We start from the raw sequence: 72,089 nt of genomic DNA, 5'->3' as shown, positions 1-72,089 counted from the left end.
TCGAGCTTTGAGATTTTAGCAGAACCAATTGTATTATTGTTGTTTCCAGTAACTCATTTAGGCTAGAATTGTATTTATACAAATTATTTATTCACTAGAAATACAAAAAGCTCATCTAAAATAACATTCTTGGAGATAGAGACTTAAATTAAAAAAAGATATCGTCTTGAATTGTGTTATTCCGTCAGCTCCTTTTTCTCTATTTCATTTTGTTTTCTAGAGAACAAAGTATTGGTTGAGTTTTGCAAAGCTTGTTGCTTTTCAGTCTTTTCTATTATTTAATTTAAGACCACAAAGCCGTAATAACCCAGCATCAAAATAAATGAGATCATCATTACACACGTACTTACTTTCATACATGAACAAATCTTAGGTCAACTAAAATTGTAATTAAGATTTGAAAATACATTATGAATCATTCAAAGAGACTTTTGTATATTTGCCATTTGTCATCAAACGTTTTCCATTTACAATTGATATATGCATAATATTTTCCTGAAATGTAAGTGAACTTCAAATCTTATTTGATTGGGCAATAATTGGTGTTTTACTTTTAAATATACATTCAAAGATATATGATTTCAGTTGCAAAAAATCTCTTTTATTTTCGTCTATTATGACAAGAATAAATTCTCTTTATCCACTCAACAAAACTAGTACGTAATGATTCAGGTTCCGAAGAAGATGTGTTACGTTTTATGCTATTTAAAACAATAGCAAGAAAAGAGTGAAGACAACAAGACTTTGTGCAATTTAACAAATAATTTGTTTTCCTAGAAAAACAAGATATAAATGAGAGAAAAAACTTACGGTTGTAAGAATCAAATCCACAAATAATCTAGAATTAATCCAGTCCGAGTAATAAAAAGTCCTAAATGAATCTGAGTTAGAGTCCTGATTAAAAAAATCCAAGATGGAGGACGATCGTATGCAATATACCGTGTTATACTAATGAATCAACAATTTCTTGTTGAACCACAGAATATAATATTCCAGTTTTGAATTCATAATAAACTTTCAATAAATGTCTTTGTCCAAGAATTCTGTATGAACACGTAAATATTTCCAGAAAGAAGAATTAATAATTCCATAAAATATAATTTCAAATCATTCTGGCCACAACAAAAAAAATTTAAGTGTTAATGGTTTATAGTCCAACTGACTAAATTCTCTGTAGAAAAGAGTTATAAACTAATTTAAGATGCAAAACAGATTTTCCTATGAAGATTACGTGATCACATATTAAAACAACGTATAAATTTTTACATACCAAACATCGCGAACTTCCAGTATCTCCTCGACTAAAATGAATAATATTTACTTTGGGAAAGAATACAAAAGTTGTTTACACTCACTGATATCAGAATCAAGGTCATGAACTAGGTCAGCATTAGATACAAATTTTATATTATTGGTGTTTACGAAAAAAAAACAGTCAGGTCAAATTAATTTCTGGAAAATATCAATTCCAGTAAATAAAGTAACATTACAATAGTACTAATGGAATATAAAAAATTAAAATTAACAAACAAACAATTAAATTAAATCAAATATAAATTAAATCAAATATGCATAACAGATGACATAATGTCTTTAAGGAGTCATTACATAATGAACACGTGCATGTCGGGACTTTTCCAATTATTGTTTACTTTGCTATTTATACAATTATCAATAAATAAATGGCACAATGTAAGAAACTACATCAGCAGTGCCATTTTCAATAATTCAGCATTTAGTTCAGGCCTTGCAATCAATTACAGCATGCTTTTGAAGATTTTAAAAATAGCAATAGTTTCAAAAACGAAAATTGATATTGAATAATCCATACAGTTAATAGTTGGGTAAGTGGGATTCACACAGCAACACTGTGGCACAAGGTTGAAACATTGAGATATCTTCCATATAAACTGACTTTACGAATTTCGAAGTCTCTCGAAAATTGTAAGACAGGAAACCTTTCAAAATCAGTATTGACAAAAGGATCTTATGATTAAGTGAAGGAAAGATAGAATCGAATGAGAAATACAGGGAGACATAGACGCATTTAAAACTGAATTATACATAGACAGTGGTAGACGCATTTAAAACTGAATTTAAACTAGACAATGGTAAAAAGCGTACTTCAATTAAAGAAAACCAAGAATTGAAGAAACTTATAGAGATGTAGGGCCCAAATCGAACAGGAATTACTGTTATAGGCAGGCTCCATAAATTAGATAAAGAAATAATATCAAAGGCTACAGTGATTGATGATTTTCCTAATACGCTACGCAATACTAATTATTAATAGTAATAGGTTTTCACGCACACAGTGAACCTGGTAGAAAATGTGGTTTTCATATTCATTTTATATCACAATACGCCAAACACTATATGTTAACCAAATATTAAAATACTTTAGAAATATAACATACATGTCATTCAAGTAAGAAAATCAGCAATATGTGCAATTTTTATGAATTTTATAATTAACACTTCTGTTGATCTTGAACATAATATTATATCAGTGGTAAATGGTGAAAATCTTGTTTGCAAATTAAATGTTAGATGAACAAACGAAGAAAGAATTCATTAATCAATCAGTAACCTAGTCGCAATATTTTCTTTTTTCAACAAACAGAGTTGATAAGAGAGATGTTACATTTATATATCATTGAAAAACATTAACAACGCGTGCTGCATATAGCAGAAACCTCAGTTATGATTGGTGGAGCAACTGTTAATACATTAATACACACAGAAAATAATTTACGTTTCATTTTTTTATCTAAATGGTGCAAATTGACAATTAGAAGATACACGAATTGCAGAAAAATAATAATAAAATCAACATTAGAGTGAAAACTACTATATCAAGAAAACAGTAAAGTTTGGTTACTCAGAACGTTATTTTAGAAACACGTAGTATTATGTTACTTGTTTAGACTAGAATAAACAGTAACAAAAAAAGAGTGAAAACAACAAGCTTTGAAAATTTAAAAAATAATTTATTTCCCTGGATAAACGCTTTAAAAATGGAAAAAAGAACTTACTGTTTTAAGAATCAAATCCAAAAACAATCCAAGAATTATCCACGAATAAAATTTTAGAAGTCCTAATAATGAAATGTTCAAATTAATTCAAGTTCGAGTCCCGACGAAGAATCCAAAATGAAAAGCGATTACGTATACTGAAGTCAGTATAGAGCAGATATGTACCGTCCTTTGTGAACTACAGAAAACATTATTCCTGTGTTTGAATTCCGAATAAATTTTAAATAAATGTCTTTGTTAAAGAATTCCGTATGAGCACTCAAATATTTCCGGGAAAAATAATTATCCTTTAAAATCCAAATAATCTGAATAAAAATTAAATATAACTCCAAAATAACTCAAAAAATAGAAAAATCTTTACGTCTCAGTGTTTAGAAGCCCAACTAAAGAATTTTTCTATAACAAACGTTGTATAGTAACGTCAAACGCAAAACGGATTCCCGGATGAGGGTCAACTCTCCAGAATTTTCTAGAAGTATTTACGTCTAAAAGCACGTAGTTCCAGTATGACCTTGACAAAAACTAATAATTTTACTCTAAGAATAAGATAAAAATAAAGAAAATTGTTTACTTCTCTCACTGATTTTTAAATCAAGGCCGGGAACGAGGACAAAATTACAAGAAGAATATAGTATCGTTATGTGTAATTTATTTGCAAATATGATGTACATAAAATACGAAAAACAAAACTATAATCTACCCATTATTTGTAGACAAAATATTTTATATGTATGACTTAATTACATCTATAAAACATCCTATTACAAAATTACATTATAAAATAAACCATGCTACAAATGATATGGGAGTAAAATCTTGACAGGTGCTAGCAAAATTGAGAATAGTGAACATGCTTTGGAACAAGTCCTTAAGTTTGTTACTTCCTTTCTAAGGTAAATAAAAATCAACACAGTTGTTGATACTCACAAAGAGATTATGTCTGAAAAATTATTCAATGCAAAGAAGAAATAAAAGCAACTATCCAAGCTGAAAGGCACCGGTTGATATTATACACTATATTGGTAACTGTTAGGTCAAATATGCAACTCCATCATAAGATATCTTCCTAAAATGTTAGATTTATAGCTGTGTTTGCCTCGAAAGATAATACCTAGATGTAAAACGTGTTGCATGACAATAAGGTAACCCTTTTGTACTGAGGGACAGAAAAATCTCTTGATAAGGATGGGATTTCTTTTTCTGTTTACTTGCAAAATAGAAGAGTAGCCTGTCTGTGGCCGAGTATCTCCAACTGAATTGAGATGATATTTATATTGTTGTTTTAAAGTAGATATAAGGACATATTTCACGAGTGAAGTGGAAACATTGTATTGTAAAGAGTGGCGATTACAAACTGTTCTCCCTTCACGAATGAAATATTTCCTTATATCTACTAAAAGAGGAGACATATTTGTACCTTTTCATAAGCAAAATCATTCGATTTGCATGGATTTGTTTCTATATTCTATATCAACGCAATTGACGGCTGCATTACTACATCGACAAAAAGAAGTTCTGAAATTTTACATTAAGACACAGATTGTTTCAAGTTTGGATTACACATATAATGCTTCTAATTGTGCATATTTGCACATATTGTTTATGTATATCTGTATTGTGTGTTGAACGTTTGTGAATGAAAGTAGGTTGTAAAGATCAATTGTAAACAATATAGTACATATCTAGTATTTGTCCATGATTGTAAACTAAACTTGAAGATAATATTTGTAGACATGTTTACTTGGAGTTGAGTTCAGGACATAATTTTGCCTTAGGAATCCATGGTTTACCTAATGTTTGTCATGTTGATTCGCTAACATTTAAATAAAGATACCTGAAAGTGTTTACAGTTAGTAGTAAATTTCCATTAACATGATGGAGTGTTTGTCAAAAACGATTAATGAGACACAAATCATATGGAGATGTATATAAGGTTGTATGCGTCAAAATTATTCATTTTTATCTTACCATCATTCTTTATAAAAACCAGTTTTAGTTGTGATCAGTTCTAGTATGATAGGATTTATTTAATAAAATTATTAATTTGAATTACAAAGTGCTTATTGGCTCTAGGACTAAAACACCATTTTGAATTATTTTGAATTCATTCAAATACATAATACATGTTGACATATTCGTACCTTCCTGGTTATTGGTACATCAACACAAAGAAAACTGGAACTGATTTAGAAGACTATACTTTGTGACTTGTGATAGAACATTTAGGATTATGTGTGAATTAATAAACAAGACTAACTTCATTTTAAATTTTAACTTTGTGTTCTTGGAAGATACATTATTTGTAGCATTTGGCTAAACTTACTGGTTTCACTTTTTTATGTGACTTCTCTTAAGATCATAGGTCGTAACCATTGATAAAATGGACATTGCAGGGATGGCGTGGTGAGAAGAACAGCAACATGATAGATCGTCTAGTTCGTGAATGCTGTTCATGTTTGGCTTTTTGTAGTGTCATTATGATATTTAATGTTGTTCCTACAATCTAAACATTTTATTTGGATCTCGTGAAAGCTTGCATTGCAGGATATATTCATCGATGGTCCTAAAACAGTATCAGATATTTTTGATATGGAATCCATGGCACAACATGGTCATCAAATGACAGTATTCACTGAGATTTATCTACAGCATATGATTGTAATTTTGGTAGACAAGACTTATTAATGTTATAATTATGAAGTAACCAAAACAGATACAGATGTCAGAACTAGTTTTGGCATGCAAAGTATTGAGTGCAATGTTCTTGAGTATGAAACAGCCTGTATCAAAACCGTAAGCATATTACAATTTTTTTTTAAAAACTACTGATGTAATAACTTATTATTTTCCGAGTGGTATGTTCTAGTGTTTACGAGCCTTAATTAAATCATAAACAAAAACAGAGTGTGTTTTGACTGGTCTATATTGCATACTGTAAAATATTATTTTCTCTTTCGCTTGATAAATTTTGAAGAAAAAAAGATGTGTCCAAGGTTATTATTAATACATTTGTTCTCATACAAGTGGCCGGTAGATGGTTGATTGTTGTTTTGTAGGCGGTTCAGTAGAATTAAATCATATAATGTCTTTGCGAATTATATAATCAATATTAAACTATCTCTTAAGTCACATATCACTTTTAACATGCGGATATTCTCGTATAACTCTTCATTCAGCCAGGGTTATATTTTTGTATTTCATCATAGCTGTCATCCAATTTATATCTTTAATCTGGGATAAAAACTACGTTATGAATTATAATATTATTTTTAAATTAGAGAATTTAAAAACTTAAGAACTTTCCATCATCAACGCACATGCTATTCTTGTATTATGTATTGCTGCTTTGTGCTAAAGTTGTGGGAGAAACGATACAAAAGGTATGCTTTTGGTTTGATTAGTAAGTCTTCTTCTGGTTTTGATTGGAAAGTATAGAAATTTTGTTTTAAAAAACAATTTGGGATTGGAATTAACGAAATTTCAATGAAGCAAATGCACATTCAGAAAGAGAAAAAGGAGGAGCAACTAAAAATGCAGAGAGAGAGAGAGAGGGTGAGAGAGAGAGATACGATAAAGTTTTAGAGAGATGAAAGAGATTGGCAGAGAACAGAGGGAAATAAAGAGACAAAGAGAAATAAAAAATATAACCAATGCAGAGAGAGAGAGAGAGAGAGAGAGAGAGAAGATTACGATAAAAACAGACAACTCATATTATTTGAATAATTCATGACTTGCATCCATATTGATTTCAATACCTATCTTACTGAGAAAATGTGGAGATTATCGAAAATGGCTCTCAAAGTGTCATTTGTCAATATGTCTTCCTCTTAGAACTTTTTGGTAAAAGAAATCAACTCAGACTCGTACGAGTACTTCCATTTCTTAGTCTGGAACAACATTTTTAAGTCAAACATCTAATACAAATAATCAGAAATCTTTATTTCGTCTTTTGTGCAATCATTATAAGAGGAAAGGAGGCGCTATTCCTAATTGACACAGCTTGAAAAATAAGAAACAGAATAAAGATGTTCTTATTTTAAGAGTGTCAAGGTCACTGTTTTGGATTGAATGAAATACACTGGATGAATGAAATATACCCCAGCCTGATTCAATTTTGCAGAATTATGAACTATTCATGTCGAAAGGTTCTGTATTGCCTATAGGTGATTCCGTCAATTCTATCCCTATAGAAAATTTATGTGACACAGGAGTTTTTGTTTTCAGGTAACTTGCTTTCGCATGAGAATTATTCTTCTAGTGAAAGCGTTATTATTCAGGGAGCAGAGTGTAAGTTTAATAATGCTGCTCTCAAACTGTGACAGTCTTGGGACTCGTGACGGTCGGAACAGTGAATACTTTACAATTTTACCAAAGACCTAGGTAGAAATAAGGTCGTGGTTAATCCATTTCTAAATAATAAGCCTTATTTGGATGAAAAAGTCGATCCTGTTGAGAGTGAGATTTATACCCTGCTTCTATATTTCCTAGAGATATGGCACAAATACCTCTTTAGAAATATGTTGATTAGGAAATCATTCCTTTACCTGATATACTTATTTATTATATTTATTTGTCAGACTTACGTTTGTTACGTTTGCTCCAAGTATTGATCAATCGAGAGGTATTGATCACAGTAATCCTCTTTTCACAACTAATTCTCTTTATTCCAATCAGTGAAAATATAAAACATCTCATTGTCGAACAGAAACAAGATCCTCAATTCATCTGTTCTTTTAGCCTTCAGCAACAAAGTTCCAGTATGTTATTTTGTAAACAGTGGGGTTCTTAAGAGAAATGGAGAGCATCTGCGGTAGCTTCTGTTGATGAGTTTTCAGTGACCAATTAAGATGTTGTTCGGAAGTCATATCAATCGGAATTTCTTGCCAATTTCAGTCTCTTGGGCGATCATTTTAGAGTCAATACAATTTATCGCAAGATCTTTATGTATTTTAATTTCCACGAAAATTAAAAGTGTCGTATCTAAATACTGTAGATCTTGTCATACTTGTCAAATAGAAGTAGAGTACATTTAAAAGGTACCTAACCCTTATCTACAAGATATTCCTGCACTTGACGAATACTTTAGCACAATAATGATAGACTGTGTTGGTCCGTTACTATTCCTTGACTATAATATGTGCATTTAAAAGGTTTCTAGAGGCATCCCTCTTTAGGAATAGTATACTAAAACCATACTGAAAGCTTTGATGATTTTCTTTCTCACTTGTTGGCCTTTCTAAATCTATCCAGTCTGATCAAGGATTAAACTTTATGTCTGGAATTTTCAAGAAAATTTTACAAAAATTATATTTTCAACACTGTAAATCTTCCGCCTATTACTCTGAAAGTCAAAGGGTTTTGGAACGATTTCATAAAACGTTCAAGAACTCGATTCGGTCATATTGCATTGACACATTGCATTGACACAGGAAAAGATTGGAATGATGCTATTCATTTCCTGCTGTTTGCTGTTAGGAAATCAGTTCAAGTATCATTGATTTTGAGTCCTTTTGAGCTAGTTGTTTGAAGTACTATTCGTGGATTATTGAAGTAACTTCTTTCAAATGAAGATTCAAAGAGTATTCTTCCTATGCATATAATTTTAATTATAAGTGGTCAAAAACGCGGTAAGGTGAAAATAATTAGTCTTCACTCTACTCAGTCAAAAATAAAATTAAGGTGTGACAGAACTACAAAAAAGAAGTTTTTTTGAAACTGGTGTTAGAGTTCTACTCCTCTTGCCAATACCTCTAAAAAATTTTCGGGTTAAATTTGTCCTGATACGACTGAAAAAGGAAGTGACTTAAATTATATCATAAACACTTCTGTTAGGCGGAAACAGAAACAATTTTGTGATATAAATATGTTAAAGGAGTATTTTGGAAGATATAGTCCATTTAACTATTCATTCAATTTAGTTGTGCTTGTCAAACGCACGATGTAAACGATGGGACGCAATGTTAGTTTAATAAATCATCAGAACTCAGAAATAGTAAACAATCTGAACCGGAAACATTCATATAATATATACAACCATAGGGGAAAAAAATTTAAACGGTTTTCCATTCTCTCTCTCTCTCTCTCTCTCTCTCTCTCTCTCTCTCTCTCAGTCAGAGAGAAAACGAAGACAGGGAAATACAAGTGCTGAAAAAGAGAGAGAATTATTTGGGATTTAATCCATAATACTGTCACTTGATATTCCAGTGGAAATAATTTATTTGTTGATTGTACTAAACGTATTGATTTTGTCAGAGTTTAGGACCGTATATTCGTAATGCAGACATATCATGCATACTTTAGAGGTCAAAGTTTCGTTTCCAAATTGACTACGTATTATGTATTTACGTCAAGACGATTGATATTTTTCAAAAAATTGTGATCACCTTCTAAAACTAAAGAATCCATTTTCATTCACACTGCAATATTTATATATTTTATGTCTCTTATCTTTCAGATTAACATCACTAGTTTGTTGTTTGGGTTGAACTCCTTTTCTCAGATCAAGATAAGCTGCTTTCTCACATACTGACACGCGGGCAGAAGAGGTGAGATGGCTGTGATCAGTGAAGGCGAGCGATCCCTCAGATTAACGTAAAGCTATTTACTTTTCCCGCAAATTTATGTCCATTATGTATGAAGCATGTTCATTTCCTCTGATCTTTTTTGAAGTTCCCCTTGTTTACTTTTCATTGTACTGAACACACCAAAATAATGATCAATGTAGCATTATGAAAATATACAGAATGGATATTTCTCAATACTTTTAAAAAAACAATAATATTTTTGAACCCTACAGAGTTTAATTTATTACAAAGCTATTGAATACATCGTTTTTCCAAGTTGGTGTACTTCATGTGTTTAATTAACTTGTAATATCATTTTACGTGCTGGTTACATAGGGTTACATAACCTTCCTTGGTCATGCTCAGGCCATTATTTAAGATTAAACCATTAAGCAGTGGCGTTACTAGGGTTGGTGGCATTAAATTGCGGTAACTCATGTTGTAACACCCATGGACCTCCTTCCTGCACAAAATTTCAAAAATTGTATAGACAGTCATTTTTTTGTCACCCCTTCTGATGGTGTCATCCGGTTCGGTCCGCATCCCCCGCACCCCTTCCACCCCACCCAGTGACATCACTGTCATTAAGTATTTATCCGTTTAGTTGGAAAACTTACCATTGGGGCTCCGTTTCTGAGTCCTTTTGCCTGTAACAATTTCAAGTACAATATCCTGAAGCCCCTCCTTTATCATTTCGGTTTTGAGATATTCCAAAATATGCTTGTTACCACTATCTGCCAATTTTTCAAGAGCTTTATCCGGCGGATTTACGTCGTCCAAAAATTCATCCTCTCTGATTATCCGAAGTTTCTTCATTTCTCTTACAAGACCTTTGGTTTTGCCGGCCATTCTATTGGCTATAACCGGCACACGCTTCTTGAGACGTTTCATCTGATCGTCAGCCATTTCCTATGTATATAGGTATTCCTATCAACAAGCACACAGATACTCGTTAACTTGGTGCATGTACCTCGGCCTTTTAAATGATTTATACACGTATTTGGGAAGAGTTTCCTACTAACACTATTGATCTTAGTCACGTGAACAGCATTTTGTAAGATCAATTATATTCATAATTTTTGAAGCACAGAACAATACTTCTTAAGATGTAAAAACATGCAACGAGCGCTATATGAAATACTTGTTGACGTTAATCTAAATGGAGCCTGAAAACATTAATTTGACATAGTCTGAAATGTTATGACACTTTATTAAATGCGTTTTTATGTGGTTAAGACTAAAATGTAGCAATGAACATGCATGCGCACGTACATGACATCATGATTTGAGTTATTCTACATATATTAATATCAACGGTAAACTTACATAAACCTGACACCTAGTAAAGTTGGAACATGCTTTAAAAACTCAAACGGATATGCGTAACTCGTCATAATAAAAAGTGGTCCAGAGTTACCTAACCTAAACATAAGTTTGTAGTTAACAATAAACAGCACCCACGTGCTATCTGGTCTAAATACCGAGAATAACATTATTTTTGCTTGAGACATTTATTACATTCAACACACTTTAACTTGTCATGGGCATATCTTTTGAATGTTAATTTATGTAGTGTACCCTGTATCATTTAACTGGTGTAAACAGTATGTGCTCGATATTTAAGCTTCATGTGTTTATAATATGTACACTGTCTTTGATATATAGCTCGAGATGTATAAAGAGAGAGAGATAGAGAAAGAGACAGGCAGACAGAGAGAGAGAGAGAGAGAGAGAGAGAGAGAGAGAGAGAGAGAGAGAGAGAGAGAGTGGACCGATGGGGTGGAATGATAGGGTGGACCGATGGTGTGGGCGCTGATCGTAAGACGAACTATACTCACGGATCTTTGTTGTTAATGTTTTAGTTTGTTTAGGTACAGAAAGTACGATATAAAAATCTCCTTTTCTAATATATGTTTTTATTTTGTTGTTCTTATCAATGCAAAGGAACGTTGAGATCTGGTGTTCGTACTTTAGAAACAAGGCGTAAGTTATCCCAGAAGTTTTTCCTCATTATTATTCAGACATAGATGTTTACTGGTCTCTAAAAAATCACAACCTAGGTGACATGGAAGATATGAATGTATGAATCTCTTCTGCATAAAATATCAGTTAATTGGCTGAATTTTGTATTGATACGCCTGAAGGAATGTACCAACAAGGTTTTATTAAGGAAGAAATAGATGGGAAACTATCCACATCTCAGTTGGTTTGTAAAGCAGCTATTTCTTTTTAGACTATTAAAAAAGACAATCTATTATATTTCTGATCACGCCTGGCTATTACAGAAAGTCACTTGAGATCCGTAATAAGATTAGAAAGGGTTTTGCTGATTCTGGACCCAAGTGGGAATGTAAGATGAGTAGTAATATGGGGCATAATAGGGACACATATGATTTAATGTTAAAAAGGTTGGAAGTACTATGGGGACAACTTTTATTGGAACACATAGGACTTAATGTTAAAATAGGGTGAATGTCCTATGGGGACATAATGGAAAATTTAACATAGGTTGGGTTTTGTATAGGGATAATAGGAATGGAACAGGTGAGGTGAAGTCATGGTACTGGACATTGGCAACAATGTTGCAAATGGCTGATCTCAATCGAGCCAAACAGGGACAACGGGGAAAAAGTTAGGACGCTTGGGGGAGCGTCAAATATAACTTTATATAACGCCTGTCGGAGCGGAATATATAACTTAATTATAGATATAGACAAAGAAACACATACACAAACAAACAAACAAAGATACAAAGATACAAATATGACAAAAGAATAAGAATCTTTTCGAGACAATGGTGTGGCCCTGGAAATGGCCTCTGAGTTTCTTCTATTTTCTAATTTCTTCTTCTTTTCTGCCAGCATATTATCTTCTCTATCACTTTCTTCTTTTTCTTCTCCTTTTTATCCTCCACTTTCTCTTTCTCCTCCTCCTCTTTCTTCCTCTTCTCATTCTCCTCATTGTTTTCTATCTTTCTTTTCCAGGCTCTCGTTCTATATTTATTCTCTTCTTCCTCCTTCTCCTTCTTTTTCTTTTTCAATGACTTTTTTATCTTTTCTTCGTCTTCTTTAAATTGTTTTGAGACGGCGGAGACTATATTCACCATATTCCAATCTTATCAAGGATTTCTCCACCATCTCAAGATCGTCTACAGACTCTTGCAACGTCTTCATAATATCAATGTGATTTGTCGCCATTTTGTATTCAATGTTGAATGGCGCGAATGAAGAACGCTGTACATTATATGTCTCATGCACCGACGTCAAGGAAACCATTCCCTTTTACTAACTATCCATATCAACTACATAAGTGATGAAAAAGCTAACCTAAAATAAATTCTATACAAAACAACACACTAATACCAAACATTTTGCAATAGGTAGCAAGGTTTTCTGTGAAGGAATAAACAAACACACATAGACACAAACGTACGAGTGTACACAAACACAAACAAACATACACACAAACGTAGTGAGTGTTTATAGTCACACTACTCCACGCTCACACACGTTGGCAACTTGAACAGTGTTTGTTTTCTAGAGGTCTGGTTAGCCCTGAGACGGACAGTTTTTGGAACTTCAGATGCACTCAGTTAATAATGGCATTCTTTAGGTCTGGCACCACAGATGCCAAGATGACTCCAGCCCTGCTCCCAATTCATAGTTGTGGTTGGGAGCGCAGAAGGTGGTTGAATGGCTTTACTATATGACTATATTAGCCCTCACTTTGAGGGATAGTTAAGGAGAAGTTCCTGCAGACACGTTTTTTAATTTTTTTGATCAAATTAGGAAAGACACGTGTCAGATCGGGTTTGTTTGGTATCACCAGGAACGGAGAAGTGGAATAACCTGAGGATACTGGAGAGGCGGTCACCGTCGCTGCAGGTCGTGGCTTGGTGATGCAAGGCTGCGTCCTGGCAGAAGTGCCTTTCTTGCGGGTAGAAGCTGTTTTCTGTGTTTTTTTCTGGGGACTTTCTTTTTCTTGGGTTGTGACCTGGTCTTGACACTACTGCTCTTTTTCTTCTGGGCACCTATTGGTCGTGGAGCTGATTTTTTCTTGTGGATTACTTTGGGGGCATTGGGATCCCATTGTTAAAGGGTGTGAATGATGCCACTTCCTGGGGAACCACTGCGTCCAGGTTTCAAAATGATTTGCTTTTTGGTTTGAGTATCGATGCGGAGATCTGCAAGTTGCGTCAACACTACGTTGTTTCTCACAAAAAAGCGTTTGATTTGATGTGCAATATGAATGACGCCTTGTAGCAATTGACGTGCTGTCACCTTAAACCATCGTAAGACTTCTTTAATAATAGATTTCTAAGACACGAGCACGTATTTGTGGATTTTTTCGCTACTGATACCATATAAGGCGCGACTCAGTTTGACGGGAAGATGAGACTGAAAAGACCTCATGCTGATGATGTATGAGACAGATACAAAATTTCTGAGGGTTTTATATATATTTTCGACGGGAACGTGTACACGACAGGCCCTTCATCTTGGCAACAGTGGTGAAACAGATGGGTACGAAATCTCAAATAATCGGGGTGGGTGGGTTTTAAATCCACGAGTAAATAGGCGTGTGATGTTTGAGTGGCATCGTCGTACGCATGAGTCAGCCAAGGCGTCCCTAACTGTTTGGCTAACACGAGCACTTGCGAGTTATCTCCATGGCCTTCAAACAAGCAATGCGCATTGAGACTGATGGTGCGATGAGATTTACTCTGTTAAAACAAATTTTGAGTGATGTAAATGACACTGGCATTAAAATGACGCCCTTTGCGCGTAAACCACAGTTTAATTTCTTCTTCGTCTTCTCCTAACATAACGTCAAAAATGACTAGATGGGTTTGACTAGGGTCAGACACGATCCAGTCGTCTTCGCCTGGAATGCCTTCCACAAACACGATGAAATCGCCGTGAATTTTTACGTTAATAGCCATTCTTTGCAACACAACACGATCCGCTGAGGTGGACAATCGATCAAATGATGGTTATGTTTGATGAAACATTTGACAAGTTCAGCTTTGCCTGAACCGCTCGGTTCAGCAATTAACACATTAAAGGGATGCCGAAGATAAAAGGCCTCCCACCTGGTACGATCTAAATTTTGTCAAAGACTTTGAAAGTGGAAGAAGAGAGAGCAGAGAGAGTAGAGGTAGCATAGTGAAGGAAATGTCACTTTTGAAACGAAGACAGACAATACAAAAAGTTTTAATACTTTTTCATTATACGATTATTTCAAAAACATTTTTAAATTGGAACACAAACGAACAATGCACAAAAGCCAAATGGTTAAGTACATGGATAAAATACACATCAAAATGATCAAAGTGGCATGTAAACAAGTCACTATACAAACTTTTTGGTGACCAAGGTGTGGTGTCTTAGGGACAGTGTGTAATGTTCTTAGACTTGGCACAGTCATACAGGGGTCCTCCCAGAATGGCTTTTCGGGAATGTCCATGTCAATGACAGTTCTGTCCTGAAAGGATTAATTGTTCTCGGGTCGGGTTCATCTTCTTCTGGTACTACAGTTAACACAGGTTTAAAAGTTACTTATTTCACGTTTGGATTTAGGATCACAAATATTGTGCATAGTCAGCCACTCCTTTTGTTCAAGCCTAGAAACCCAAACCTCTCCAATCACGGGCATCTTTCCAGTGAGGGTGTAAGTCACAAACTACACACATATGGTCGTAAGCATCTTCAGTGCCTAAACGTTGACGAATATTTTTTTCCAGCAGAGGTTTGAAGTATCGAGATGAAAGCGCAAGGCTTTTGACAGAATGAGTCTCTCGTGTACATTTAAAGGTGCCACCCACATGGTTTTGGTGGTACTGTGTTGTAAAGATCGTAAAGAGTCCACAAAGTGTCAGCTGGTAAACGAAATCCCAGAAAGCAAGTCACTAAAACACACACCAAACGACGACCCATATTCATGGGATATAGTTCTCTTAAAAGCGTTGGTATTCCACCACCGTCTGAATATTTTCATTGAGTTCCTTCCACGGCAATCGTTGTATTTCTAATGATACAGGCCGTGACATGGTAGCTAATTGTATACCCTCTTTGATGTAAGGTAATACACGTACTTGTTGAACTGAATCGGTTTTATTTCAGTACCGTACCAAAAGTGCTTAGTCAATATCTCACACACTACACGTCGTACAGACATTTCCTCTTGAACTTAGATTTGTTGGTGTAAAAGAGCTTGGCAATTCTCTAACTCGTCCGCTCGAATTCTGTGTACTATGATCACCTTGTAAGTAAAATAAGTGGCATCCAAAAAATGTATGAATCTCACGTGACTCATCAATGTCTGACCAATGGAATGCTTTCAAATGAATCAGTCCTCTTATACCAATCAGGTACGAGTGATTACAACATTTGTGACGTAACAGATGTAATTGTTCTTTTCGTTGGACTTGCACTTTGACCAACTCTCAGTAAATGCGTTCTCTCAGTTCCAGAGTTATTAAGACAAACGCACAGGGATCGAATATTCTTCTTTCACAGGTTCATTTCGATGAGGGTACGGTGAAATCCGCAGGTATTTGCTCAGGGTTGGATGACATCCGTAGAGTGGTAGACGCAGATTTCGCGTGGAGGATGACAGTAAAGTGAAAAGGTGTACAATTACAAATTGCATTGCTTTTGCATCCATCAGGTTTGACACGTACCGCATCACTTTACATGATACATGTAGTAGTAGTAATAGTAGTCATCATAGTAATGTTCCCATGATACCCTGCTGAATCGCTGTGGTCACAGCGTATTACATCCCTGCAACCGCAAGTCACTTCAGAATCACCTAAATTTCAGGGTGTCTGTTTGGCATTGGTATTCACAATGAACTAGTTTTTTGGACGTTTTCCTTTTTTATATTGTGGCCAATATCGACGTGTCCGTACGGTAAAGTATTGTGGTTGGAAAGCCGTACTAACTTCTGGTACAAGTCCGACTGACGATTGGGTGTATGGCTAAACTTGCAATCTTGTGAGGTTCGTAGGTGACCACTTTAAAAGGTTCATCCTCTCCAGACTGCAAGGCTTCTTTCAGCACGCCAAAGTTCATCACTGCGATAATTGAGATTCAAATGTTTTACTTTACATTAGGTGTGCACTTCTCCTTGTTTGCCCCAGTATTCTTTGCCGTAAGTTTTGGGACCACCACTAGCAAAACTTAGAATCTTGTCATCGGGGTGCTCGTCCGTCAAGGCTCCTAGACGATCTCCTTCGATGTTAGGGTGACCGTGACCCAGGCGATCGATGTCGATGCAACTGTCCGTGTCAAAATACAGTACACGATTTCCTAATTGGTGTAGCGCTTCGGACAATATTAGGCGAGCATGGGCTGTTACGTAGGCTGCAATGATGACATTTCCAAATTTGTCAGCCTGTACAAAGTCTAGTTCTTCATAATTGATTAAGATCAAGTCTTCACGAAGGACGTCCACGTATTTCATGGTTTTAGTTTTGTCGTAAATCATTTTAAAGTAACGGGAAGGTTCTGTCAAGTACACCGTCTTGGGTAGACATGGTCGTTGTGCCATTTTAACATCACTTTGGCAAACGATCGCCTTTCCTTTTTTTTCTTAACGTGGTCTACTGTGATGCTCTCCTACTCCAAGTATTTCCCTTTCAATTTCGTTTGGTCTTCGGGAGTCTGGTACCAGGAAGAACAGCCACTGGCTTCTTAATTTAGTTTCAAAAAGGCATCCACATAGTCTGCGAAAATGCCTTTCTGAGTCTCGTCGACCTTGTGGTATTGTTCTGTGTTGGGGAAGTTCTTCCTGTGTGTGTTAACAAGGTTGGTTATGTTTGCAGGTTTCGGCACAAGTACGGCACAAGGCAAACATCAGTTTTCCTTGGCAATGGTGAGGTAAAACAGGATGGTACAAGTCAGTGGACGCAAGACTTTACATTAATCAATCCTTTGTATTGTCGAATGTTGACCGCGTCGATGTTATTCGTTGGTAATTGTGGGTGCCCTGCGGGAATGTGACAGTATTTGCACACGTAAGGATACAGCGAACACACTTCCAAATACATGATTTCTTCTGGTTTCTCCTCATCTGCGTGGTACAACACAAAGGTAGCATTAGTCCGTTCTCCATACAAACTGTCCCGCAGGTTCAGAGGATAAGTTGTAACTTTCCATGATACGTTTAAACTCGTGATCGGTTTTCAAACATGTGATCGTGCTCGTGTTCCTAGATTTCCACCACTTGGTATCCTTGCTGTTCTAACTTCAAGCGCCATTGCCATGTTGCTTCATACAAGTCTTCCATGGGACGTTGTAAAAACTGATTTTTGGTGTCACGTTGAGGGTAACAGATGGGACATCCGTGAAATAAGCAACCGCTAAACTCGTACACGATCTGAGGATTTTCTAAGTCCCAACTATCTATCGAACATGTTCCCATAGTCTTTTCGTCACCTCTATTTCGGGCATGTTGGATCCATTTGTTTTCCTTCTCGCACAAGTAATGTAGCGAACGTAGAGCCTTGACCGAGTAATGACGTCTGACCAATTTCGTCGTTTGAGGGCGGATGACAGCCATGGTGTTTACGGGCATAAATCTTTGAAGGTACACTAAAGAGTATGCTTTGGCAATGGCATAGGCTTCTTTCAGAGGATCGATCCATACGTGCTCCATGAATAATTCTCAACATTTTCCACAGCAACGCCGTAAAATGTCCAGTTGGATCGACAATACTTTCAGATTTCTTCCTGAAAATCGAAGGGGTCCGAGGCGTGAGTGTGGTACTAAGCGTAGAAAGCTTCTCGTTGTTCTCTCCGCATGTTGTAGGGGTCTTAGTGGTCATGATCAGGCAAATGGGGTAGAACTGCGTGTTGGTTCGCTTTGGTATTGAAAAGGTGCGGAAAAAAGCCTTTGGACATTACTATCATCCAAATATTTTAGTCATTCTACTCAATGGCATGGCCAAATAACTCGTCGAATCTTTAAACTGCACGTGTCCCACTTGCATGTAGTGAGTTTGTCTCCGCGCAAAGTGACTTTAGGACGTTCGGTGCTTTGCTCCGTATAGTAGTTGATAAGAATTTGCCCATCGGATCCTGAGAAATTGTGAGCCATTACCGTGGCATAGCGATGTCAATTTCTGTAACTTTCGATATCATCTTGGTTCCACGTCTAATCGATAGGGTATAAGATCCATTTGGCGAAATCTGTCAGCATGTTCGTTCCCCTAAGATTTTTTCACGTCCTCCAGGAATCTTGATACATTGTGGTCAATGGCTAAAGATGGGTTTTTGGATGCACTTCTCGCACGCTCGATGAGTCACGCACTGTGAATACCGGTCTCTTACATGCATTCGAAAAAAAAGAAATTGCCTTTCTTTTTCTGGTCATCTTTTTCCTCTTGATGTTTGGAATAGTATTTTGGAATGAAGCATTCGTGTTCACAGTCTATGCTTTGGTGACAAATGTGACAGTTTCTTTCCTGAACATACCTGTGCCTTTGCACAATTGGTACATATGCCTTGTCCACAAGAAGGGCACTATCTCATGAGTTTGCAAGCACTTTTCGGTTGTGAACCTTGCGTCTTCAGATATTGTTGATAACAGGTAGGACTGACAAAAGTGCGCTGACAAGCTGGGCAATGCACTCGTTCTTGTCCTTCGTCCCGACAGGGTTTAGGGGCTTAACATCCCTCACATTTCGATCTACAATGTTAGTGTTGCTCTCCATTGTTATAGCCCATAGTCACATTTCTCTCAGTAATAACTGTATCCGAATAATCCAGTGATATTGGTAATGGCATCAAAATGGTCTTCGTGATGATAGACGTTAATGTGTTTTCCATCTTTGAAATTTTTGCATCGAAACAACAGAGTATACGCACGTCTTGAGGGTGAACTATCAAGGTGTAACAAGGAACTAAAACGTCTAGAAGTTTTTAGCTTTTCAGGAATGCAACAGGGGGTGTTTTGGATAGGCCAGCTTGCTGTAACATGAGTTCTGCTTCTCTTCGTTGTTGGCTCAGTTCGATGTTCGAATAATTTGTCAGTCTATTTTCCATTCTACCGTGTCGTTCTTGTCGGCATACGTTTGTTCCACGACGACGGCACGAGTTAAACACATCTGATCTTGAGGATTATTAATTTGGACGAAGCTGCGCTGGATACTGCGAAGGTCGTTCCCCAATAACACCTGTTTGCGTCCTATCCCTCTGGGAAAAGAATCGTGGCCAATGTTCAGCTTCGCTTTTCCATTGGTGATGCGAAACTTGCCGTTGGATTGCTGTAAGTGTTGAATCATGTCGCTGACTTTGGAAGGTGTGAATTCTGCTGGTCTGCTAAACTCGATCCAAATGGGCGACTTCAGTCTATTGTGTTAAACGGAGAGCGTCAAGCTATCGTCTTCTTTGGCTTGACATTGTAGTTTCAGTGAATCCCACATATCGGTGTTACGTGTAGGCCGTGGTTCTAAATTTCCTAAAAGAGCGTTTATAGGTCTCTCGAATGTGGTAGTACTTTTCAGTGGTTACTGGGGGTTATCTTTCGTTTGCCGTAGACTCTCTGGGTCTTTATTATAGTTCACTCATGTCATCTTCAAAATTACTGGCATGGATCTGAGTCAAGACTTCATCTACGGTGCGAGGCGATAGGTCACGTTTCCAACTCTTACTTTCTTCTTCTCCTTTCTCCACGAAATGATGTGATCGTTTCATCTTGATGGCAAAACGTCAAATTACTTTTGAAACTTCATGGTCCCTATATCAATGTAAAGCCAATGTCTTCCTTATATAAAGGGTCAGTGTCTTCCATCCAAGTAATTATTTCACTCTCAATCCTACCAGAAATACGGAAGAGTCAACGCCGATGCAACATCTGATCCTAGCTTTGCGAGGTGTTATGGAAAGGATTTCTTCAGACAAGTCGACGGACTACTCCCCCTCCTTTCGAGATAAAAGTCAAGATATTTGCTTGATCAGTCAGAAGAAGTGGCATTGGTCTTCAGAATGTCCACAACGTGAAAGCAAGAAAGGTGTCAAAAGAAACAAAAGTCAAGATACCTTGTTATCATTGTAAAGAGAAAGGCCATTGGCCTCCAGACTGTCCTAAGAAACAACAGGAGCAGGGTGGAGAGAGGGATTCAGAACATAAAGAAGAGGTGGTACCATATGAAACGGAAAAACAAGGACACGTCCATAAAGAGAAGAAAAGAAGACGAGAAGAAAGTGAGGAAGAAGAGGAAAAACCTGTAAAAGTGAAGAAATGTTTTAAAAAAGAGAGTGAAAAGACACAGAAGAAGCTAATGATCTTTTTAAAGTGTTGCTTTTCGTTGTGGTAATGGATTGTAAATTTGTACTAGAATATACCAGAAAGAAAACGTAAGGGTCTCTTAGTTTTGATTTATATAATTATAGGACCTACACTCACGCACTCATACAGGTCCATCATGGCGTAAAAAAGGAGTTTGAGTTTTAAGTGATTTTGGCAAATGAATACTATATCTTTCCTAGAGAGATGAGTGGCCCTGAATAGGACCGTTTAGTGTTTTTGTTTTAGAAACCAAACTCAGGAACGGAAACTAATGCGTTTCGACTGTCTTATCCCTTTGCCACGGCCAAAGCCTACTTCTGTACCTGCTACTATTGATGGTTTGCTATAAATCACTAGGGTGGGTTTCTCAGGCGAGATATGTGTGTTGACGGACTTGGACTGTTTGACTCGGGAATGTCCTTTTCTCTTAGGTCGTTTTAAAGACGTCTGATATATTTGTTTCAAGCTCATTAAGTCTGCCAAAATGTCTAAGAGTACCGTTACCATTTTACTTTCACTATCCCCTTCTTTCCTAGACCTTGTTTCTTCTCTGCTTCTTCTTCTTCTTCCTGTTGTTTCCCTCTTGCCAAATCTATCTTCTCGCTGTTGCTGTTCAGTGAGAAAGGCTTGTTCTGCTTCTTTCTGTTACTGCAAAAATTTCTCCAATTCTTCTTTCTGCATCTTTAAAATTCTCGACTTGTGGTAAGGAAGGAGAAAGTGACGAAGGTGCTGGTACAGGAACAAATTCTTGTAAAGAAGAGAGAAAATCCACTAAATTCCAACTAAAATCGGTCTCTTCTGGAAAAAGAAGCGTGTTTGCTTTGGTAGCCGCTGCTATATCATCACTCTTCTCTTCTAATCTCCACGGCCAGTGCATCCGAATTCATCGTCTTTTTAGTTTCCGTCATGTTTTAAAACAATGTTGTATCGATTCTTTGCGTACAGACGCTAGAGTACCTATATAGAGAATGTGACGTCACATGTAGCTCTCTTCGGACTGGAAGACACACTCCGCGTTGTGACTGAATTTTGTAACGCGTTTTGGGATTGGTGATAGAACTCAATCCGTTTCGATCCGCTTTTCCACTATAAATAACCGCGGTCTACCGCATTCTTTTCACCTGTTTTCAAGCCAAGATACTGACTAACGTAGAATCATCTACCCTCATAGATAAGACGAAGTTTGAGGAAGAGAAGAAGACCTCTGCGATGCCCTAAATGTTAACTGAATGGTGTTAACATAAGAAGAACCAAAAGGCCCTTTTCAGGGCCACTCATATGCCTCCATAGGATTTACTATCCTCCCATATTGATGTATTTGTTTGTTTATTTGTTTGTGTATGTGTTTTCTGTCGATCTCCTTAAGGAAGTTATATGTCCAGCTCTGCCAGGCGTTGTGTAACGTTTTTTTTGTCACGCCCCGGCAGGCGTTATATCAAGTTATACGTCCCGCTACGCCAAGCGTTCTAGCATTTTTTTCCTGCTGTCCCTGTTTGGCTCGACTGAGGTCAGCCACTTGCACCATTGTTGCCAATGTCCAGTACTGTGACCTTTCCCACCTGTTCTATTCCTATTGTCCCTATACAAAACCCAACCTATGTTAAATTTCCTATTATGTCCCCATAGTACATTCACCCTATTTTAACACTGAGTCCTATGTGTCCCTAAAAATTGTGTCCCCATAGTACATCCGCCATTTTTAACCTTAAGTCGTATGTATCCCTATTGTGCCCCATATTTGCATACCAGGGCCCAGCAACGTGGAATGAATTGCCCACTGAACTTAGACACAAAGATACAGTGATCACATTTAAGAGGGCTCTCAAAACTCACTTATTTCGACTGCAAGAACAAAGTTAAAGACCTAAGAATATTTTCTACCTGAAATATTCTCAGCATCTTTTTTTATGTTTTTCTAATTTCATGTTGTTTGTTTTTGTAATAATATTATTATGTTTTTTATCTTATAGGTGTTGTCTAATGTTGTGAAGCGCTTAGAGTTTCTAAAGATTAGGCGCTATACAAAGTCTTCATTATTATTATTATTATTATTATTATTATTAGCACTAACCTGACAATGAGAATTCAAGATACGAACGGAAATTACTACGTATTTTAATGGCAGCAAATTATATAGTGTCGGGCAAATTTTCATTCAGTTTTTAAAAATATTATAAATTTGCGAAGCCTATCAAAAACTTGACCTTTTAACATACCCAATGGACAGAATAAAATATTGATGTTAAGACCAGAGGTATGTTTTACACCCTATCAATGAAGGTAGGATTTGGATGAGCCTGATTTGGTTCTTAATTTGTTTTAACAATTCTCCGATACTCTACAGACTTGACCCGGCTTACATAATTTTACATTTTGTCGTAGTAGATTTAAGACGAAGAATGAAAAGAATCCCTATGATCTTCTTTTGCGTTTCGAGTTATTTTGCTTTAATTTTCAAACTAACGAATTTCTGCTGTACGAAGCTATTGATCTGGTAAGTTGAGACATTTTGTATCAGAGAGAGAGAGAGAGAGAGAGAGAGAGAGAGAGAGAGAGAGAGAGAGAGAGAGAGAATGTGTGTATCATACACTTTGGATTGGATTTTGGGGGATAATAGGGTTAACATGATGAATGATTGTAGGATCACTGGAAAGTCCTATTATAAAACTATAAATAGATTAAACATGGTGCGGCACAAAATGGGAAATCCTATGTTACAAAATGTTCATCAGTTCAACATAGAACTCTATGCCCTTCAGATGGATTAGCACAACGTCATGGTTTACAATGTGTGTGCCCTTCAAATGGATTAACATTACGTCATGGTTTAAAATGTGTGGGTGTCTCTATTGCGTCAAACAGGAAATGGAATATTAAACCTTTACTTATTATTCAACGTCTCTTTAGGAGTCTCTACTACTGACTACAAAGGATCAGTGTCTTCCATCCCGGTGTTCATTTCACTCTCAAACCGACCAGAACGATGGAAGAGCCCACACAGATCGAACTTCAGATCAGAGCTTTGCGAGGTGTCATACGAAAGCTTTATTTAGACAAGCCGACGGACTACTCCCCTCTATTCGAGATAAAAGTCCAGATACTTGTTATATCTGTAAGAAGAAAGGGCATTGGGCTACAGAATGTCCAGACCGTCAAAAAAGCAAGACAGCTGTCAGAAGAGACAAAAGTCAAGATACTTGTTATTATTGTCAAGAGAAAGGACTTTGGTCTTCCGTCTGCTCTAAAAAACAACAGGAGCGAAAGGGAGAGGGGTTTCGAACAGGTAAAAAAGAAGAGGCACCCTCCCAAAATGAAGAACCCCGACACGTCCAGAAAGAGAAAAAAAGAAGAAAGAAAACAAGACGAAAGTGAGGAAGTATAGGAGGAAAAACCTATAAAAGGGAAGAAATTAAAATAAATCCAGAGAGAGTAAACAATGGCACAGAAAAAGCTAATGAACTTTTTAAAGTGTTGAGTTGTGAATTGGATTGTAAACTTTGCAACAAAATAGACAAGACAGAAAACGTAAGTGTCTCTTGGTCTTGATTTTAGAATATGGACCTACACTCAAACAAAATGAATACTTTCTCTTTTCCAGAGGGATGGGTGGCCCTGAAAAGGACCGTTGGGTGTTTGTGTTTTTAAAACAAAAAATAAGATACTTGCTATATCTGTAATAAGAAATGTCATTGGGCTACGGAGTGTCCAGAACGTCAAAAAGCAAGACAACTTTATTTTATTAAAAAAGTCAGGAACGGGAAGCAATCAGCTTTAACTGCCTTAAAAACAGTTGTCTTAAGCCTGTGCCACGGCTAGGGCCTACTTCTGGACTTGCTCCCGTCGATGATGATTCGGTAGAAATCACTAGGATGGATATCACGGGTGTGGTAACAGGGTTGGGCTGTTTGGCTCTGGAAGTTCTTTTTTTGTGGGTAGTAATAAGGAAGTCTGATACATTTGTTTCAGACTCCTTAACTCTACCAAAATGTCTAAGAGTACTGTCACAGTTTGACTTTCACTGTCCTCCTTCTCTCCTAGAAATAGTTTCTTCTCTGCTGCTACTTCTTCTTCCTATCGTTTCCTTCTTTCTGCCTCTTCTTCTTGCTGTTGCTGTTGAAGGAGAAAAGCTTGTTCTGCTTCTGTTTGTTGCCGTAAAAATTTCTCCAACTCTTCTTTCTGTCTCTGTTTAAAATCGACGTGTGGTAAAGAATGAGAAGGTGGCAAAAGCGCTGGTACTGGAACTAATTCTTGCGAAGAGAGAAAATCCACTAAATTCCAATTAAAATCGGTCTCGTCTGGAAGTATGACTCTGTTGACTTTGGTAGCCGCTGATATGCCATCATTTCTCGTCTTCACGGCCGGTGCACCCCAATTCATCATCTTCTTAGTTTCCGTCATGTTTGAAAACTTTGTCTCATTGATTCACTGCGCATAGACACTAGCGCATCTATGTAGGCAATGTGACGTCACAGGCAGCTCTCTTCGCATTGGAAGATAGACTCCACACTGTGACTGAATTTGGTAACGCGTGTTAGGATTGGTAAAAAACTCAGTACGTTTGGATCTGCTCTTCTACAAAAATAACCACGTCTCATTTCATTCGCTTCATCTGTTCTCGTCACAAGATGTGGACTAAACTTGAATCATCTACCCTCTTATCGTTGATGCTGTTCCGAACGGACTTACCCATGTATGTGAAATCACCATTGATTGTTTGTAGGCGTTCGAGTACGTTTGTGTGGATAATATATATTGTGTTCGTATGCGTTCGCATACATTTGGGTGGATACTATTTTTGGATTTTCTTTTTCTTTCCTCTTTCCTCAGTGTGGATTTTGAATTTTTTCTTCTACCCTCTGTGGTTTGTGTCTGTCTGTGTGTGTGTATGTGTGTGTGTTGGTATACGTTCGCGTACGTTTGTGTGGATAGTACATATTGTTTTTATAGTAAATATTGAGGTATATTTTATAGTAGATATTGGGTTTTTTACCATACCCGTCTGTGTGTATAGTAGAGTGTGTGTTTTTGTATGCGTTTGATACGTTTGTGTGGAAAGTATATTTGTGCTTTGTTTTTATCCTCTTCACTCTGTGTGACTAGTATATTTTAGTTTAGTTTTTTCTTCCCTCTGTGGTGTGTTTGTATGCGTTCGCGTACGTTTGTGTGGATAGTAGAGTGTGTGTTGATATGATTTCGCGTACGTTTGTGTGGATGATACATTTGGTTTTTTTTCTTCTTCTTTTTCTTCTCTGGTGTAGTTTGTATATTTTAGGGTCTGTATGCGTTCGCGTACGTTTGTTTGGCGAATAAATTTGGGGTTTGTATGCGTGAGCATACGTTTGTGTGGATAATATCTTTGCGGTTTGCATGCGATCGAGTTCGTTTGTGCGGATAGCAATTATTGGGTTTGTATGCGTTCGTGTACGTTTGTGTGGGTAGTATATTTGGGGTTTTGCTTTTACCTCTTCACCCTGTGTGGGTAGTATATTTGGGTTTGTATGAAAATAGAAGAAACCCAAAGGCCCTTTTTTAAGGACGACTCATATGCCTCGAAAAGATTTGTTTTCTTGCCTAAATTTTGTTTTAGTTGGTTGTATAGTTGTTTGTGTGATAGATTGATGTTCATCAGTCTATGTCTATGTGTCATATATGTCTATGTCTCTACTGTATTTGACTCTCCCTAGGGTAGGGCGTATTCAGGTCAGCCACTTGCAACATTGTTGCAGTGTTCCGCCCAGTTGAGGTCAGCCTGGTGCCACATTGCTACCAATCTCCAGTACCGTGACCTCATCTCACCTGTTCCATTCAAATTGTCCCTATACAAAACCCAACATTTTGTCTTGTCACTATAGTGGCCATGGATGATTTTTAAAATGCTGTCGCTATAGTGGCCCTTGGTTTGTGTCTTGTAATGCTTATTCCCATTTTCGCTAAAGTGGTTCTAATTCATTACTATGATCTTTCAATGTTAAAGAATCCATTTATGTCCCATTGCCTTACTATTATCTCTAATGCCTCCTACTTTTCATACTTATGTAAAGCTATTTTGACCTACAAATCTACATCCATCGCCTATGATACACTTGCATTGCTTCTCACCCCTCTTTCCAAGATACACGGTTATCTGGCTTATGTCATTATTTTACTGGAGACATCAGAAGAAAGATCAATGTAGAATTATGAAAGAATGTATAAAGAGGTAGAAATTCCTTGCTACTTGGTTGAAACAAAATAGTTTTAACCCTTTGAGTAAAATACATAGAAACACTCTGGAGTAAATCATCAGTTTACTTCATTTGTACAATGTACAAGTACATATTGCTTGACCTGTCTTGTTTTGGTCTTGTGGGGTTTAACACAGATGTTTAGCATATCATAAGCTATACATTCATTCCAGTATATATGGTGGAACAAGAACCCGGAAAAAGCCACCGACCCATGGAAAGCTATTGGGATAATGTATCTCATACCCTCTTTAGTCCCAGTGAACATGAACTCATGCGGTCAGAGGTGTGTGAGTGATATATAAAGATTAGCGCCTTAATATTTGAGGAGTCAGACACTCTGGACCTCTGTTTGATCTGTTCAAAGGTTATATGACGTGCTTAGCGTATCATTGCAGATAAAATAATGATTTATCTCATTTCATTTTAAGCCATAAAACTGAAACTCGTATTTCTGAATATGTTTGCTTTTAATTCATATTATAATATCCTCAAAACACTCCACCGAATTGCGATTTGAACACGTTCAACAATCTCTGGGATAGTAATTTCTGCCAAAGTTTAAAAACTTGATCCGGCTGATTTACATAGTCTACAAAATAAGAGTTTTCCTTTAGCTTGATCTTTGTCTTTTTTATGAGATGTGGTTTAACCGCGTAATTTCTTTGATATAACCAGCAGTAGGTTCTTGAGAATTGACGTCTCACTGGCAGCTATTGCTCGTGTACCTCTGAACCATCTCACTTGTAACTCAACACCCCTGTTTAGCTCCATGCATGTAAGTCAGCCATCTAAACTAAATAACTTATCACACGGAGCAGCTATTTTATGTGAATGTTGATTAATTTTAAATGTTTCAAACTAACACGATTGATCTTTGTTGCGTGAAGACGATAATGTACGCCACAAAGTATATCAGAGGGTTACGGTTAGGAGCTGGATGGCATGTCAACAAGAAATGTAAGATGTATTTAAACATATAAGTAGTAAAAGATATATAAAACCGAGTTAGCTTATCATTCAAATACAACCAAAGGAAAGGTTTAGCGAAAGACAGGGAAATAGATGTATGTACAATTATAATATTAACCAGATTTGTGGGTGACGGCCACATATTTTGACATTTATTGATATTTAATTTACAAATAATTATGGCATATTATGACGAATGTTTTGTGTGTGGTACGACTCTGTGGTCTTAAGGTAGGTCACAGAAACAAGCAAAGTCCAAAACTATTGAGTATTCCAAATGAATTCCAATATTCAATGTGCTGATGTATAAATAGTGTTTAATAGGGTGATGAATCAACAGTCTTGTTGTAGTTGTATCACAATGATATAATCCAGAATGTCGATAAATGAATTTACAATAAATTCAATGTAGTATTTTTTTCGTCCAAGATGGAAATGAGCACTTTCTAATTTAAAAAAATTGAATATGACTAATTTAAGATAGGAATGAAATAAATTTGTTTACCTCAACCTTGTATAAAAACCGAAGACACAATAAAATGGCTAAAATATGGCTGGAAAGTTCGTTTCCAGAACATAAGGCTTGAACGCGAACTCGATTATCAGAAACACATCTATGAAAAAATGAAAAAAGTCAAGTTGGCCATGGCTTCTCTACCCTCAATCACGAACCAAGGACATGCACACAGATTAAATATTCATAACAATTGTCTAGAAATTCTACAACGATCCAACTGCATTATCTGTTTAATAATTTAATGATGAGTGTGAATGTGTGTGATTTGGATTTGTAATTTAGCTTTAACAAATTTAATAATGAGCCGAAAGGGCATAACCTATAAAAATGTTTCACAAAAATGCATTACGTAAACTGCATAGATTTGGGGCTGAACCGCCTCAGGACAGCAATGCGTGGTCTAAACTAACATTCTGTGCAACCCCTAAAGAGAGAAATAATAAAATTTCTTGAGTCTGCATCGACATCAACCGTCTCCCAGCAATATCGTTTTTAAACAAATCTGGACATTAGTATATAGATGTGGCATTTGTATTGTACCATGATATGAAAAAATAGAGAGAAAAGTAAACAGCTAATGCGAAAATTGCAAACACGTTGCATGTAAAGATGTACAAAAACAACAACCTACCAGCAAACATTTTGTGTCTTATTTATATTTACAGACGAAATATAGGTAGATATTTAAGAGTCTTAGCATCTATGTCTAGCTTATAAAATCTAAAAAGAAAAATGTTGTATCACGATATTTTTGAACGTATCGTAGTAAACCCAACCCTGTCGGTTTCGATTTGAGCATGGCAACCATTGAACCAAAGTTTATGCTGCTTTTATTGCAATTTTAGAACACGCATACTGCAGTTTATCCGTAATTCACCGTTAATTATACTCTCCAACCAATTGTATTTGATGAATTATAGCACGTACTTTTAGTTCCTTTATCATCGCCTTAAAATAATGTGTTAAATTAAGACTGTCTACCGACGTTTGAATCATTGGGGGATACATATATTACCGGGAATATATTCCATCCAAATTTAATAATCCTAATGTTATAAATCATTTTAGCATGGGTCTGTCTAAGCCCCATTGGCAAATCTTCAGTCAACTAGTGTGATACCATTTTAATCCGTACTGTTAAAGCTATATTTTATATCATTAACATTCGTGCACATTCTTTTCAAAACTCGTGCTATCATGGCCATCGGTGAACGTGCTATGACAGTTTATAACCAACGTTGAACGTCTTTAAATGAGAATGAAACCTATGTTTATCGAGGGATTTAGGTTTCATATTTGACATCACGTTTCAAAACTGATCTTGTTATATAGCTACATTACATCTGCTATATCAACAAACGGAACCAAATATGTATTACACGAAGATAGAAAAGGCACACATTAGCATGGGAAATCATCTTTCATCAAGAGCTTAGTGTATGTTAGCTTATAATTTTGTTGAAGTGCTTATAAAGTCTTATAATTTTCAAAGACGGAGAGATCTGCATTTGTGTGATAACCACTTGTCGTATATCTTGTTATTATTATTATTATTATTATTATTATTATTTTATAATTTCACCTCTGGTTCTTAATGATGTAGGTGTGAGAGGATGCATGAACCAGTTATGTTATGTTATCTGGTCTTTTGGGGGAGAAAAGTCATGGTTGTTTTTCTTAGTATGCACAGACGATTAAGTCAGTAGCCAGAGGTCAGAGTTTCACACTGTGCATATATCTTCGATCAGGGTCGGATTAAGGCTGAAGGTGGGGCACTTAAGATTGGGGACACCTATTCTACAAATGCAGCCCGAAAGCAGTCCTTAAAACTGTCCCTTTTTGTGTATAAAATTAGTATTGCAATGTTAGGCAAAGTACTACACGGTTTAGACCTATATATGGTTTATTCAAACGCCATCCAATTTTATTCAGGACAAAAAACGGGGGTTCCCCGAGACTAAGTAGGCCCAAGTTCCACGTATGCCATGTGTCCCCTCCACTTAATCAGGTCCTGTCTTCATTTGTGAGTAAGCCAATCCAGGTCGGATCCATACTTTGCGGAAAAGGGGGAGAGGTATTTGGTTTAGCTTTAGAATTATGGGATCCTTTGGACCGCATTTCCCACCCAGTCGGGATTCATGATTAATAACAGCTCCTTTAGAGTTCAGCTTGCGTTAGTTCCGCCCTGGTCGAAATCCACCACTGGAAATAAATCGGTATGGCACAGTTGTCACCCAAAACTTACGTGTTTCTACCTGCAAACTTGCATGTTGCTATTTGACTGGTTAATCGGTAGAATAGGTATAAAGTATTCCCTTTTTGGGGTTAACCAGAGAAATAACTACATATTATTTTACAGAATAGCTTGGAGGAAAAACAATGGTATGATACACCTAGCTGACCGTATTGTAAGATCAGTTTGACTATCTGAACTTTATTCCCAGACCCTCTCCCCCAAATGCATTCTGACAGTAGCTCGCGTAATTTAACTATTCTCTCAATCCATTTTTATATTGGGTATTCATTCAAATAAAATTCTTGCCTATAATACTCATGAAAAGTTAGAATTCTACCTACCTTTATTTAATTTACAAATCTCCACGTATCACCTGCCATGGTGGCTAGATGTCAAAAACTGATCAGTGGTATTATATCATGTCATTTTTTCATCCAGTTATGGGTCTGATAATCCGAAAATCATTGTAAACACAGGGTATGCGTGTACACTGGAGATTGATGTTCCTAGTCCCGCTGTAATGCTTGTTTCTCTTGTGTCCTTGATAATATAAATACATTCATCTTGTGATCTTTACCACAAAATGTCAACTGTATAACAATTAAATTGGCAGATCATTATCTTGATATATAATTATTCCGATTACTTGGGAAAGGATAATATCCGGTTATTTGTTCACTTATTCATTTGGTTCTTTGTTCTATTTCTCAATGTTTGACAATAACTTGAATTTATAAAGAGCCCGACCATCACAATAATCGAGCAATTTTCCTTGAACATTTATAGACAAATGATTGACTATCAGTGATCGATGGGTATCTCTTTGACTCCATTCCCTTTGTGATCGTTGATATTAAATATTTGGTCATTCAAAAGTTTGTTATATTTAATTCGTATTATTTGTTGGCTGTTTCTTGATGATTATAAGTTATGTACATATATATTTTGTATCTGACAGTGTTCAAAATCAAGTTAATGATGTACATGACCGGTAACATTTATTTTATAACATTTATTTATAAATAACATCAGTTTTCCACTTGGAAATTCAGAAAATTGTTGACAACATTGAATGCTTTATAAAGGAAGCTGACATACATCCAGACTCTAATATTGTGTCTTGACTTTTATATAATGTTATTTACTTGAAACATTACTCATTCTTGCCTTAAAATCTGAAGCAGAATCATTCTTATTGTTATAATCAGTTTTTTTTGTTGTTGATGGAATTGTTCATTCAAAGTATTATTCACTGGAATACAAAGTGCTTAGTAAGCATTCTTGGGCTGTAACAATAATTTGGAATTATAGTAAATTCAAACAAGAACATATTGGATTATATAATTGTGATACATCAGAAGATTGCAAGCACATAGCCACACTCCATGCGACTGACACGTTAGCACATTAGAGATTACATGCACATCAACACATTCAAATGAGTGGCTTAGTAGAAGATTTCCTTGTAACTTTGGTCTTGGTCCTGTTTCGATGTGACAACGTGACAGCTATTATTGTAAGTAATATATATCATGTTATTGAAATATACAGTTACGGCCAACCTCATTTAGATTAGTTTGCTTTAAGCAGCCACTTTTTTCAAGGACGCAGCTTGCACCAAGCTGGAGCAGAAACTAACATATATTACGGATAACAACTACCTGTTCTTAGAGGGGCCCCGAGTGGCCAAGCGGTCTAAAGCGCTGTCCGTTACGGATCACTGCCATCTCACCTCTGTCTGCGTGGGTTCGAGTCTCGAATTCAGCCAGTGTGGGTATGTGAGAAAGCTTGCCAGTAGCTTCTCGTGGGTCGGTGGTTCTTTCCGGGGTTTTCCCGGGTTCTTCCTCCACCATTAATACTGGCCGCCATGTATAGCCTATCGTGTGCTGAAAAATTGCGTTAAACCCTACAACAACAACAACAACAACCTGTCCTTAGAGGTCAGTTTTCACTTACCATAGGTTGTTTTTAGTAAAAGTCCAACTTTAATTTCTATAGTATAAAATTATTGCAACCGTCAAATACGTCTTTGAATATTGCGTTTGCAGAATTGCAGACACATTGCTATAAAGAGGATTGCATATTACGGGGCATTGACTTAAAAAATTTAACCGTCTAATTTATTTACATATGAATATATTTGTGAAATTCTTCCTTTAAATTAATTTGAGTTTGAAAATATTTGAAGCTCTCAGTTAATACCATAAGGACACATTTATTTCTATTCGTTCTATTCACTGTACAATAGGGGCATTTTGATTATAATTTCGAACTCCCCAAAGGTTGCTGTCACGAATATGTGCTCTTAAATTAAGTAACAGAAAAGAATCAAAAGCAACAAGCTTTGTAAATTTCAAAAAATAATTTATTTCCAATAGAATACAAATGGAAAATGAGGGGATAAAACAACTTACGGTATTGCGAATTAGAATTACTGATACAAGTCCTGATAATTTATGGACCTGAATGAAACTTAGTAGGAGTCCAAATTAACTCCAAAACTGAACGTGTTGACATGTTTATCATATGTTTTATAATGTTGATGTGCCAACAGTTTCTTGTTGAATCACAGTAATATAATTCCAGTTTTGAATTCACCATAAATTTCAGTGGATGTCTCTGTCCAAGAATTTCATCAGAGCACACTTTTGTATTTCAAAAGAATATAATAACTTGAATTCAATAACTTGAAGAAATAAATTCCAGCCCAAAACGAATTACTAGTTACAACTTATAATACAACTTGATTATGCTCGATCTTAAAGCACCAATGAATTTTCCTTTCAGTTATATACGATTATATAGTCCTCTACTTGACCTCAGGTCACAATTAGTATTTTATATTAAAACAACTATTACCTAACGAAAAATAACCTTCAAGAATGATCCTGATGTTTGCAAAATAAAAATGTTAGTTATTAATAGAAACCTATTTCTAATAATACAGTATAAACCCTGGACTATGTCAGGTACCAAACACCTAGACCTAGACCCAAAAAAACCAACATATTTACATCTATTAATAATGATCCTGGTCCTTAAACCCATACACATAGAGAACAAGTTAGCTATGTATTAGTTGTTTACAGAATGAAATAAAAATATCAATTCAAGTCAAGCAGAAAATAACCTTGATTTTGGACAAGGTTAAGTCCAACATTCAATGTTACAATACAATTGCATTTAATGAAATAAATTTGTTTTTAAAAAAAACGAACAAAAAATGCAAATTAAATATACATAACATTGCTGAACAATTAAATACTTGCCGACTTTATTCTGTACCACTCCACCATCTTTGCAGGTTTGATTTTCTGTTGTTTCTAAATGATTTTTTACAAACCAAAACAATTTTTCATGTCGGATCCATTCAACAAAGATTGATATTTGATAATTTCTTATGGACATACCGATTCCATGAATTAATTTATAACCATATTCTGATTATTTTGGTTCTGTTCATGGTGAATATTGTACACTAGATATACATGTTCATATCATCGTGGTAATATAAGTATCATTTTTAACGTAATCTCTATGTGATAGTGTTATTAATGTTAAAAATGCAAACGATTTCATCTTGTATCTACGTTGTAAATATGGGTCGCAAAATTATGTTATATTGACCTTGAAAACATTTGTCTAGAACTTTGTTGTCAATCACCTTTATACTTTGCAGCAACTATACTTCTTTTGATTCTCTCAGTAATCCCATGAAATTTTCTGCCTACTTTTCATCTACAATTTCGGCGTAGACGTTGAGACAACGATCTGGCGTAGGTTAAATTCTTTTTGTCACACGATGTTTAAGGCTTTGGAATAGTTTGACTGCGAAATGTTTTGAGCATATATCAATTGCTGATTTTCTTAAAGAATCTTTGATGCTGAAAAAAAGATTACTGTTAGTGGGAACATTTATTTAAACCAAACATTATGCTGGTATAGTCATTATAAATGATTTAATGAACGAGAGCTGTGAAGATTTATGTTTTGATCATTTCATCAAAATGTTTCATGAGATTGTGCATTTTGCAGCCTCTAATGGATTAATTCAGGCAGTGAAACGATGTTTATTATACAGAAAAATGCACTATTTTTGAAACTTGTAAAGTGAGATAAAGTCCATAAAAGTGGTGTTTATGGTGACATTTAATGCCGTATCCTAATCTTGAAGAACTAGGTTATGTTTGCAGTATGTTAGAACATTTCTTGTATGTAACCACGTCCTCTCTCTCTCTCTTTATCTCTATCTATCTATCTATCTCTGGTACAATCTCTGTTGAAAAACATGTTCTTTTATAGTTAACGTATTTCAGCGTCAATGCATATACCGCATTATTTGTGTAATATGTCTTCTTACATTTTTGTACAACTCAATGGTCTTAAACTATATAACGAGGAAAAGCAAAACCAGTTTTGTAAAGTTTAACTAATAATTTCATTCTCCAAGTTATAAAATGTAAGTTTAAGAGGAACATTTGGTGTTTTGAATTGAATCCAAAATGATCCTAAAAAGTTCTATGCAAGTAAAACAATAGACTGTTTTGCGTGTTCTAGAATGTACTGATGAGCCAATAGTCTTGATGTATCACAATGGAACTGTCCAGAACTCCTTTGAATATAATCACAATAATCCCATGGTAATATATCATTCCATAGTCAATGAGTACTTTCTAAGTCCTATGAGTTATCCAAATCAGTGTTTCCTCTCAAAGTTTATCCAAGCATAATATGTAATACATCTGCAGACTATTAGAACAAGAACATAAGAAAAAATAATGAACTAATTTATCAACCCTCGACCTGATATACACACATGCATCAATACATCGCAAAACGTTCCTACCCGATCAATGTCGCAACACTTTCTACGTGACTTATGTGACAACTCCTGACGTTGCAACAGAACCTACCCGATTGATTATCCAATGAAACATAACCCCAAGCTTAATTTTAAAACTTGTCATCACCTATTTATTTTTCATATACAGTCTTCAGGCATGCATCAAAAGTAAAATACACAATATAGATATACATCCAAATAGAATGATATAGATAAAAAAAAGTAAAAGCAGTTGCATACCCACCACGCACGCGCAAATACAAGGGTGGTAGTGGTGGTTCATAACCCCTCAAAATTCGACTACTCACACTAATATCACATGAAAACTTTTATTTGAATAATTACGTCTCTAAATATAATTATGAAATGCATTATACTCTCAAATGAAAAACTGACACCATCGATCAGTTTGTCTGAGACAAATGCAACAAATGACTGAAACATATTTTAAAATGGCTAATAGATATGCCTTAATTGGATGATGGTAGGAATCAATAATTTGAACTGAACGAAACGTAAGAAGCTATACCGTAATGAGAATGAAGTAATAAGGATATTTGTTTTGGATCATTGTATTCATGTTGACAAGACATCCTCTTTCAAAGGTCTGAAGTCATTGACTGAGTAATTGAGAAATAGCTATGACCAGCACAAAGATTCATTGTATGAACGTGGACTTTTAAATGTCAGTAAGTCCAGAGAAACTGTTCATTAACCACATCTCTCTCTCTCTCTCTCTCTCTCTCTCTCTCTCTCTCTCTCTCTCTCTCTCTCTTTTTTTCTCCAAATTAACTCTTAAGATATAGCTTATATACTAGCTGCAACCGTCGTTTGCATTACAATTCAAAACTGCCAGCATCATCATGGAAAAATAATTCTTTTGTTAGAAAAAAATACTCGTTCTTGTGTACTAATAGTTGTGTCTGCTGTTGGATGTTTTTCGTTTTTCATGATTTAAAATATAACATATACACACTAAGAAAATATTCTAAATCTGTATCGTCATTTATCTTACCACCATAAAACACAAATGCGCTATAAAACTTTTCCGGTAAATGTGAGTTGCATTAGAATGAGATCTTTTAACGTTGTATATAGTTGTACTGATTACAGAATTATTTATAAAATTAATTTAGTAGTTGAGCAAGCTTGCAGCACTTATTTTCTGTTTTATACACTAAACTTGTAAAGTTGAATACAGAAAATAACATTTACATTGTTGAAGAGTTTTACGCTGTTCGTACGTCAATCATGTCATGATCATTATCTCTCAAAGCTAATTATTATAAGTCAGACGGTTGTACACAGAACGTTATACAGAACATAGAGATCTATCTAACTGGTAGCATTGATAGGATCAAAACACAACTCTCCTTTCTTCTCTTCCATAAAATGCGTATCATTGACATTATTTCTTTTAATATAGTTTAGGTCAATACACCTAGAAAATCTAAGTACTTAGGTAGAAAAATCAATGTTGTATACCCTTTCATTTTGTACATGCAATGCTAATATATTAAACTTCTTCTATAAGAAACGTCTACCAGAACGTTTGTGAACACAAAGACGTTGAGAGCATTGACATATCCTGCATAGGAACCAAATTGTTTCAACTGAAACGATCAATGTCATTCTTTGATTTGTAAATAAAGATTAAAGTCAAGACAATCTCTTAACAATACTTTATAACTGAAATGTTACTACAGGAAACTTAACGTCACAGTATGATCTCAAGATCATTGAAATCTCATCATCTTTTAATAAATACATGAATACATGGTTGAGGTTAATAATAATAATAATAATAATAATAATAATAATAGTAATAATAATTGAAATCGCATCTTAACCAATACAAGACAACTTTCAGCTACTTTCCAAATATTCCTTATTTCTAGAATCCTCGTGATTAACAATATCATTTTATCATTTTGTTTTAACATTTTTTGTCTGTTTTCTGTCTAGAAGTTGCTGCTAATTGAGTGTACATTTTTCCTTTCGCGGTCTTTGAGACCTGCATACTGACTAGTGCCAGCTTCATTTGTGCTATTTCCTTTTCTAAAATTTTGTTTCTTTCTCTGAGAGCCACCTCTGTTTGTCCCATCTTGTTCATTTGGTTGAGAAGCTGATTGTATTTCGTCTCTAGGTCGTGACATTTCTGCAGCAGTGTCTCCGAGCGTGTTTCATCAATGCCTGTCGGGCCAATTTCCTCCAATTCCTTCTTCATTATATCCTTTTCTTTTTCTAGTTTGCTAATTAACTCCAATAGGTTGTCTTGTCTTTTCTTAGCCTCTTCGTTTTGCTCCCTTGCCTCTGCGCGTGCCTCTTTTATTTCATTCTTCATTTCTTGAAGCTCCTTCTTCATTTCCTGCCTCATTTTTCTAAGTTCATCACTAACTGGATCAGACTGTGAGAAACAAAAATGAAACCGGGGAAATATATAGCTGTTCATTATTTTAATTTATATATTATTGAAAAAGATAATCAATAAGTGGCATGATAATTAACGAATCAACCCTTCGACTGAAAAATAGAAATAGTATACACATGTAGTAATTTGGGCTGATTTACCTTTTTTAATCTTTATTTGCTTTCTATTCAACATTTTCGCTTACCATTGGTCAACAGTTATTACATTACAGTTTCTGGTCTAAGAGACTTTCAGTACATGGAAAAATTCTCAGAATGACATATTTTTAAATCAAGATGCGTGAAAAGACTTTCAACAAATATCCTTTAAAATTTACATTAGAGCATTTTGAAGAGTCTAGAGGAATGTGACTGAATGATACTATAGTGATTTATGGTACCTCAGCCCAAAAGTGAATATGTGGTACCAACCTATATGGAATGAAGAGATAAACAATATTATCAGTTGCGCCTATCACTACTTCGAACCATCTAGTTGTATGATATAAATGTAGAAGTACAATTCCTGTAATACATTTCTAATTTTATTTCATTGTAATAAAGTTCGCATATTATCCAAAAAATTAGCTTTCATAGGATGCAAAGTAAAACAATCCGCCAATTGACTTTAAGATGTCGATTTTGTACCTATGACTGAGACGAGATGAACACGTTATTCACCAATTCATGTAATTTCATTTTTTTCTTCATTTTTCCAGTAACCTAGCTGGTCGAATGTGCGCCACTGATGATTTTGTGACAATCCCTTTCCATCTTCCCTGTTTTCCACTTCTCCTTGGAACTTTGTAAAGTTCGTGCCTGTCCACCAGTTGGTGCTATCTTCGCATCGTTTCTTTTGTCTGCTTGTGCTCTCTTTCCTATCACTGTCCCTGTATGATCATCTTTGATTGACCTGACGAGCGCGAGACATGACCATACCATCAGAGTTTGCGTTTCTTTACGGTGGTGAACGAATCTTCATATGGTCCAATTGGACCTTGGATTCAAATGCGCACCTCCACATTAAAGACGTGTTCTAAGTATGGAATTTCAACATCCTTCGATACCATCTCATCTCTAAATCATGGGTTCTTCTATCTAGTCTGCTGTCAGCGTGCATGTCTCATATGCATATAGGATGATGTATATCACGACGGAGCGCAAAAGCCTGATCTTAGACCCATGCGTTAATATTGCTGTTCTTCCAAATATGCTTCATCCTAGCCAGTGCAGTTCTTGTCTCCGTAATTCTGGAAAGAATCTCAGGTTTTAAACCTTCAGCTGAGGTTATTGCACCTAGATGCTTGAAACTTGTTACTGTGCTCAAATTATGTTCATTCATCTTATTTCCTTTCGGTTGCCACTGAAGTTATTTGTCATTAGCTTTGCCTTTTCAGGGCTGATCTAAATCTCGTACCTTAGTAATGCTTAGTTGAGGCGGTTCACTAAGATTTCCAGTTCTTCTTCATCTCCTGCTAAGCCTTCGATATCATAAGCGAAGTGTAGCTTGGTGATTGTTCTGCTTCCAAAATTGACACTGCCCTCGTGGTCTTCCAAGGCATCGGACATGATCTTTTCCAGATAGATATTGAAAGAGAGTGGTTGAGAGAATGAAAAAGAAAAATGGCACAAACAGCTACCTCGCTTGACGCTCAGCATTAAGAACCTGCTTGGGCTAGACAGGCAGCGGGGAAGATAAAAATTTCAAGCGAAGGTTTAAGACATTCAAGCGTCCACGAGTCTTCCAACCTATGGGTGGAATAGGGAGGTGGTAACATGACATCACAGGGTTAATGTCTTCGAAATTGAAGTCAACAACTATGGCCGAAGGGTTTCAAGATGAGCTCAAGGGTGACATGTTCGATAACAGGACGAGTCATACAGTAAAATGGCTGTTGGCTGTAGTCTACAGCCTGGAGAAGGATGGACCCCGCCAGGTCGCAACTGTCCATGATACGTCATAGATGACAAATGACAATGGATAGAGCTCTCAAACCGGATCGGTAGCAGCCCAAGCTACCAGTGACCACGCAAGCTGCTGGACACCAAGGACGGAGTTGATAAATATGCTACTGGTACAAGTACCATGAAAGTACGGGCAAGAGATAAAATCACAATTGGAACGCGGAATGTAAGGATTTTAAGGCCAAAAGTGAAACTGGAGGAACTAACAAATAAAATGGGAAGATAGCAATGGACTATCCTTGTAGTCTGAGAGATGCGCTGAAAGAATTTCGGAGAGAGATCAACATATGAAGGATTTACTTCAGTTGGCATGAGGACGATCATGAGCATGGAGTCGGATTGATGGTACATAATTATATTGTGAGTGCAGTCATGGGTTATCGACCAGTGTCAAACAGGATGATTGCCATACACTTCAGGGCATTTCCCTTCAACATCACCATGATATAGAGGTTTATGCCCCAATATCTAAATAGGATGAGTTCTACGAGCAGCTTCAAGTTTTCTTTGACCAGACACTCAAGAGAAATATTCTAGTCATTCAAGGAGACTGGAATGCGAAATGTTACGACTATTTGGTCCTAAACTAAGTAAGCAAAAAGAACGAAACCAACAAGTTTTGTAAACTTTAGCAATTAAATTATTTCTCTAGAACACAACAAGAAAATTTAGAAATTAATTAACAGTATTGCGAATAATACCCCAGATAGTCCATTACGTTTTATCACAAGTTTAAATGTATGAAGTTCCAACTGAATTCTAGTTTTACTCCAAACATATTCCAATATTGAATGTGTGTTGATATGCCAGTAGTCTCACATATGCTACTTTGCCCGTGGCCTCGATTGTGATGATGTGCTAACAGTTTTTTTGATGTACCACAATAATATAAAAATCTCAACATGTTCTTTTTTGAATTCCAACCTAATGTTCCAGTCCAAGAATATTCATTTGAAGAATATTTTTGGTTGTCGACAAGCTAAGGTCTGTTACTAGAATTATAATAAAGATCACGACAAATATCGGGTAGACCAGCCTTTTATAGAAGGATTCTATTGTCCAAGACGCAGATCCAAATAAACTTGTTTACCTCTGTTGATAAGGATCTGCATATTTAACCCACAATTATATAAAAATATTAGCTATGTGTTCTGTTGTTAATAAAATAGACGTTGCTGTTCAGATACACAATAGACTAGAATTGAGACAAAGTCAGTACTTAATGCATATGTATATAACATTATCATGGAGACAAAATAGCAATCAATGTAAATTAAATCTACACAACACCGACCCTCATAATAAAAAAGATGTATACAATAAAGCTGTTTGAAATATTAGTCAAATATGTATGTGATTAAAAATTACATCAGATGAAGTCTTATGAATGACACAAACATAAATGAAGAAATATAATAGTTATTTACACGCAAAAGTGCATCTGCAAATAGATTACGATTTCCCTTGATGTGTCTGATGTCAGTATTGTATTCGTGCATCATCAATCTGACCTTAATAATCTCTGATCTTGATTGTGGAATAATTTATCTGTTGTTTGTGTAATTTCTTAGAAAAATGGCACACTGGACGATCTACACCATTTTTGTCTTCCTGAGTCAATTCTCCACCAACCCGAACATCACTTGCATCAACAGACATTTTAAATGATTAACTGAAAACTGGAGCTGCAAGAACTGGTGTATTCTTGGAGCCAAATCTTCGATAATATCAAGTCGAACCCAAACATCGCATCAGTTGCTTTTTACTCGTAGGCACAGGGAATTCAGAGATACATTTGACTCTAATTTCTAGAAGCGTGTTTTTATCGATTCCCACGATATGTCATATAAATGTAACACAAGCGTGACAAACTCACGTGTGCTTAAATTAAATGTCAAATTGGCATAATGATTTTATCAAAGAATTTCTGGAATGTTTCTATTTGATCTTTCCAGGATTCGTTGAAGATGGTGACATCGCCAATGTAAGAGTCACAATTATTGAGACCAGATGTAATCATAGTCATTAAACGTTGAAATTTACAAGCCGGACCTTTTATCTCCAACGGCATTAATTTACATTGAAAAGGTCCATCTGTGTGGGACAGGTACAATTAAATTGACTGCATGATTAACACTGATATCGCTATCAATATACTACTTTAACATATTTATATGGAAAAGCTGTTTTCGTTTTCGCCTCCCATGAGTGTTCAAGACATAATTTAAGCCACTAACTTTCTTTTCAACTGTATGAGGATTTTGTGGTGTGGGCAAGAAACCCAAAACTTTATCACCAGGCTTAAAACCGCTTTTCTTTGTACCTGTGGCAAACCTTAATTTTATTTTCGACTCAGTAGAGTGAAGATTAGTTCTTGCAACCTCAAAAACCTTTAACAACAATATTTAAAGTCATAAATATAATCAAGCAGATTAATTTTTGAATCTTCAGTTAAAAGAAGTTTATTTTTGAAAAACTTGAATAGTCCACGGACAGTATGTCTAAAAGCTATTTCAAATGAACGAAATGCTAACGATTCTTTCATTGATTCCATAACAGCAAGCAAAAGCAAATAAACACCTTCGTCCCAATCTTTTCCGGTATCAAACAATATTTCCGAATCATATTTGTAAATATCTTTAATGAAATCTGTCTAAAGACCATTGGTTTTCAGGGTGATAGGCAGATAACTTAAAATTGCTGGATGCCTAATTCATGCATAACTTTATGTGAAAATTCCAGGAATAAAATTTGATCTCTGATCAAGTTGGACATATTTGGGAAACGTTTTAAAGCTTTAGCTTTGGTTTTAGTTTAAATATTCCTCAAAGTAATTTCCTCTGTGAATCTAGCAGAAGCATACATTATGGTCATCAGTTACTCGTTGCATGGCTTAGTCTTAGGTAAGGGACCGACACTGTTTAATATTATTCTGCTCAATGGTTCATCAAATGCAGGAATAGGTTGTAAATGAGCCCTATGTATCTTCTATTTGGGTTTCTCTATCATTTGACAAGTGTGACAAGATTTATAAACACTATTTTTAAGTTTTGACCAAGAAAATAATACACGATCTTGTAATAAGTCTCAATGATAAGTAAATAACCAGCCGAATAAATTGCATTGGCTACACTAAGAATGTTCCTATCTATACGCATAAAAACAATTGGATTGCTCACTGACCATTCGTCACTAGTGGGTACCTCATATAGTCTTCACTTTTTTTCATAAGGACCCAGTTTTAGCTAAATAATAAAGATGTACTTGTGTAGCATCAGTTTCGATAATAGCCGTCTAGAACAATAAGAGATATTAATTTCTTGTTGCTGATTGACAATGGATGATTGTCGTTTGTCACCTTAATTAGAGAAATGAGAATGAATAGTAAAAAGAGGATCACTGTGATCAATACATTGTAATATAATCTAGTGCTCCCTTGGCCATTTCAAATTTTTAGTAATTTTATCAAAATGAGCAAAATATATCGACTTCTTTTTCCATAAAAGGGGGCACTAAACCAATATTTGTAACATCAAAAACTGAACTTATGTGTAAAGGGGGAGTGTTTTCCACTTGACAGTTCTAATTCTTTAAATCTAAATTGAAATTCTCTTTCTTCTTTTTTCCTCAGCATATGTATTGTCTTCCTTTTCATATTGCATTTGTATTTGCATTCGCCTATATCCCCCCTCTCTCTCTCCTTTTTTTAAAGCTCAGGCTTTCTAACTCTACTTCCATCTTTTGTTTTAGTTTCAAATTTATTATTTTTTAATGTCAGAGCCCGATACAGACTTACAAATCAAATCATAAGCGATTTTATCCCCAAATATTCTTTTCTACCATTATTGGGCCAAGATGTTATTTTCATTTCTTGCTTCGTTAAAGAAGTCTTTGCCTCACAAAGATTATATTCAATAGCAAGATGGAACAATTCGCCCTTTTTCAATGACGTTCATGAGTAGGATTTAAAATTAAGTTTTTCACTTTAGATGAGATTGTAAAAGCTGTTGGTTTCACTATATATTTTTAACGTATGTGAAAGAATCCATGGGAATTAGAATATCCTGTAATGAAGTGAATCTTAACTTTCAAAAACAAAGTTGTCTGATATATTTTAGAGAAATTAGTATCCGGTACACACGTCCCCAATTTTCTGTTACGAATCTAGGGTCTTAAACTAAGTAACAGAGAAGAGAGAAACCAGCAAATTTTATAAAATTCAGTAAATCACTTATTTCCATATAATAAAAAGTAAAAATTTAGACATTAACTTACAGTATTGTGAATTATATCCCAAACAGTGCTATACGTGTTATCACAAATCTAATGTACGAACTAGCAACTGAATTTCAGTGGCATTCCAAATATATTCCAATACTAAATGTGTTGATGTGCCTGTACGCTCTTAAATAATGTGGCCTTGAATGCAATGATGTGGCAACGATCTTTTGATGTATCACAATAATATAATCCCAAAATGCTTTTGTCTGAATTCACTAAGATTCCAAATTAACGATCCGTTACAAGAATATTATTGAGGATTTCGTATGTCCAATGAATGATAACTTGAATAAATATTTCCACCCAAATCAAATTCTGAACACTAATAATGATTCTGGAAAAGATGTTAAAGCAGTAATGAGTAATGTCTCAAGCAAACAGGATTATTATTTTTAAAAAACAAAGACACAAAAATAGACCCAGGATGAGGGACAAAAGTTCATTTCTACAAGATTTTAAATTATTTTTACGAAAGATAAAAAAGATAATGGCAAACGTCGGGTAGACAAGATTTTTTATGGAGTGTTCCAATGTACAGAATGCAAAAAGAACATGTTTACCTATATTGATAATGATCTGTATATTTAACCCACGTTCATATAGGAAATATTATGTACGTTTTCTGGGGTTTTATTTACAAAATAAAAGTTTCCAGTCAGGTACACATAGCTTTGATTTTGGTAAACAATGATTTTGATTATATAAATGTATAATCATGGAAAAAATATCAAACAATACAAACTAAATACATATAACACAAGTTAGGAGAAAATGCACAGGCTGACTGGCGAGGAGTCTGTGGTCCATTATGTAATAAACAGACAAATGAGAGACGACTGAAGCTCCTGGACTTCGCCATTAACAATAACCTAGTGTTAACGAACACCCTTGACCTCCACGAACTATCTAGAAGATGGACTTCGCACAGTCCAAATGGATATATTACATCCAGATGGACTACATCTGGTGAGGAAGCGCTACCGGTCTAGAGCTATCATTACCAGAACATGTATCTTCCGAGGAGGTGAAATAGGAAGTGGACACGACTTACTGATGGTGATTATCAGTCTTTGTCTAAGGAAAACCAAGAAGCCAAGACAGGTGCGGATCGGGTTTAAACTTTAAAAAGTTAAAGATCAAGTCGTGGCCCGTGCATTTGAAGCATCAATAGGTGGCAAAATTTGCACCGGTCACAATTATGGGTGCTGAAGAAATAAACATCGACTCCTTTATTACCACCTTCTACACTTCAGCAATGACAACAGTCAGCGAGATCCTTGGCAAGCATCGGAGGATAAGGAAGCCCTGAGACACACAAGATATCCTCAACCTCTGTGATATGAGGAAAAAACAAGGAGGAAGAGAGAAGACACGGAGAAGCAGAAAAATAGAAGATTAACAACCGGATTAAGAAGAGGTTAAAAAAGTGAAATAAAGCTGCATTGAGGACCAATTGAAGGAAGACAAGAAAATCCTGAACCAGAACAACAGTAAAGGGCATACCGGTTGGTGAATACCTGACAACAGAGAAACAGGGAAGAAATAGAGGCTGCAATAAAGGCACTAAAGAAAGGTAAGTCAGCAGGGGTAGACACTATGTTCAAGCTAAAGGAAACTCCACTATAGATGTTCTCACAACAATCTGCAACAAAATCTGACAGACAGGAGAATGGCCCACCCGATGGACCCAGTCTCTGATCATCACTCTTCGTAAAAAACGAAACCCACAGCTGTGACAGAACTATCGAACAAGATTATGTTTATGACCATCCTCAACAGAATGAAACCGCAAAACACATCATTGCTGAAGAACAGGCTGGTTTCAGAACAGGACGTAGCACCATAGAACAGCTCTTCAATCTTAGAATCCTCTGTATATGCAGCATCACTAGGAACTCTAATATGTCTTCCTTGGCTTTAATAAGGCTTTTGACACGTTATGGCATGCAGCTTTGTGGCCACCATGCGGATATACAACATAAACGCAAAACTAATCAGAACCATAGAAAACCTGTATGACAAGGCGACTAGTGCAATTTTCCTCAATGACAACTCACCAAATCACTTACAGGAAAATAAATGTATTTAATATGTTAGCATGCCATTTGAATTTTTCACCATGGTAAGAAATTGTCAGAACAGCTGAGAAAAAAGCAAGAACAATATTCCCATACAGGTATATATCATACTAAAAAATGGACAAGCACTTTCCTAACCGGATTGCGGTGCGCATAAAAAAATGCATCTTTTTGCGATGCCATTTAATAAGTTGTATAAAATCCTACCTTAGTAGTAAAGTGGTCCACTATAGCCCGAAACGGGAATCTTGTGTTAAAAGGTGTATGTATATTCTAACCTCAAGTTATAAAATCCTATGTTAAACTGTTATCTATAGGTTTATTATAATGGGTCTGTTAGGTGGGAAATGTAACATTGCAACAATATAGAAAAGTCTGATGTAAAAGTAACATGTTGTGTCTGTCTGACTTCCGAAGGAGATTTCATGTTAAATAACCCTAGTTTAATGTGCATTGGTCGCTTTGACGTCCAAAGGGAAAACGAGAATCAGTATTTGCTAATGGTAGACTCATGAAAATTCTTAAATTCTACTTGTACAATTTTGGCTATCCTACATTTAAGACTTTTGCAAAAACTTGCCACGTATCTTACTGGCAGCAATTTGTATTTCAAACGTTTTGGGCATCACGCAAGGCAACGTCACATTCACAGTCAACATTTTGGTTTAGCACTAATTCTCATTCATCAGCTATTTGGTGACAAATATTGCAAATTTGCCGCCCCTGCTCTGGCATGACTTTGACTTATAATTTTGCGCTAATTGGGAATGCTGCTGTTGATTCCAGTTCAATTGCTGCATTATTAAAGTTAAAAGATAATTTGTTAAGATTTTTTTTTTCATGTTGCAATATTTGCTTCAGCCAAATTATTTTTTTTCAGTTTTGTTACAAATTTGCCAACCCTAGCGTTGGCACACTTCTGTTTACCTAATGTGATATAGTTCGTCGTTCACTATATACACTGAAAGAAAATGTTGCTGTTTTGATGGAAACTTAACAACCGTTACAGTTTCTGAGAAATTCGAAATTTGTCTGTATGGAAGTTTAAAAAAATCAGAACTTTTGGAATTCTATATTTCTGTTTTGCGAATTCACTATTCAGCAAATTTGTTGCCAAATAACGGAGTGTCAAGTGAGACAGGTTTTTGTTTTGCATCCAGCCAGTTTGTTAAAATGTTTGTCAAACATAAGTCTTGTGTACCTTACGGGTATTTATTTCTTAAGATCGTTTTCCTAATGAAGCTGAAACCAGAGTTAGTTTGATAAACATAAGGTAGAATTTATCATCCAGAAGGAAAGAGCTGTTTGCAATATTGCATCATTTTCTTCAGTTAGATCGCCTTTCTCGCTTTGGGTGACAAATGTTAAAAATTTATAAATCAAATTTTTGCAACACTGACAGATCGTTACAACCCCAAGGAATTCATCATTTGTATATTATAGCCCTAAAATCTCAACTAACACCACACTTTGAAAAACATCGCCTAGCATTTTTAGCTCGTTTTCTTTGTTTTATATTCTTAAAAGTGCGTTGTGACTAAAAGTACACTGAAGCTGTGTATGGTATACTTTGAATATAATTTTATGTGAATGCTGAGAGAGAGAGAGTTAAAGTGATTTGTTATAAATAAATAATCATATTAAATCACTTAAACGTCAATAAATGAAGAGATAGGATTAGGATTAGTTCGTACTTCAAGAACAAATACCAGGCATTAATCATGAACGTAACTGCAGAGCTTACTCCTTAAGACTCTGCATCCAATTATCTTGAGAGAAATTTTGCCAACGATATATACACTACGTTTGGGTGCTAAAGAGAATAGATAGCAACGGAGTTCATAAGACCAAGTTCCACGTTTTCATCATATCTAGAGAACTAATTTTCAAAACAAGGCAGTAGATGTTATAAGGGGAATCTGAGACTGCTTGGATGAAGGAAATATATACTATTGTCCACATTTAATGGAATCCAGTTCTTACGGCATTTGTTCTCAACAAGCAGACGACATCGTCTTCCAGAGGAGTTAATCCACATTAATCCAAATATTGCACGCTGTGGTCGTTGATGTTGTATACAGCTATCCAATGAGTTGCCGTGCGACAGATACAGAGTGACGTTATTGTGAGTAATCGCGTTCTTCTTTTCTTCTGTGTCTGTACTTTAGGCTGTGCATTTTTACTTTGGGCATTAGGATTCTAATTAAAAGGTGAACGAACAATGATTCCTCCTAAATATTCACTTCTACCTGGTTTCAAACTAAATTTATTTTGCTTAAAATTGAATCTTGGCTCAGCGAGTTGTAACAAACCTACTTTATGTTTTTAAAAAGGGAAAGAAAAAAGAAACGTTGTTGTTTGATTTAGTGTCATGCCAAACAATTAATGGAATCTTTCCAATATAGTTTTCCCACTTCAAGGTAAATGGTTTGACTCCGTTCATGATTACTATTTTAAATTAGGTTCCTTGTTCTGACTAATATTTCCAAAGAAATTGTCCGTCCATTTCTGAGAAATTGTGAGCCATGACTGTAGTATATCAATGACAGTTTCTGTAACGATGTACTTCTTCGTTCCCAGCGTTATAGGTTGAGTCTAAATTCTGATCGGCAAGAGTACGACAGCTACGAAATAGTTTTTCACATCCTCCTACAATTACGCTATAATTCCAATTGTGAGGAAATTAAAGTCAGTCAATGCACTTATCTTAACCGCGATGAACCATACAATGATTATGAAAGTGAAATTCAGTACCCTAAGGTACATGCAAAGTGAAAAACGATAAATTCTTTTTCTTGTTCTTGTCGTCATTCGACAATTCTTCTATTTCGTGGAATATAACGTTGACAAGTTTGACGATTAAGTCACAAAGCAACAGTTTTTTCCATGGATAAAGGTGTTATTTTTAATTATTCGTCCGAATATATTGTCCTCTAATGAAATACACAGCCAATAATGCGCAAGCACGTTTCAGTTATAATTGTTTCCTACAATGTTACTCATAACACGATGAACTAACGAATGTTTTCTTTTGCAAGTAGAACAGATAATTACTTTTGTCATTCCGTGATGTATGGTTCAAAAACTAAACATACACGATATTTCTCTCCACAATAAATATTCTGCTCCTTTTGTTACTTTTTAACATTTGTCACAATAGCATTTGTATCCCCTGATGGTAGTAATAGACTCAAAATGATCCGACTGATGATAAATATCAACCTATTTTCCATCTGAAAATCCGCTTCTCGAAATTCGAGATCTCCACAAACCTCTTCAACACGAAAAATCCTGACTTAAGTTAAAAATGAATTAAAGTAACTCTGGTCTTAACATTCTCGGTTAAGTTTTTGCTCACCATACGATGAACATTCGTTACAGTGGGAAAACGTCAGTCAGTGTACAAAATCTAGGTTTCGCATCTCAACATTTGCAGCATACTGCCTGAAAGATAAACTCAAATTTTTCTCACATGACAATGAATATTTTGTAAACAAAATGTGCTGCCAGCGAATTGGTAACATATAAAGACAGAATTCTAAAAAAAAATTCTACTTGAGTTTCATCCATAAAATATTTGCCACCTATTCTGGTGCTGTAACCTCTGTAAAGTTCCCATCGAACAGCGAAATTGTCTATCAACGTACAATCTAAGATGATCAGTGTAACATTTCGCATTAAAGCTCACAGAGACCCACAAATTTTATAATAAACATATGGGCCTTTTAACATAAAATTTCAGTTAGATACAAGACAGACCCAGCATGTTACATATTCGCGCCAGAAAGACCCATAACGTTACAATGATGCATTTCCCGCCAAACAGACCAATAATGTCAAACCTGTGGATAAAGTTTTAACATATGATTTCTGATCTTGAGACTAGAATCCATACACCCATTTTAACGTTGGATTCTTGTTAGAGGCTGGAGTTCCACACTTTACTACTTATCTTGCCAAACAATGACTGCTGATCAACCGTCCGCCATGGTAGCATGCACTGTAATGGTGGTAGTTGCAAAAAAATATAGAAGAAACCACTGTTGAAGGAACATAGAATATTAAAAGAGACTCTATTTCTAACGGCAAGGTCAGACTTGTATGCTACAAAAGTGTCAATTGCTATTTTGTTTAAAAGAAATTTTAAAAAAAAATAATTTTGACTGTAATCGAATAAAATGACAAATATATATGATGCACACCCTCCATCTACAACATTGGTTGCTAACTTTTTTATCAGCTCTTGTGACATTTTCTGACTTCACTGAAAACATTTCAGAGGCTTATGCCTCTGTTTGGTACGTTCCTATTAAGTGTGGCATATTATATTATATAGTCCTTTAGATAATTCTGCTATACCTATCTTATAAATTATTTCTTGATGAGTGAATGCACGTAGTCTTTTAGGTTTCTTCATTTCGAGTTAAAAAGTAGTATGTGGTTGGTGATATATTATATTGGATACTTTGCATGTCTTCATTGGTATACGTTTATAAATACAATGATGTATAATTTATTATTTAAAATAGAAGGTCATATTAAAGTCACTTCGAAACGGACCAAAGCTCCTCTAATCTGATCACATAATTTAAGATCTTCAGGCGCTTGTTATCGCTTTCCAAAAAACAGTGTTGTGACTGTTCATTGTCAAAAAGCAAATATAGACAAATATAAGATTACCTTGGACCCCAAGTCGATATGAAAACTGTCAGATGCATCATCAGCTGATGACGAAGAATTTTCTGAAATGGAGCCTACAATTAGTTTAGAAGAAATTTAGCTTCCTATCATGTCATTACGAAAATTTCAAGCTATGCTTATTTACTTTTCTCTTAATGCAATTTATTTCTATATCAGTCCTAATTCAGCAAGAGATACATGTCTTTATTACATACTTTAGTGTGAAATAAAGAATCTTATTGGTGAAGTAATTTTCATATTTTTTCATTCCTTTATTTTCACATATGAAAATATCAGATTTCCCGTCATGCCATGTGACGCTTGAATTGTGTATGCGTACAGAAGTTATACAAGCAGCATTAAAAAAAACATTTTGTGACCTAGAACAAATAAATAGAAACTTTATTACATTTCAAGCATGGAAATTAAGTTTTGCTGAAGAAAATTGAATAGAAGTCGTTAGCGTCTACCTGAATTTATTTCCCCTTAGTTCCTTGACAACAACAACAAAAGCGCTGTGATGCATTGCTGAATCGGTTTTGCTATATTAGATAGAATCAAATAGTTTACACATTGTCACAAACGTTAGTTACCGTGATAGATTGTTTAACCCAGCCCTACTGCTGTCTTAAGTTACTGATATAAATACGATCAGCTGATGATCTTGAGGTAAATTTACGAAAGAGGATGGGGACACATGTCGTGCAGATATTTTAGTTTAATCTTCCAAGCTTCGATTCTGGAGTTTTGGAGCATGATAAAAAGAAATCTTTTTTTCCTAAGTAAATACCTCATATATTTAATCTTTTGGTACTAAAAATGTTATATTTTTAGTTGTAGCTTCACCACACGTTAAACTTTAAAGTCTTTTCGTACCACTCGAAGAAATATATCAGGTATTAACACAAGAAAAAAATATACTCTGTGTATTTGGATCCTCGTTCAGTCAGGGATATATATTTGTATCTGAATTCTTATTCAATCATGGATATATCCCTGTATTTGAATTCTCACTCAACTAGGGATATATCTCTGTAGTTGAATCCTGATTCAACCAGTCAGATATGTCTATATTTGAATCCTTCTTCTGGGATATGTCTCTGTATGTCATCATAGCCGTGATCCTATTTAAAGCTTTAGTCTGCGATCAAAACACTACTTTATGAACTAAATTACGTTCTTTTAAGGTACACTATTTGCAACTACAAAACGTGTCATAATCAATGCACAGAGTATTCTTATGTTATGTTTTGCTGCCTAAAACTAAACATGTGGGATATATATTATAAAAAGAAGTTCAGTAAATGGCAAATTTGTGTAAAGTAAGCAATTATTGATGACGCTGAACGTCATGAAGCTCTTGGTTCTTCCTCCAGAAAGAATACAAAAATTATGCACACAGTTTTCAGGTTACATTTCCTCAGCTATACTGCAAAACTGACTATTTGGAAATTTCATTGTCTTCATAATGTATGACAAATAATGATGACCTTTCAACGTATCTGATTGTTCCGATTAACATAAATTGATTTACTTATCCTATAAATCCAGATTATATGATATACTTTCATTTCCTCTTGATGTCTTTCAAAGATACATTTTAGTTGTTTTTTATTAGTAGTGAATGGGGGCGATTGCGGGTCTAGGGAACTTACCATTAAAAACAGGGTCTCGGTACTATAGGGTCTATGCAAATTTAACATGGGGAAAACAAGCCCGGCACTATAGGGTCAAGGGAATTTAACATGGGGAATACAGGATCGGCACTATAGGGTCAAGGGGAATTTAACATGGGGAATACAGGACCGGCACTATAGGGACAAGGGGAATTGAACATGGGAAAAGAACATTAGTTTTTTCCCATTGTCCCTATAACTGGACAAACATGACAAACATTATATCCATTATAGGGACAAGGGGGAATAGAACAGGGTCGGGACCCTATTTTAATACGGTCCCGACCTTATGGGTCTATGGAAATTGAACATGGGAAAATTTAAACAGGGAGGGTCTCTATTTAAAAATGAAAAGAAAAAAAGGGGTAGGCATGAAAGTCAAGGTCTTTTTGAGGCATATGAAGGGGCACTGAAAAGGGCCTTTGGGTTTCTTCTTCTTCTGCTTCTATTTCCTCCACTTTTTCCACCATTCCCTTATCTTTTCCAAAATTCCTTTCTTCTTCCTTTTTTCAATTTCCGGTATCCAGTTAGGGTGGCCCATCGCTCTAAACTTCTGTTAGATTTTTATCCAGTTATTGTTCAGTCTCTCATATTCTTCCTTTTTCTTTCTATTCTCTTGTTCTTTCCTATCTTTTGCCCACCTGTCCTTGATTATCTGCACTTCTTCATCTATTACCTTTTTCATCTGTTCGTCCGCTTTCTTTAGTTGTTCACTGCCCCTTTTCACAAACTTCCACTCTGACCATTTCTCTAGCTCTTCCAAATGGCATCTCACTGCTTTTACCTTGTCCATAGACTCTTTTATTGTCCCCACTCTGACATACTCTGGTTGAATCAATCCTCTCAATCTCTTAACTTCTTCCTCTATCATCTCCTCTATCATCTTCCTTGCTAATTTTAGTTCATTCACATAGTCAAGACTTTTTCTTAACTTCCATCTTGTATCGGTTATTCCGCAGAATGGTGTGAATGACGAACTTTGTGGGTTCTTATATAAAAAGCGCGGACGGGAAGGAAAACATCCCCCTAAGACCCAAAACTTATAGTACCTAGATCATCACTTAAAACGCGCGGACGTGAAGGAAAACATCCCTACTTTTCTTTTCTCATATTATCTACTATTCACACAGTAATGACTAGACAAATAACATGACCATAATCTACTATCCACACACACGCAAAGCAGCCAAATCAAACCCAAACTATACTATCCACACACGCCAAGGAGCAAAAACATATTCATAATCTACTATCCACACAAACGTACGTGAGTGATTACAAACACACAATCATATACATAAACATATACAATCTTAACAGGAAAATAGTGAGTGTTTATAAATACACTACTTCACATACACACACATTGGCAAATGGATTACTATCTCTTTTCAAGTTTTTTGGCTAGCACTGAAAAGGGCTGTTTGTTTTGAACTCCAGGGCACCTGGCTAATGGTTACACCTCCCCGGCCTGGCACCGCAGACACATCTAAACCTCCAGTCTTTCTCCCAGTTTACTCTTTTGACTGGGAGCGCAGAGGGAGGATAATTGGCTTCAGCACCCCAATCCTCTGTCTCTGGAATATTGTAGGCCATCCTCTCTCCTATTATCTTTTCCTCCTCTTCTTTTTTTCTTTTTTGCTCCACTTCTTTTATTCTTCCTTCTTCAACAATGGCCTCCGCGGCCAGTTCATTCAGAATGCGACTGGCATATTCCAGGTGCATCTGAAGTTCTAACAGTTTAGCTAGTCTTGTGTTCATTGTCTTGCTGTTAACAGGTCAACGATGGGTAGCCCGACTGCCGACTAGTTTTGTATTTATACGAAAAGCGCGGACGTGAAGGAAAACCTCCCCAAGACCCAAAACTTATATTACCTAGATCATGACCAAACAACGCGCGGACCTAAAAGGAACACTCATCACTTTTTTATATTACCCATCACTATTCTAAAACATGTTGACAAGCCACTTCAAGAAAATACTTATACACACACACGTTTTTTAACTAAGACAAATAATTCATATGCTTATACACTCACTTCTATTTTCTAACTTATTATAGGCAATCGATTGTTATTTCTTTTCTAGAGGTTGGGGTAGCCCTGAAAAGGGCTGTTTTATGTGTGTGTGTGTGTGAACTTGAAGCTATGGCCATCTTTTAGCTTCTAAGATTGCGACCTCCTCTGACGGCAGGCTTTCTCCCAGGATAAGGTCTGCTTCTTCGGAAAGAGAAGAAGAACTCTTTGGTATCGATACGACAGTCGACAAAGCCTCTGTCAGGTTCAGGTTGCTGCTGCTGCTGTTGTTGCTGTTGCTGCTCTCTCTGCTGTTTCTGAAGTCTGTACTTCTCTGTCCATTCTTCTTTCTCCCTGTTAATTTCTTCTCTGAAGAGCTCCTCTATCAGGTCTTCAGTGGCTTTTAACATTCTCACATTCTCTATCTCTTCTGGCATCGGTATCAGACTGTGTCTGACCCTATGCAAATTCACATAGGCTTCGTTTAGCTTAGCTAGTCTGGAGCACATCTTCGTAGGAGGATGAGTCGATAATGGATGGTTAGACTGGAGACTGACCCTGTTTTAAACGCAAAGCGCGGACGTGAAGGAAAACATCCCTACACGGTTTTCGAGTCGGAACGTTCAATGAGTGTCATGGGAGGGATAGTAAGAAGTCAAAGAGCATGAATCATGATTCCTATAGCAAAACAAACCACAAAGCATTTTTTTTCAAAACACAACATTTTTTATTCAAAATCACTTAACACTAACAAGTAACTATAACATTTTAACAATAACTATTCAATTTAACATCAAACATTTTTTCAAATCACAATTTCTTTTAACTAACACATTATTTTGGACAGGGCTGACAACGTTGTCAATGAAATTGTGATTTCCACTGTTGGAAGTAATTAGGCCATTTATGGACACTACGTTTCCTAGCTTGAGACAAAAGATAAGTATAATGGTCACAAAGCCATCGATCTACTTTCACACCGTTTCTAGAAGAAGAACGAGGATCAAAATGAGTCACTAAATGTTCTAAAGAATAGACCAGGCTACGATGATGCAGAAAATACACACAATATTGTCCACACACCAAGGAATATGTGCCTTGTAATTTCACATTATTGAATCGGGTGGTCTGAGCATTTATTCTCATAAAGTCAATGATATCGTCTTCCAAAGGGGGCAATCGATACGAATCAAAATATTCCACACATCCTTCTTGAGGAAAGTAGACGGCTACCCAGTGGGTTCCTGGGAGGTGACTCTCGTCCGTGTTGATCACATAAGCTTGATGGTCTTGAGGTTTGCGATGAGGGAATTCATCTTTAGCACATACGACAGGATTCCAAGAAGCAGTGTACGAACTGTGGTTCAAAAGGTAATAAAGTTCCCAGGTATCCATTTATTTGTGTGAATTCTTTCTTCACAGGTAATGATAAGTGATCAATTCGATCCTGATTTTCTCTTGGAAAATGTCTGACAAGTAAAAGGCGTTTAGCTCTGACTTCGGACCCTGGTTCACGAGAGTTTCGATGCGACAGATCTCAAGAGGCGTTAATGGAGGACAAGAATGTTCACGCAAGTCTTTATACCACTGATGCAACACGACTTCTTTCGAGATGAGACCCCAATCTTCGTCCAGATACTCGTCCAATTTTTCTTCTTGACTCAGCATCAGACATTTATCGTGTTGAATTTGACTGGGATGATCGTTTTGACATCCATAACACTCTTCCTTGATTAATTCCTTCATTTTTCTGCCAGGACTGAATCAAAACAGGAGACTAAATGCGCTTCTTCTTCTGGCCATCTTGACTTCATCATAGCTTCGTCGTCTTTGTCTTGAGATTCTTCTTCCACGGTCTCCTCACATTTCATGTCCAAAGTTTCTCCACTAGGTAAAGAGGGATAACAGTCTTCCATGACTTCTAATAATCTAGAATGACTTTTCTCAAACTGTTCATTTCTATCGTATTATCAAATTCTGCATACAGGATGACGTTCACCGTTACATCAGGGTCTCGGTTTGCAACTGAAGTTCCACACGAACCTGACCCGATTTTATAGGGTGGAAATGTCCCTCGTCGCTGCCTTGGTATGGAGTGAAATCAAACGCCCACAAAGCATAACCTCCTGCATAATCGTCGTACGAAATACCGTGACTGGTGTTGGTTCTTAACTGTCCGGTGGCTTCGTACAGGGACAAGTATGATCTCAAATAATTCTTCGCGGCACCAAAGTTAGACTCAAAGGGTCGGGTACACAAGGTCTTACCGTCGCGACCGACTTCGATCTTGGACACACCAAAGTGTTGAAACTGGAACGGATTTTGATCATGGGCTCCGTTGAAAGTTGCATTGCTTACGATACCAGTGATCAAACGCTTGGATAACTGTTCTTGGAACAGATGATCTTCAATCATGGATCGCTGTCCAGCAGGAATGGTGAACGTTTTCACTTCTTCGCGTCGTATCGGATACTTGGCGGTCGTTCTGCTCAACGTGTGAATGATGTCGTTTCCCACTTTAGGTAATAACTCCACGCGTCGCACGTAGAGCCTGGCTTCTTGGATGATGGTTTTGTATTCGTTGGTATGAGCCATCAAATGGAAAGCGGTACTGCTACGATTCAGTCTCAGGCGAATATCCACTCCGTTCAGTAAATACTTTTCTTGTAACCACATGTCCAAATGTAAACGATCCATCAGTTCTAAACTTCGCCCTTGCAAAATTTTCTTACGACGGTCGTTAAACCCCACATTGTGAGGATTGTCATCTTCTGTGAGGGCTGTGTCGCTAAATGTGGCTACACCTGCCGTGTCAGGTTTCCATACCACGCAAGCATCCGATGAGTATTCTTGGCTTATTTTCCGTACGTCAAGAGATTTTACAGGTACGATCGATAAGGGTAAGTATTCATGCTGCTGCTGACCAGTTTGTTATTCAAGTACAAGTCCACTTCGTTGAACAAGGAATGCATGAAATTGTTAACAGGAGCTACTCTTGCATCGGCTCCTGGATTGGTGTTGTCCGCTGCTTTGATCACTTTGACTTTCAAATACAGGTAACTGCTATTCAGATCGATGTAATCTTCGGAATGACCTTTGATATCAAACTCGATGGGAGCTGAATCCGTCAAAGAGGAAACAGGGTGAAATTCCACCCATTGGGATTCTTGCATCGTCATCATGGTGGGTGGCATGGCAAACAGATCTAGTTCCGACTTGGAACAAGCACAAGACTCTCGGTGCATCATTTTTTTCTCTTTCTCAATAATCGAAAACGTCTCAGTCTCGAACGGTTTTTCTTTTCTTTGTCTTTCTAGCTTTAGACGTGTGAAGTCTGGTGAAAGGGTGTTTTATTCGTCGTCTTTTTCTGCCTTGTCCTTGCTGTGGCTTCAGGAAAGTATGAATGCCTGACCCCGTAGCGTGTAGGGCATTTATAGGTGTTTCTCGTCGGCCTAAAAAGTATTTGCCCGTTTGCAATAAGACATTTTTGCCTGCCCTCAAGAAAGCTTCTTTGGGGTTTTGTTTGTCGATGATGACATTTTGGAGAAATTCTTTGCCGTGTGTCAATGCCGCATCTTTCAAGGCGTGCAATCTATGTCTCACCATCGGTTTCAACACGGGAGCCACCGAACGAAAAGCCTATTTTAACATATCTCCTAAACCGTGTCCTCGCTGTCGAGCAACCCCTCGGTACACTGGATACATGACTTACGAGTCGTGAGAGAACCGTTTTCGAAAATGGAGTTTCATCGTGACTTTTTCTTTGGTAAATGGAACATTTTGTCCCAGATCTCCTTTTATAGCAATGTTGACCGTGTCCAAATACGACTTGCTGACAGGCAAATAGTGAGGATGTACAAATTCGCGGTGAACGTGATAAGTGTTTCCACCTTCCTCGTCAGTGACCTTGGCAGAATCCACTTTGAAAGGAATGACACGCAGTAACGGTACGGAGGCGTGTCCCACCACGTTATACTCCACCACATCGGAGTACACAAAAATCAAATTCAGTCCTTGGTTCAGTTCTACCGGGAAACGAAATAACATGGTAAAAGAATCGTTGTCGGAAATGACTGGAAATTCGTCTTTCTTGATCATGGTCATTCTCATGTCCATGTCCCCGCCCAACATGTCACACAATTCAGGAGAAAATAAAATAGACATGATTTTACCTCCGTCAAATTTCATCAGGAAGCGACGAGCTGCTTTGTGGCATTCCATGGTGACACTTTTTCTGACACTTTCCAAAGCTTTAAGAAACACGACATTAAATCTGGAGGTAATGGTGCTGACCAAATGTTGACCACTAAAATAATAGCCTGAACAAGTGGTAGGACCACTTTTGAGTTTTGCCATCATAGGTTTTGTGATCATATTTGACATGGGTATTCAAGTACTTTTGCATTTGCTCGTTATGAACTTCCACTGAAAAATAATTTTGATTGGGAAGGACATTGAGGACTTGGGTCGGGTGAATGATTTCTCCAAAACCACTTTCTCCACACCACACCCACAAGGGTTGCTTTTCTAAATCTTGCAGAGAAGAACTGGGTGAAGGAGTGGTCGCCGTAGATGAGTCTGTGTGAAAGGGCATGATAGTTACTTCTTTTTATAGTAGATGACTTGCGAAGCGTCGATCCAAGAATCAAAACTGGGTTGATATCCTTTCCAACGTACTTTGACTTCTTTGACACGTCGTTTGCCCACTTTACGGGTTCTGCGTTCGACAATGCTTTCGATGTCGAACACGTCGTATTCTTTTTTGGTGACACGTTGTAACTCGGGCAAAGCTCCTTTGAGGACTTCTCCGTTCATGTCTTCCAATTTATAGACGGTAGGATGACGGCCATGCACTCGTTCAGTGACACGAAACAATTCGGTGGTCCAGTTAGGTAAGTAACCTTTGTCGAAAGTGCGTGTGGTTTTGCCAATGCGTACCCAATCTCCTACGACTAACACTTCACTTTCCTTCGGGACTGATCTCGTCGGGGACGTACCAAACAAGCGATCAGACACCAGCACTTCGTTCTCGGGAGTCACCTCTTGCGGGGCATGTCCGATGCTTCGATGGTAAGATTGGTTGTACGCTTGCACCAGGTGCGGTAAGATGTCGATGTACTTCAGAGTGTGGTGATGCGTAAAATATTTCCACATGCGTTCTTTCAAAGTGCGTTGAAAACGTTCCACGATGCTGGCTTTGGTTTCAGGATTCTCGGTGGTAAAGAAATGAATGTCACGTTTCTTTAATTCTTTTTGGAAAGCTTGGTTCAGAAATTCTGTACCTTTGTCCGTTTGCCATCGAAGAGGGTGACGACCATTTTGTCTCAACACTCGTTGCAGGGCTCGCACTAACTCACTGCTCGATTTGGAAGTCAAGGGTACGACCAAAGCAAATTTGGAAAAGACGTCGATGACACAAAACAAATATTTGTAGCCGCGATTGTAGCTGGCCAAATGAGAGACATCGACTAAATCGGCAAACTTGCGTCGAATGGGTTTGTGTAAAGTGTAGGTAGCTTGTTCTTGTAACCATCGTTGCACTTCAGGTAAACGGAGACTTTTCAGTCGAGTTTTGGCAGCACGATAGAATTTTTGAACTCCTGCGTAACCTGCAGGATGGGAGGGATCCGAGTAAATGCTGGCTAACACCTTGTCCATTTTTTTTTAGTTTGTTAAGAAGTTACCCACTCTTCGAGGATGCTACTTTGGGTGGGACGAAAGGGTGGTTTGGAAACGGATTTACGTGTCTGATGGACTACGGGAGTAGAAGTCGAAGGTAGTGATGGAGGTGGCAATGGAATTGCTTTGGTCTTCTTTCCTTTTTTCACTTCTGGTTTCCTTCTTTCTTTTTCACTTCTGTCGAAGGAGGGGTGGACATCATCTTTTTAACCCAAGCTTTCATTTCTTCTCGTTGAGGTGTGGTGGACGGGCTCAACAAGGATGCTGCAATCTTACTAGACATGGGACCAGCTGACGGTGTTTGAAACACTTCTCGTATCTCTTCTTCCTCAGGCTTTCGTGGGGTAGCGTCACTGGTGACCCCTGGGGATGGTAGTAGTGGTGGTGGTGGTGGTGGTGGTGATGGTGTGGGGGATGGACTTTTCATCAAGGTCTTAAAATCTTTCAGAGTGGATAGAGCTGTTTCGTCTAAAGCTTTCTGGTGAAAGAATTGCAGTCGTTGCAAGAGTTGCTCGTACTTTTGCGATTTTTCTGTTTCGGACAAATCTTGGCGATCCATCAAGGACTGCAATTCGTGTTGTAACTGGGACATCTCAGTCAAATTGGGATTGGGAGGTAAATGCGGGGTGCGTTGTTCTTGCCAACGACGGTATTCTATCCATCGTTTGTAAGGCACTAAAGCTAGTTTTCGTCCATCCATGGGATGTCAGGGGTCAATTCTGAGATCTTGGGACTTCAGAAGTCCTTTTTATCTTCCTCCCACCAGTCCTCCCAACATGGTTCCCAAGACTCCTTTCAGCAATGGGCCTAACAAGGGGGGTAAAATTCCTCCACGTTGGACCAACATCTTCTTCTTTTGTCCGATGGGAATTTTCTTCTGAACCATTTGGCTAAGAACGTGACGATGTTTGCCTAAGCATTGTTTCTGGTGTTTGAACAAAGGGATCGTGCCTTTCAAGACGTTCAAACAACATTCGCACACGGTATCGATGACTTATTTGGAGGCTGATTGAATGAGGTTTTTTTTCGTAGGGGTGGAGAAGATTTGGACAGGACAGATAACATATCCCCATGTTTGACTAAACGAGGAGTTAGTCCTTTCCTTTTCTTTCCTTGGATATCTTTGAGTCTTCAGGAGCACCAAAAACACGGATACCCCTACTTGGTCACAGACCTTTTTTATACTGGAACGCGTCGCCACTGATTGTCTTTACGTTGTATTAACTTGAGGACAGGCATGACACGTCGTGCAGGGGTACGCAACGGACTAAATAGAGCCAGTTCTTGCTTGGACAAATGCAGTAAACTTTGTAACATGCCCGATCTTTCTTGAACTTTGGTGACTGGTAAAAGGAGGGTCCTGCCACTGGAGAAGTTCTTTGAGACACGGGTCTCCTTGGGGACCTGGTCTTGACACTGTGGCTCTTTTTCTTCTTGGAGCTTCGTTTGACTTTTTTCTTGGGGAGAACTTTGGGAGCATTAGGATCCCATCTTAAGAGAGAGCGAATGATGACCCCTCCTAGAGTACCGCTCCCTCCAGGCTTTAAAATGATTTGTTTTTTGGTTTGAGTGTCGATGCGGGGATCGGCCAGTTGGGTCAAAGAGACTTTGTTTCGATCAAAAAAGCGTTTGGTTTGATGAGGAATCTGAATGATCCCTTGTAGTAATTGACGTGCTGTCACCGTGAACCATCGTACGACTTCTTTGAGACTAGCTTCTAAGACACGAGCCCGTATTTGTGGATTTTTTTCTCGACTGATGCCATACAAGGCATGAATCAATTTGGCGGGAAGATGCGACTGAAGGGACGTCATGTTCAGACTGTGTGAGACAGACGAAAAGTGTCTGAGGTTTTCATAGATTTTTTTTGAGTGAAATTAAGTCGAGGACGGAGACGTGTACAGGACAGGCCCTCGGCCCTGGCACCAGTGGTGAAACAATTGGGTACGAAATCGCAAATCATCGGGGGTAGTAGGTTTCAAATCGACGAGTAAATAAGCGTGTGGAGTTTGAGTGGCATCGTCGTACGCCTGAGTCAAAATGCGCCAAACTGTAACCTGAAGTTCAAACTTCGTTTAGAAGTTTCCTCTTCCGCTAAGCAGATTCCACGTAATAGACCTTTGTAATCCTTTAACTCGTCTTCTTCAATGCGTTACACTAGGTGAATCTCGAAGTAACCAAAATGATGAACATTTCGATCATTCACTAACTCAAAGTGTTGAACAAGGTATGACCACTGAAACAATTTCTGACGAATCAGTTCTCTGATAGCATTCAGGCACCTGTGGTTCAAACACCGGTGACGTAACGGATGCAATTGTTCTTTATGTTTGACTTGCATTTTGACCAGCTCTCGGTAAATGTGTTCTCTCAACTCCACAGTTAAACCAAGAATGTTCTCTTGTAAAGTATCCATAAACAGGTCAGTCCGTATAATTGAATTTTCAATCTTCTCCTAGAGCAAAAGTAATCCACATAGTAAGTAATTTCTGACCACTGCCACTTAGGGTAACGTCCAAGAATCTCATTGAAATCTTTTGATGTAAACGGTCTAAAGCGATATAATAGGATGAATGCACACTTGACCCAGAGAAATCTAACACATTGATTGACTTTTTTCACTTTCCTCTTGTGAATTTCTCGGCACAAAAGTTCTACAATTACCCATTGAGATTTCACTCTGGCAAGCCCCTGCCAAACTTCCTTGTAAATCTTCTCTTGCAGTTCTTTAGGTAATGATTCAATATCATTTTTGAAATGAAGTTTAAATACTGGTCTCGGTGATGTCCAACATCTGACTCCTAGCAATCTGGTTTCTTCTTCGTCAACGACATGGTAAGTTACTTCAATGTCTCGGTCCCACTAAGGGTAAGTAATGACAATTCGGTGACCATCGAGCATGTTCTACGTAGGCTGAATCTTGTGGTTCCCAGTGGTGAAGTGACACACCGCAACTGAAGCACTTGACTTTATCTCCTTCGCTCAAGTAGAAAAATCCGGCTCTGGCTAATTCTGCGGGGGTCGGTCCTCCCAGATACTTAGGCCATTTTCCTTCGAACGATTGAAGACGATTTCCAAAGTCGCAGTATTCAGGCAAACGCACAGGAAACGAATATTCGTCTTTCACAGGTTTGTTTCGATGAGGGTAGGGTGACATAGATAGGAGTTTGCTCAGGGCTGGATGACATCCGTAGGGTGGTAGATGTGAAGGTTGACATCCACATTTAAAATAAAACCCAGTAAAGTGTCCAAGAGGACGAGTGGCATCGCTTTTGCATCCCTCAGGTTTGACACGCACAGCATCACTTTCCATGATAGAAGTAGTGGGAACAAACCTTCCATGATGATGCTTTACGGCATCGCTAAGGTCACAACGTACAGCATCGCTCCCATCGCAAGTCTCACAATCGCACTCGTCTGCAAACTCCGTTACGCAATTACAATGGTAACCGCTTGGACACTTGCAGTTTCCTTCCGGACATTTTCCGTTGCAATGTATGGGTCTTATCCATCCAATATTAGTCACACTAAGAGAAGATAAAACTTTTTTACAATCCCCAAACTGAAATGTTGTCTCTTTCAAAGGATTCATCTTGTTCGCTTGGTCTTGGTAATCACAATGAACTTTCGATCTTGGACATCGTCCCTTTTTATATACAGACCAATACCAACATGTCCATACGGTAAAGTGAAGTGATTGGGAAGCCGCACTCGCTTCTGGTACACGATCTGATAGACTTTTTCCAAGGGTCGACTGATGATGTGGTGAGTGGGTAAACGTACAATCTTGATGGGCTGATAGGTGGTCACTTTAAAGTGGTCATCTTTTCCAGAGTGTAAGGCTTCTTTCAATAGCCAAAGTTCACCACTCGACTGGTACGATAATTCAGAGTCAATCCTTTCATTTTACACTTCGTGTGCACTTCTCCTTGTGGGTTCCGGTATTCGTAGCCGTAATTTTTAGGACCGCCACTTGCGAAACTTAGAATCTTGTCGTCGGGGTGGTCCAGGCTCCTAAACGGTTTCCTTCGATGTCAGGGTGCTGTTGACTCGGGTGATCGATGTAAATGCAACTGTCCGTATCAAAGTACAGGACACGTTCCCCTAACAGTTCTAAAGCTTCGTACAGTTTTAAACGAGCATGAGCTGTCACGTAAGCCGCAATGATGACATTTCCAAAGGGATTGGCTTCTACAAAGTCCAGATCTTCTTCGTAATTGACTAAGATCAAATCCTCGCGAACGACGTCCACGTGTTGCATGAATTTGGTTTTGTCGTGAATCATCTGAAAGTAGCGGGAAGGTTCTGTCAAATATTCCGTCTCAGGTAAGCACGGTCGTTGTGCCATTTTCCCCACAAGCAATTTAACATCACTTTGGCAAACGATCGCCTGCCTTGGTTTTTCTCGATGTGGTCAAAAGTGATGCCTTCCTGTTCCCAGTATTTCTCTTTGAATTTCTTTTGGTCTTTGGAAGTGTGACACCAGGAAGGACAGCCGCTGGCTTCCTGTTTCAGTTTCAAAAAGGCATCCACGTAGTCGGCGAAAATGCCTTTCTGCGTGGGGAAAGTGACAAATTTCGTACACTTCTAACAGTTGGTATCCCATGTCCAGAGCTTTGAACAATTCTACGCTGACCCACGTCCCCGTCAAGGCACACGTCCAAGTATTTCATTTCTTCTCCTTTCTCTTCGTCGGCTTGGTACAGCAAACAGGTGGCATTGGTCATTCCTCGTACAAACTATCCCTCGGATTCAAGGGGTCCATGAAGTGGTAGCTTTCCACGGCGCGTTTAAATTCGGGATCGGTTTTCAAACGGTGATCGTATTCGTGTTCCCACATTTCCACCACTTGGTATCCTTGCTGTTCTAACTTTAGGCATCGCTGACAAGTGGCCTGGTACGAGTCTTCCATGGTTCGATGTAAAAACTGATTTTTAGTGCCACGGTCAGGGTAACAGACGGGACATCCTTGAAATAAACAACCGTTAAACTCGTACACGATCTTGGGGTTTTCTAAATCCCAGCCATCGACCGAATACGTTCCGATGGTCTTTTCGCCCCCTCCGTTGCGGGCATTCTCAATCCATTTGTCTTCCTTGTCACACAAGTAATGTAACCAGCGTAGGGCTTTGACCGAGCACTGACGTTTGACATAGTTGGTCGATTGAGGACTGATGACAGCCACGGTGTTTTCAGGCATGAATCGTTGTCGGTACACTAAGGAACATGCTTTGGCAATGGTGCAAGCTTCTTTCAAAGGATCGACCCCTCCGTCTTCATGAACACTTCTCGAAATTTTCCACAGCAACGTCGTAAACTGTCCACGTCGGAACGACAATACTTTAGCATTTCTTCCTGAAAGTCGAAAGGGTCCAAGGCATGGGCCTGGTACCAAGCGTAGAAAGCTTCTCGTTATTCGGTACGCATGTTGTCGGGGTCGTAGTCTTTAGCCTCAGGCAAATGGGGTAGAACGGCGTGTTGACTGGCTTCCGTATTGAAAAAGTGTGGAAAATAACCTTTAGCCATTTCTGTCATTCCAAACGTTTTAGGCATTCGGTTCAAAGGCATGGCCAAATAGCTCATGGAATCTTTAAATTGCACTTGTCCCACTTGCATGAAAATGATTTTAGCTCCGTTCAAAGTGACTTTAGGACGCTCGGTACCATGTTCCGTATAGTATCTGAGAAGAAACTGTCCATCGTATCCGGAGAAATTGTGAGCCATCACTGTGGCATGACGATGACAATCTCCGTAACATTCGATATCCTCTTGGCTCCACGTCTCGTCAATGGGGTCTAAGACCCATTGTGCGAAATCGGCTAGCGTGTTCGGTCCCCGAAAGATTTTTTCACGCGCTCCAGGAATCTTACTGCAGTGAGGGCAATGACTGAAGATAGGTTCTTGAATGCACTTTTCGCACGCTCGATGAGCCACGCAGAAATTAGGAATGTGAATGCCAGTCTCTTGCATGCATTCAAAATCGAAAAAGATGAAATTGCCTTTCTTTTTGTGACCGTCCTCTTTCTGTTGTTGGGGTTGGTATTTGTGCATGTAGCATTGATGTTCCAAGTCCACGATTTGGTGACAAATGTGACATTTGTTCTTTCCTCGACATACGTGTGTCTTGGCAGTATTGGTACGTAAGCTTTGTCCATACGTGGGGCACAATCTCAGCAGTTGACAAGTACATTTCTGCTGTGAACCTTGCGTCTTCAAATGTTGTTGGTAACAGGTAGGGCTGACAAACGTGCGCAGACAGGCAGGGCAATGCACTCGTTCTTGTCCTTCGTCCAGATAGGGTTGAGAGGCCAAACATCCTGAGTATTTCGATCCACAATGTTTGTGTTGTTCTCGATTTTTATAGCCATAGTCACATTTCTCACATTAATAACTGTATCCCAGGAATGCAGTGATACTAGTAATGGCATCGAAATGTTCATCGTGATGATAAAGGTGAATGTATTTTCCATCCTTAAAATCTTGGCCTCGAAACAACAGAGGCCCGCGCACTTCTTGAGGGTGCACTTTCAAGGTGTAGCGTGGAGCTAGGATATCTTGCAATTTTTGCATCTCAGGAATGCCGCAGGGTGTGTCTTTGGACAGGCCAGCTTGTTGCAACAGGAGTTCTGCTTCGTTTCGTTGTTTGGCTCGGTCGGATTGTCGAATGTTCTCCCAGGCTCTTTTCCATTCTGCCGTGTCGTTCTTGTCGGCATAGGTTCGTCCCACCACGATAGCCCTGGCTAAACACATCTGGTCTTGAGAATTGTGAATTTGGATGAGGCTCTTTTTGGTGCTACGAAGACCGTTCACCAATAACACTTTTTTGCGCTGTCCGGTCACTTGAGGAGGAGAGACGTGGGTCATGTCCAGTGTGGCTTTTCCATCAGTGATGTCAAACTGGTCATTGGATGTTGTACGTGTTGAATCTTGTCCAAGACTTTGGAAGCGGTCAGTTCTGCAGGGCTGCTAAACTAGATCCAAACAGGGTATTTCAAGCCGTCGTGTTGTATGGAAAGTCTCAAGCGATCGTCTTCTTTGGGTTGACATTGTCGCTTGAGTGTGGTGAGCAAAGAATCCCACATCTCGGTGATGAACCCTTCTGCTTTCTCTAACTGTACTTCGGACTTGAAATCTTTAAACTTCACCGTGTATTTGTAAGCCGTGGTTCTAAATTTTCTAGAGGGACGCTTTTCCGTCTGTTGAATTTAATAGTACTTTTCAGGGTTGACTAAGGGTGGTGAACTCTGTTTAGAGGAAAACTCTCTGGTTTTGGATTCTGGTTCACTCATGTCCTCTTCAAAAGCACTGTCATGAATTTGTGCCAAGACTTCAGCCCTGGTACGAGGCGATAGATCACGTTTCTGCCTCTTAATCTCTTCTTCTTCTTACTTCTTGAATGAATTGGATCGTTTCATCTTGATAGCAAAACGTCAAATGACTAAAATTTAAACACCATGGGTTACTTTATAGTCATGACAGACCAGCGTATATAAAGGGTGTGTGTCTTGTCCTTCCACTATTCATTTCACTCTCAAACCGAGCACAACGATGGACGAGACTACACAAATCGAACTTTTCATTAGAGCTACGCGAGGGGTCATCCGAAAATTTTCTTCAGACCAGCCGAGAGACTACTCACCCTCCTATCGAGATAAAAGTCAAGATACTTGCTATATCTGTCAGAAGAAAGGGCATTGGTCTTCAGAGTGTCCAGACCGTCAAAAAAGCAAAACAGGGGCTAGAAGAGACAAAAGTCAAGATAACTGTTATTATTGCCAAGAAAAAGGACATTGGTCTCCAGATTGCCCTAAGAAACAACAGGAGTCAGAAGGAGAGAGGGATTCTGGAGAGGAAGAAGAAGAGGAAGAAAGCAGACAGGTGAAGAAAAAGAAACAGGGAAAAGAAAAGAAGAAGGGAAGAAAGTGAGGATAAAGAGGAGGAAAAGATTGTGACTGTGAAGAAATTCAAAAAACAGAGAGAGTGAACAATTAGACAGAAGAAGTCTATGAACTTTTTAAAGTGTTATGTTGTGAATTGTGAATTGGATTGTAAATATTTATAAAAGGATAAATTAGGTATAAAAGGTAAGTGTCTTTCGGTTTTGATTTTAAAATAAGAACCTATACTCACGCACTCATACACAGACACGTACTATAAGGGTAAAATGGTTGTTTTTTTAGTTTGAATGGATGTTGGCAATTGAAAGACTATCTCTTTTCGAGAGACATGGGTGGCCCTGAAAAGGGCCTTTTTGGTGTATGGGTGAGTTTAAGCAATCAACTTTAACTGCCTTAAGCCTTTGCCACGGCCAAGGCCTACTTCTGGACTGCGTAATGTTGATGATGATGATGATTTGGTTGAAATCACTAAGGGTAGTACGGTAGGCTTAGTCACTGGGTTGGAGTGTTTAGCTCGGGAAGGTCATATTCTCTTCGGTCGTAATAAAGAAGTCTGATACATTTGTTTCAGACTTCTTAACACTGCTAAAATGTCTAACAGTACCGTGACCGTTTGACTTTCACACCCTTGTTTCTTTGCTGCTGATGCTTCTTCTTGTTGTTGTTTTTTTTTTACCTCTTCTTCTTGCTGCTGTTGCTGTAGGAGAAAAGCTTGTTCTGCTTCCTTTTGCTGCTGTATAAATTTCTCCAATTCTTCTTTCTGTCTCTGTCTAAAATTCTCCACGTGCGGTAATGAAGGAGAAGGTGACGAAGGTTCCGGAACAAATTCTTGCGAGGTAAGAAAATCCACAAAATCCCAATTCACCTCTTCTGAAAGAAAGTCCGGGTTCCTTTGGGTAGTCTCCACGGCTGGTGCACCCCAATTTATCGTTTTCTGAGTTTCCGTCATGTTGAAAAACTGTCACATGGATTGACTGCGCACAGGCGCTAGCGAATCTATATCGGGAATGTGACGTCAAAGACTGCTATCTTCGGATTGGACGTGGGCTGACTGAATTTTGTAACACGTGTTTGGATTCGTCAATGAACTCAATCTGTTTCAATCCTTCCTCTCCCTATAAATAAGCGCAGTTCACTGCATTCCTTCACCTGTTCTCGGCACCCCAACATGTGGACCACAGTGGAATCATCAACTCTTGTCTCTTCCATGATGTTCCGGACGGACATACCGATGTATGTCCGATCCAAGTGGACTATTGTCCATAGGACAGAAACAAGCCTATGGATACGAAAGATTTACGTGGGGAGGCAAGGATGCCTAAAGAGGGTTCTCATTTACGGCCCGGAAGTTAGACGTAGTTTGAGGAAAAGAAGAACATCTCAAAGATGCCCTCTATGTTAACAGTTGGGTATGTTAACATAAACCCAAAGGCCCTTTTCAGTGCCCCTTCATAAGCCTCGAAAAGACCTTGACTTTCATGCCTACCCCTTTTTTTTCTTTTTTTTTTTATAAAAAAGGAATAGAGACCCTCCTATTTTAAATTTTCCCATGTTCAATTTCCAGAGACCCATAAGGTCGGGACCGTATTAAAATAGGGTCCCGACCCTGTTCTATTCGCCCTTGTCCCTATAATGGATATGATGTTTGTCATGTTTGTCCAGTTATAGGGACAATGGGGAAAAAACTAATGTTCTTTTCCCATTTTCAATTCCCCTTGACCCTATAGTGCCGGTCCTGTATTCCCCATGTTAAATTCCCCTTGACGCTATAGTGCCGGTCCTGTATTCCCCATGTTAAATTCCCTTGACCCTATAGTGCCGGGCTAGTTTTCCCCATGTTAAATTTACATAGACCCTATAGTGCCGAGACCCTGTTTTTAATGGTAAGTCCCCTATTCCCGCAATCGCCCCCATTCACTACTTTTATTATACTGATCACATAAAAGCAATTATCAAGGTAGCACCATGAAAGAAAGCACATCGATGTAAAAATGATTTTCGACTTGGGAGAAAAAATAATATTTTGAACCCTTAAGGTTAAATACTTTTTAAAACTATTTAAAAAATCGTGATTCCAACTTATTGTACTTCAGGCGTTCAAATAAGAAGTAAAAAGTACTTTATTGGGTTACCTAGCGTGCTTAGACCATCACTGAAAATTAAATGATTAAATAGTTCTCCCATTTCAATTTAAAACTTACCATTGCAATCCCCTGTATGAGCAGGTTTGTCTTCAATCTCTCGTACAATTGTCTCATGTCCCTCGATTCTCAATATTTCTTTGAGATAGTTCAAAATCTCAGAGTTATTACTTTCTGCCAGTGCTTGAAATACATCCACATTGTCTTTGAATATTTGAAGCTCCTTCATTTTGTTTACCAGACGTTCCCTTTTATCGGCCAATCTGGCAGATATTTTTGGCAGAAGCTGCTTTACTTTTTCCATCTCATTGGCAGCCATTTCTCGTATCTATTTTATCAACAAACGCACTGACAAAGACAAATCAATTTTTTTTTAATTCAGTGGATGTATCTCGGCCTTCCAAGCGAAACGACTAATCCCAGGTGTCTGTGCATGGAGTTAAATGGCGCTTTTCATAAGACTATTGATCGCAGTCACCTGACAAGGACAGTTTACTTCACTTTGTAAGATTAATAACATGTCTAATTTTACAAGTACCACTCTGTGCTTAAATTCCTTTTATGAATGGCGTGTGTTTGCTTTTCTTTCTAATATACAGCAAATAAGTACTAACATCGTGACCTACACAATTCGTTCCTCGAATAGTGTTTGATCTCATTTGCGTTTTTTGTCAAATGTAATAAATCTGTCAGAGTAACATAATAACACAAAAGACACTAAGTTCACTTCTAACAATTTGGATTTCTTATTTCTAATATCTGCACACAGAAGTTAATTTGTGTATTGGCAATCTTGCAAGCTATTTTGGTTACAGACACTGCACTCAAATTTCGATTACAAGTTATTCCGGTTACTAATCAATACCCAATCGATTTCAGACATGATTATGGATGTACAGATAAGTAAAATGCCAGTTAAACAATTTTATTACTATATATAATCATTTCTTAAAAATGTCTACCGTTTGTCGTTGAGTGTAAAGGCATACGATACTGAATTGGTGACCTAGAATATCGAACAGAAACAAGTCATGCAAGTTTATTCACTGAAAATCTGATTATGAATAGTTAATACTTGCAGGCTGTTTTTGTTGTTTGAAGGTCATTATAGGCATTTTAACGGCACCTCTTTATTGATTAAGTACATGTATAATAGAAGGTCAACAGTCTTGCCGCATTCTGAGATCTATTCATCATTACGGTGCAAGGGACGGAAGGGTGGGAGAGAGAGAAAAGGAAATGAAAAGGAATAATGACTTAGGTATAAATATTTATATATAGGTCTAAATAACATACATAAAGACGGTTGCATTCACTAAACGGAAACGAAAAGTAGTTCCAAAAGTGATATCGCCACCGTGGCTATATAACATTGCTCCCACTTATATATTTCAATATTTCGTTATCAAATGTATACATGACTCGTTATTATGCTTTACGTACCTTTGCTACTGACCATAAGATTGATGTTTATTTTTCATATCTCTCTCTCTCTCTTGATAAATGTATTATTTTGATCTATGATCAGTCTAGAGAAACAGGCAAATGTCCGCTATGTTACTTTTTCTTGGATTTTTGCCTG

General features: G+C 37.4%; 1 protein-coding gene across 1 annotated transcript; it reads right to left on the bottom strand.

Moving 5' to 3' along the window:
- Window positions 1–36,435: 36,435 nt before the first annotated feature.
- On the bottom strand, window positions 36,436–70,872 carry LOC149788940 (uncharacterized). The gene is made up of 3 exons (XM_089975807.1): window positions 70,568–70,872; window positions 51,099–51,160; window positions 36,436–38,092 (listed from the first exon to the last, which is right to left on the bottom strand). The coding sequence occupies exons 1-3, from the start codon at window positions 70,824–70,826 to the stop codon at window positions 37,622–37,624; spliced, it is 792 nt and encodes a 263-aa protein (XP_089831933.1). The 5' UTR covers window positions 70,827–70,872; the 3' UTR covers window positions 36,436–37,621.
- Between the last annotated feature and the right edge of the window lie 1,217 nt (window positions 70,873–72,089).

The sequence above is a fragment of the Sinohyriopsis cumingii genome, chromosome 11 (genome assembly GCF_028554795.1).
Source record: "Sinohyriopsis cumingii isolate HCF-2022 chromosome 11, ASM2855479v2, whole genome shotgun sequence".
In the NCBI taxonomy this organism is placed as follows: domain Eukaryota; kingdom Metazoa; phylum Mollusca; class Bivalvia; order Unionida; family Unionidae; genus Sinohyriopsis; species Sinohyriopsis cumingii.
This window is presented reverse-complemented; position numbering and strand designations above follow the sequence as displayed.

What these genes read in the sequence shown, in the direction of transcription:
- LOC149788940 (XM_089975807.1), bottom strand. Translation starts at nt 70,826, where the DNA reads ATGGCTGCCAATGAGATGGAAAAAGTAAAGCAGCTTCTGCCAAAAATA. An exon ending in TCATACAGGGGATTGCAATG is followed by an intron (nt 51,161 to 70,567) that starts GTAAGTTTTAAA and finishes GCTCCATTTCAG; the next exon opens with AAAATTCTTCGTCATCAGCT. An exon ending in ATATCGACTTGGGGTCCAAG is followed by an intron (nt 38,093 to 51,098) that starts GTAATCTTATAT and finishes TGTTTCTCACAG; the next exon opens with TCTGATCCAGTTAGTGATGA.